Source organism: Trifolium pratense, linkage group LG4 (genome assembly GCF_020283565.1).
Source record: "Trifolium pratense cultivar HEN17-A07 linkage group LG4, ARS_RC_1.1, whole genome shotgun sequence".
In the NCBI taxonomy this organism is placed as follows: Eukaryota; Viridiplantae; Streptophyta; class Magnoliopsida; order Fabales; family Fabaceae; genus Trifolium; species Trifolium pratense.
In genome coordinates, this window is record NC_060062.1 from 52,166,100 (window position 1) to 52,238,188 (window position 72,089).

Below are 72,089 nucleotides of genomic sequence, written 5' to 3' on the forward strand. Positions count from 1 at the left end.
GAAGTAATACTGCTGATAGTGGACTTCATTCCTGGATTGGTATCCCCCAGAGTAGGCTTTAGGCTGAACTGGGTTAACAACTCTTGTGTGTTATTTACTTTACTGTTTGTATTGTTTTATGTTATTTGCTCTGTTTATAGACAAGTGTTGGCGCACCAGTAACAACATCTGTCTACAACAGACAAGTGTTGCTACACCTTGAGCAACACCTGTCCACTGTGTGCCAGGAATTTCACCTTACATCACACTTTCTATGGACGTAGAGTGCGACGGTTGGTGGTGTGTGGCCACTACTTTGTCAGCCTTTGCTAAGTGCATGGTTGTCAAAACCTCTGTCAAATCCTTCTCATTTGTGGCTTGGAAGAAATGAATTGAGTGGTATATAATTTCTTTATTATGCTTGAATAAATTTTGCTTTTGAAATAATGTGTATGTGCGTGCATTCGTGCATGCGTGCGTGCGTACATGTGCGTTAAGATAAATAAATTATATATTTGTTATAAATAAATTTTTAAAACAGATTTAGACTCTTATAGTCTAATCTTCTAATTTACCATATATTTATCATCATTGGACTCGGTCATCGCCTCAATTGTGTTGATGTTGTTCCAACTTACCTTGCTCCTTATTGTTTGCCTTGGCGCTTTATATGTATTGATCTATAGTCAATCCATTGATCCAAAGTATAGTTTTCTTTTTTTTAATATTATTTCTTCTAATTTCATCTATTTTTCTTATTTCGAGTCAATGGAATCTGGATCTTCTTCACGTTCTGTTCCTGTCAAACGTAACATTTCTAAGAGGCCAAGATGTAATTACTTTTTCACTTCAACTTCAACCCTTTTGTTTAATTATTTATTTATTTATTTATATATTCAGAGTTGAAGTTCATGCAACATGAGCTTCCGGCTTGCAGGCCGGTTCTTACACCCAAAATAGTAATGTTGTTTGTATATAGTGTATATATTTAACATTTTGTTTTTGAAGAGGGTAAAATTTATTTTATATAATAATGAAAACTAATTAGTACAAGATGTACCAGATTGGCAGATTCCAATAAAGGTGTACAAATAGAAAAACACAAGGAAAAAGAAAAAACAGAAATGGATCTTTTGGCCAAACAACAAAATAAACAAAAAAGGCTATACATCAAAACATTACACTCTCCCAATCTGACCAAAAAACTAAACACACCCTTGGTACTTTAATTTCTTCAACCACACCATTATGATCTTCCGTTCAGCCGTCGAAAATACCTTGATTCTGTTATCTATTTAACATGTATGTATATATTATTTACACGGTGTGTATTATTTTCCTGCAGATTATTTCAGTATATGGTGGACTATTATCACCATTATATTCATTCCCATTGGAATTGCCTGCCTGACTGCTTCAAGAAATGTGTACCCATCTTAGGTACGACACAAAGTGTGTACCCAAAAACTGGACAAGAACAGAAAAAATACTATAAATTCAAAGTGGGGCAAATAAAACTTGCATGTGCGTGCATGCGTGCGTACATGCGTGCGTATGTGTGTTAATTTTATGATGCTACTAGTAATAAATATAGTGGTATAATATAGTAAGAGATACATATTTTTTGCAATATATTCATTATAATAATTTCTTTCACATCACCAATCATCGCTTGCAAACATTCATACAACCCATGCTTAACTTCATAATCGGCTTTAAAATGAGCTGCATAGTGTATATATTATTTACACGGTGTGTATTATTTCTCCTTCAGATTATTTCAGTATGCTGGTCTATTATCACCATTATATTCATTCTCATTGGAATTGCCTGCCTGACTGCTTCAAGAAATGTACGCGTACAATTCTATTTTATTTTTTTTTATATGTCAAAAGATGTGTATAACTATGCTGATTTTAACTTATTATTATCAGGTTGTTGAAATTGTTCTTAGGTACAACCCAAAGTGTGTACCCAAAAACTGGACAAGAACAGAAAAAATAGCATACATTCAAAGTGGGGCAAATAAAACTTGCATGTACGTGCATGTGTGCGTACATGCGTGCGTATGGGTGTTAATTTTATGATGCTACTAGTAATAAATACAGTGGTATAATATAGTAAGAGATACATAATTTTTGAAATATATTAATTATAATTTCCATCAATGAGTACCTACGTCTACCTTTTATTTTTTATTTTTAATTTAATTGGTGAATGGGGATTTATGATTAATGATTTAATTCAACGAACTCGAACTAGTGGCATGCTAATCATGGATGTGTGTCAAAAAAAAATCATGAGTGGCATACTAAACCAAGACGTATCAAATTCATTTTATCTATTAAAGATAAAAAGTTTCTCGTACGCGTTTTTAATCTATCTATTAAATAACCCCATTGACCCTCCCCCGATTGTTGCTCTACATTTCTTCTAATTTCATCTATTTTATTATTTCCAGTCAATGGAACCTGGATCTTCCTCACGTTCTGTTCCTGTTAGACGTAACATTTTTAAGAGGCCAAGATGTAATTACTTTTTCACTTCAACTTCAACCCTTTTGTTTAATTATTTATTTATCTAGAGTTTTCGTTGAAAATATTATGTTTTTAAATCAGTTTCAGAGTCAAAGTTCATGCAACAGGAACTTCCAGCTTGTTGGCCGATTCTTACCCCCCAAAATGGTAATATTGTTTGTATATATATAGTGTATCTATTTAACTTTGGTGTACTCTTTGGTATCAAAACCTTTCCTATATATATAGCACCTTCAATACACCTTTTCACTTCAACTTCAACCCTTTTGTTTAATTATTTATTTATCTAGAGTTTTCGTTGAAAAAGGACAACCATACAAGCGTGTTTCTTAGTAGATCGCTTCAAAGATATCAGCACAATCTCAAGTACATTCTGTTTAACTTAGTATTTATATGTGCGTACATGCGTGCGTATGTGTGTTAATTTTATGATGCTACTAATAACATTTATAAAATACCAAAGTGTTAATTTTATAATGCCACTAGTAACATTTATAAAATATGAAGTTCTGTTTTTTTTTTTTTAAAAAAAAATATTATTTCTTCTAATTTCATCTAATTGTGACATCTATACAAAAAAAAATCTAATGAATAAAAATTTAATACCAAGTGAGAAGGAATATGGATTGAGAATGAGAATATAAAATAACCTTTTTATATAATGTTGTTCTTCGGTGAATAAATGTTTTTGAATTATTTGGTAGCATTTAAGTTTGAGGAAAAAAAATTGTACCGCATTTTTAGATCTCAAAAATATGTTTATTTTTGGAAAAAAGGAATTAGGTTTGTGAAAAGCAGAAATGATGACCAAATGCGAGATTCAGATAAAGCTAGGTCGACAAGTGGTTGTGACTATCAAAGTCACCTAAAAGATGAGCCAATCATACCATGTGGGCTTGCTGCTTGGAGCATGTTCAATGATACCTACAGTTCGCGCAAGAACATGAGTTTGATCGTAAACAAGAAGGGAAATATTGTGGAAGAGTGGCAGGGATCACAAATTTGGTAGTGTTTTCCCTACCAATTTTCAGAAGGGTCCCATCATTGGCGGTGCTCATCTTGACGAAAAAATACCGGTAAATCTTTTAGTGTATATTATAGAATTAAATTTCCCAATTTTCTTGCATAAGTTGCTCAATGTTTTGAATATTTATGTAACAGTTGAGTCAGCAAGAGGACTTCATAGTGTGGATGCGAACTGCAGCGCTGCCAACATTTAGGAAGCTATATGGAAAGATGGAAGTCGATCTGGAGAAGGATGATGCGATAATTGTCATACTGCAAAACAACTACAATACCTACACCGCGATGTAGGCTTGGAGGGAAGAATGATAAGCTCGGTATTGCTTATCTTAGTGTTTGGAGGAGTGACCTTCCTTCTCGCTATGTTTTTTACTATAGTATATTTATGTAAATAAATTCCATAAAAACAATATTTATGTAAATAAATGGAAATCAAGCCATCTGTTTACATTTTTATATTGACTATACCCACAATTTTCGGACATTTATCAACCGATTTATTTTGTTGTTATATGTCAAATTTCTTGTAGCAAATAAGCAACAAAATCTAAGTAATTAATTTGATATCTTTGTTGTAAACGTAAAATTCAAACAGAAAAAATGAATGTCTGTTAAAAAAGGACAAAACTTATATCTTGTGCCATAAGTCTTGTTTGTCCTATTAATATTTTGTTTTTATAAATTAAACGTAATTTTTTACTTAATGTGTGTATGTGCGTGCACTCACGTGAGCGTGCGTGCGTGCATGCATACATGCGTGTTAAAATAAATAAATAATATATTTATTATAAATAAAATTTTAAATAGATTTAGACTCTTATAGTCTAATCTTCTAATTTACTATTTATCTAAACAACTCTAGAAAGCAATGTATTAATACTGAAGCAATAAATACACTTGCACAATTTTAGTTCAAGTACAAAAATTAGCTAACCTTACAGCAAGCATATAAACAAATAAATACATTACAATGAAATCAATTTTAAGAGTAGATGTCAAACAAACTTTAACTAAACATATTTGTATCAAACATATTTGTATCTTCTAAATTCTCATGGAAGGGTCTTTATTTGGTGCATTGTTTGATCCAGAATTAGAAACCTCAGTATCAGTTTCTGGTTCCTTCACAGTAACAAGATCATCATTCTGTAGGTCAGAGGTTATAACATCTTCTGCCACATCTATCACCTTTTCTCCAGGTGCATCATCTATTACAACATTGGATGATTCCATCGTAGTTTTGGTTATGGAGTTGTACACTCTATAAGCTTTGTTGTTGATAGAGTATCCCACAAAAATTCCTTCATCACTTTTTAGGACCAAACATTCTCCTATGTTCTCTATCTGACATGATATAACACTTGCTTTCAAAAACATGAAAGTATTTAACAGTAGGTTTCCTCACTTTCCACAGGTCATACAGAGTGGATGAGGTACCAGATCTCTAGATAACACGATTATGAAAATACCAGGCAGTATTCATGGCCTTAGCTCAGAAACGGTGAGGTAAATGTTTGACATGAAGCATAACTCTTGCTGATTTTTGCAAAGTCCTATTCTTCCTTTCAACTACACCATTTTGCTGAGGTGTAATAGGAGATGAAAAACTTCGTGACTTATTCCCTTTTTTTCACCTAATTAAGCTTTCAACTTTCATATAGGTCCCATGAAATCCATGTGTAGAAGTTCAAGGATTCTGGTTGTAGTTAGATGCTGCAGCTTCTGGTGTGGCACTTTGGTCTGTTTTCGAATCTGACATTCACCGTATATATTTCCTTCTTTAATCTTGAGCTTTGGTAAACCTCTAATAGCTTCCTCATATATGGCTTTCTTCATACTTCTTAGATTAAGATGACCAAGCTTTTGGTCCCATAATTTTACTTCATCTTCTTTAGTTATTAATCAATTTTGACACATTAGCTTCCTCTTGAGGAACCCATAAATAGTAGTTGTATTTTGATCTTACACCCTTTATCAACAAGTCACCCTTATTATTTGTAACTAGAAATTCAGACTTAGTAGAGTTTACCTTCATGCCTTGATCACATAATTGACTGATGCTGATCAGATTAGCAGTCAATCCTTTCACAAGCAAAATATTGTCAAGTTTAGGTAAGCTATTGTTGATTACCTTTCCTATATGCACAATTTCTCCTTTAGCTCCATAATAGTGACATATCCAAGAGTGAGGTTTTTCTTTGTTCATAGTTCCCTGATACTGCATAGGATGTTGGAGCATCTCTAGATATCCTTGTATTTTGTGTTTCTTTTGGATGAGTATACATCAGGTTTGTGAGGGGTATTAACCAACATAGTCACCAATATTTTTGCGGGTGGTGACACATGCTCAGACATAGCACATTAGGTAGGTGGCACATATGCACTTTCATCGACAACATTGATCACTAGCGGATTAAACAACCAAGAGATCATATACTACACTACTACAACCAAATATAACACCATGGGAGACATATCACATCATATATAAATCAGCAGTGCTGGAAACATATCAACGCTCATAAAACAGATATCTCCTCCTTGTTTGCACAATATAACAAGGGCATAACTTCCTTGAGATCAACAATCATTTACTTTCTAGACAAAACACCAGTTGGCTGCTTGACAGATGATGCAACAATATCTGCAGCACGTGTCCCTTCAGACGGTCTAAAGTCCAAAGACAGATCTGCCTCTCTAGCACAAGGCACATCAGTAGCAGTGCATATATTTGGATGATGGCTCAATATAATACCACATAGCAGAGTGGAAATGCAATAGGCATTTGCACGACAAGTGACTTGGCATGTTTATAGGTTTGATCAAAGATATATAAACCAAAATCAAAGGTAGTCCTAGTGCCAATAACATGAATTTGGCCATACCTATAGATACCTCAGAAGTATGACTGGTAGGCACCCAATTTGTAACACCAATCTTGTTCATCAGAGCATATTTGGCAGTGAGTTTTGCAGAGACAATTTTACCTAGCCATTTCCTCACTTGATTTTTGGTGAGAGTTTGGCTAATTTCATCATTAGATACTTTCATCTCATGTACACAATTTGTACTTCTACCAAGAAAATCATTCACAATAGCAGGGGAGAACTCAGTGCATCTTCCTCTGACACACACCTTCTTATACTCTGGATTTTCTGGATCATTACAGTCTTCACCAATATTGATCAAGAATTCGTTGACAAGCTTCTCATAGCAGTCACCAAGATCTTTCACAGTCTTCATTAACCCAGCAACATTAATCATCTCAAGTTCCTTACATTGTAGAAGCTCTTCACTTAGATTTCTTTCAAGTGATAGTCTTCTATAGTACACATATCTCCACTTGGTTGAGCCATCTTCAAAGTGAAAGGATATGTTGTCAAGGGGTGCAAAGGGAACATTCAAAGGTACTTTCTTTCCTTTGATAGTCTTTCTAGATGAGCCACCAGTTGTGACTTTCACAGTTTCCTCTTCAAATTCAGAATCACTAGAGAGTGGTTCTTTCCTTTTTAGCAGATGTTACATTGACCTTGCTAGATCTTCTAGGAGGTCCATAATTCACATGTTTCTTAGCAGTTTCAGGCTTTTTTCCTTTACTTGGTGTATTGGCTTGCTGACTAGTAGTAGCCACAACTTTACTAGAATTTCTCCAAAGTTGAGATTGTCCACAATAATTATATTCCCATCTGCATTATTGTTTTTCTCAACAGATCCTCCTTCTTCAAAGTGTTCAGACACAATATTAAAACTCTTCATCAGACTGAGAGATCATATCAGTGTTACCATCAGAAACATTACCAGTTGTAGTTGTTTCTAGAGCTTGCTTCTCATCAGTTACAACCACATTATCTGGAGCTTGTAGTATTAGGTGCAGCATCAGATTCAGGACTAGTTTCCTTGAGAGATTTCAACACAGAGCTACTTCTTCTTTCACTTTAACACAAACATACATCTTTGAAAGAAAGTAAACATTCGTCAACGCTACTTCAAAAACATCTTCAACGCACAAGGTAAAGAAATAAACTTCACCAAAAACACCAGAGGCATGTAGCAGTGGAATCGGGTTCACCCAACGTTCACAGAGCACATCAACAAAGAGAAGTAAACTCTCATAATAGAACCACACAGGGAGAGATAAACTATCACATATTGAGAAAGATAAATTCTCACACAAATCAGATCATGATGTCTAGATTCATAGCAGAACACATCCACAAACACCAAGCACATAAACTAGCAGACTACTAATCATAGCATAAGTTGCAATATCATCAACAGGCTAGCTATATTCTGCTACTCCCCCTCAATAGCAGATGAGAGAACAATTCCTCCCCCTGAGTACATCAACTCATGCATATCATAATGAGCACAAGATATCAAAACCAGATTTCTTACTCCCCTTGAAACATGCATATATAAGAACACAAGTATACAAACATCACCTTCTTCTTCCTCATATCCTTCTTCCTTGTCCATATTGCCAGAAAGTATCTTCCCTGTAGCTCACCCAGATACAGAACAAGATGCCTCGCTCTAATACCAATTAAAATTCTGGCAGGTTTGCGGACAGATGTTGTGACAGATGCTACAACATCTTATACCAGTACAGAACACAATAGACAAGTTAAATAAAGTGCATAACGTAAATAACACAGTTTATTTGTTAACCCAGTTCAGTGTAAACACACCTAATCTGGGGGATACCAATCCAGGAAGAAAATCCACTATAATAGTGTTAGTTCAAAGCCCTCAGCAAATGCCCCGTTTACGACTTATCACCTAACGACTATCCGTGCTAACTTCTACCTAGGAGTATTAACGACTTATATAGTATTAATTATTTTCTTTCCATATACTGGAGTATTTTGCTACATTATTATAATAAACGTCCTAAACATTATTGAGTTTTCAAGTAACTTTTAAGAATAAAAACTTAATAGCCTGCCTAGCTATAAAAGAATTTTCAAAATTATAAAAAAGAAAATGGTAAAAAGAACGGTAACATTGTTAAACTGGAAAGAAAAAAATGGTATGAAAGATTTAAATGATACTACCATTAATGTCTCAAAAAAAAATAATAATAAAAATAATATTTAAATTTAAGGAACATGCAAAGTTACGTTGCTTTCTAACATTATCGCGTTGCCACCTGACGAACTTCAATAGTCTGCAAGCATCCAAAATAATTTCAGTTCGTAGCAGTCCAGGCTGGCAGTCGTATGCCAAATTTGTACCTCTCGAATTTCTCTAACAACTTTTATATTAATAAAAATAACAATATTTAAAATTTAGGTTTTACTATGAAAATACTTTTACATCTTTTCTTAGATCATAGATTTTAGAGATTTATCATTCAAACATATTCAAGAGCAAACAAGAGCATTGAGCCAAATAATTGAAGTAAAATAGGGTAAATAAATCTGCTTAGCAAGTTAATAAATTTGTTTAGTAAAATAGGGTATCTCAGGTAGAGAAGGTATATGAGAATTTTATCAACACTTGTTAAAAAAATCTTGTTATTCCTTTTACACTGAATTTTGTTGTTAACAATATATATTTTGAAAACTATTCTTCAAATGTACGTTACTTAATTAGTTTAATATTAATGACTTTAAGCAGAGTTTGTGTTGATATTCATTTTAGTTATATTGTAAAATTGATAATTATTATTATTATTATTCTTTTTTTACATGATTGATTTTTTTTGATAAAAAAAAAAATCAATTTGATCCGCTGTCGCACACGGGTCAAAAACGAGTTTTAAAAGTGTAGTTTTGGAAGCGACACTTGAGTATCGTATCGCAAGGACTCTTTATCAATTAGAAAATATTAGATTCAATAAGAACAAGCTGAATATGGGGGTCTGGGTTTAAGTTTCGGTTTCGAAAATTAAAATTGAAATAAGTGATTAACAAATAAGTTAAAACGACTAATCTACTGTTTCGGTTTCCCAACTTATCATTGATTCATACAATTTCCAATTCCTAAGCGGATTCTAATCCCTTTACGAATATAGTACCAATTAAACAAGCGCAATCGACACTAAAAGATATATGTTCCAGATTTCCGAATTAAGCAAACGGATTAAAACTATCATGAATTAAGCAAACATGATCAAACATACACGAATTAAGCAAACGCGATCAAGGTACAAGAACATATAATCATCGAAATTAATCAACATCTATTCTATAGAACTTGAATTAAGCAGACAAGATATATATATCATAGATATTGAAAGGGAAAAACAATTTGATTGAAAATTATAGAACCTCAAAGTGTCGGCGGAAACCGATACAGTAGATCAATCTTTGGTGATTAGTTCTCCATAGCAAGAAACTGCCTCTAGGGGTTGTTATATCGTGAAATCAGAATAATCCCCTAGCTGTCTTTTTTTCGGTTTAAATAATACATGGAAACGGGCCTTAAAACAATTGGGCCGAAAACATAAAGTTGTGCTGAAAGTTAATAATTTAATTCGTCTGGAACATAAACGTAATTATTCGACTAATTTGCGCTCCGAATTGACTTGAGGCTTGAACACAAACGTTGTAGCTCTATTTCTCAGCTTTCCAACGCATCTTCCCGCGCCTCAATCCGGTATAGGTAGCTCCAGTTATGACCTACAAACTGCGAAGGTGTCAAGTTATTATTAATTCAGAAAATAAGTGACGAAAATAAAATAAAGCTGGAAATAAACTTAAATATAAAAACACATTAAAATGGTGAAAATAATGAAATAAACCATAGGAATACTTGAGTACAATAGTAGAAGAATGTGCATTAAAATGCACCGATCAAATTCCCCCACACTTGAACTTTTGCACTCCGAGCAAAACTCAAATGAAAAACTTAAAAACAAATCACAAGCAGTCAACATATTCCAGGTTTCAAGCTTCAAACCTTGGGTCAAAATTCAAAGATTGACACAATTCTTATCTATCAACTTTCAATAATAATCTTGCGTGTGTGTACTGTCTCCCACTGTCAACCACTGTCAACCAAAGTAATGTCTAGATAAATCTCTGAAATACTTATTCTTTTGATTTTTTTTACATGATTGATAAAAATTCTCTTTTATTGTAAAAATAGAAAACACAAAATCCAATCAAGTAATCTTAAAAGCATACATATGAGGCAATAAACACAAACACACAAATTAATTATAGAATACTAAAAATAAATTAATAATTATTACAACAATTTACAACACAAACGTAGGACAAATCACTCATGAATTTTGAAAACATAAGCAAAACTTAAAACAAATATCATGTCATCATTAAAGGGACACTTGCTGCTGTCAATAACCTCAAGCAAGGTACTCGATCTGATCTTGAACATTACACTGATATGCGAGCTCTATGGTAGGAATTAAACTCGCATCGTCCTATGCCTAATTGTACCTGTGTTCACCAATGCTGCTGTGAGGCTATGCGCGCTGCACGCACATATCGATTGGAAGACCAAATCATGCAATTCCTAACAGGTTTGAATGAGAATTTTTCTGTTGTAAGAACTCAAGTTTTGCTAATGGATCCATTGCCTACAATCAATAAAGTGTATTCATTAGTCTCTCAAGAAGAGAGTAATCATGCTCTCTTTAATCCGGTTAATCAAAATTCTGATGAAAATAATGTCTTGGTTAATGCTTCTTCTGCAAGAAGATCCTATATTCCTATAATCGTGGTAAAGCTCCTGTTAACAATGGTAAAGGCAAAGGTGACACACGACACTGCACATTTTGTGATAAGAATGGCCATACTGTTGACTGGTGTTATAAGAAACATGGCAATCCCAGTAGTTGTGAATTTACCAAATGGTTGTGAATTGTGCTGGTAATGTTCACTTTTCACCTCATTTATACATAACCAATGTCCTTTACTCTGCAGAATTTAGACTTAATCTAATTTCTGTCTCCAAATTGTGTGCTAATCTATCGTGCATTGTTCAATTTTCCTCTAATGGTTGTATGTTGCAGGAAGTGACCTCCAAAAAGACGATTGGTTTGGGTGATCAAGTTGATGGTCTCTATAGATTGGTGGTGAATGGAGCACACCCTACTTTAGTACTATGCCCTCTTTACATTTGTTACCTTCAAATAAGCATGTCATTCTGACTTGTACCAGTAGTTATGCTAATACTAGTTTTGTTATCCCTCTCCAAGAACATGTTCACATCAACAGACCAAATCTCGGTGCATTACAGGCTGAGATCCTTTGATCTTAGATTCAACTCACTAGGGGGTCAGATATCTATTATCACGTATACGAAAATTTCTATAATATTGATTTGTGTCATGAAAAAAATTTGAAGGAGAGATTACAAATGCTATTGGAGAGCTTCATGCACTCATAAGACTCAACCATTCACACAATATACTTGTTTTGTCCTATTCGACAGTCCTTAGGAAATTTTATAAACATAGAATCAATGGATCTCTCATCCAAATATGCTTGCCGGTAGGATTCCTACAGAGTTATAACCAATCTAAACTTTCTTGCAGTCTTGAGTGTCGCCTGAAACAATATTGAAGGCGTTATACCTAGAGGAGAACCGTTTGATACATTTTCAAGTGATTCCTATGAAGTAAAAATTGCAGAAAAAATTCTCCACCTTCAACAACCTCTGATGAGCATGAACAAAAATTTGGATTTGGTTGGCAACCTGTGGCTATAGGATATGGATGCGGAATGGTATTTGCTGTTGGCTTGGGATGTTTTGTGTTGTTTATAGGAAAATCTCAATGGCTTGTGAGCATGGTTGGTAGGACTAGGAGGCAAGTCTAATAGAAGCCGGACGAGAAGGATGAGGGTTCATGAAAGAATAAACAAGAATCAATTGCTGCAAATGTGATATGATTTATGATTGATGTGCATATAGTATTGTAATTTATCATTTTCATTTTATTTTATATCTACTTATCATAAAAAATTAAATTTGTGTGTATTAGTAACCTTGTCACTCTTACACAGGTTCTCCATGGCTTAAAGGTGTTTTAATTCTGTCTCGGGAATGCTGGACGGGTGTTTTAAGTTCAAAAACAGTTGTTTATGTTACTCATAGAGTGGAGTTCTTACCTACTGCTGATATTGGTGAGTATTTATAATAATTCTATGGTCATTAATTTTCTATTAACCTTCTTTATGGCCCTTGTTATAGGTCATGAAAGATGGAAAAATTAGTCAAAGTGGAAAGTATGCTGATCTGCTTAAACATTGGGACCGATTTTATGGAACTCATAGGCGCACACAGAGATGCTTTGTCTACCCTTCAATCCTTGGATGGAGGAAAAACATCTGATGAAATAAGTACATTAGAACAAGATGTAAATATATGCGACGCTCATGAAGAGGTAAACAAAGATGAGCAAAATGGTAAAGCAGAAGATAAAGAAGAACCAAACGGCCAACTTGTTCAAGAAGAAGAAAGGGAGAAAGGTAAAGTTGGATTTTCAGTTTATTGGAATTATCTCACAACTGCATATGGAGGAGCTCTCGTACCGTTCTTATGGAATTATCTTAAAATGATGGGTCAATTTTCTTTGTAACATAAAAAAGTGAATGGCTTGGGCAACTCCCATCTCAGCCAATGTGGAGGCACCCGTTGAAGGAACAACTCTGATTGAAGTCTATGTTGGATTGGCCATTGGAAGTTCTTTATGTATTGTTGAATGTTACAGTCGGTTATATGACAGCCACTATAATCTTCAACAAAATGCATGTCTGCATTTTTCGTCATTTTTTTATGCTACTCCAAGTGGACGAGTCCTTAATAGGGTATGCCAGTTGATTTCAATTACTATAAGTCTATATATAGAGAATACAGTAGATAGATTTGTTAAATATAGAATTTATTAAGATTGATAATCAATTAGTTACAGTATTTTGTATATAGATTCATTGAATATACGCTTCCCACAGTGTTCTAATAATACCAAACATGCACGAAAAGTAGCATAAGGAAACTTCAGTACTTTGTGAACTTGTATGCTGAAACTTCTTTTTAGACAGATTGCATGCTTATAAGGCAATACAGTACATATTAAGGACGGCGAGTAATAGGAATCAAACAGAGATCACTTTTCCTTCTTAGAGTAAATCCAAATGACTCACTCATGTCGAGTTCTTCGTTCTTTAATCCATTGTGAAGCTTCCAATCAAAGTGGTAAATATGGCAAGTGGAAGTTCAATTGGGTAAAGCAAATGATATACCTGGACACATCCTTCTTCCGGCACCAAATGGAATATATTTGAAGTGTGTTCCTTTAAAATCAATTGGGCTATTAACAAACCTTTCAGGTTTAAAACTCTGGCTTCATCCCAATAAATTGGATCTATTCCAATGGCCCAAACATTGACAGCAACCCTTGTCTTAGGTGGGATCTCATACTCATTGATTTGACTTTTCTCTTGCAACCAGCAATGGTACGACAGGGTGTAATCAAATGGTGCAAGTGCAACCCTGAATCATCGACATACCCCTTTTTGTCAAACACTCTACATGCCTCAGCTTGTGCTCAGGTGTCGTGGCTTAAGGCCCATTATTTTAAGGGGCCCAAATTTTTTTCAAGTGATTGATTGAGTGCACTTCTATTGGCATACCCCGCTTGATAGCCAGCGTCTGGAGTTTTTCTCTGGGTAAGCTGATTGTATGAAACTTCAGTTTTCTTATCTCTAGATTGAGGTTCCAGTACCCTCTGATTCACCAATGATAAAGTCCCATTCAGAAAATTACAAACTGTTAATAAAATAAAAATTCAAAATAAAAAACCAGTAGCCAATAATCACATGTCACAGCCAACCTGGGTCAATTACTTTCTTCAACTTTAGAATCTCTTGCCACCTTCATAGTATCTGATCCCTCACCAATCCCTCTTTGGCCATTTCTAGCTGACTGTCTCCAGGTCTTCCTTAACTTGATATTTTGGACGCTTTATACTGTAAAACCATAAGGCATGATGTTGTCAACCACAAGCTGGCGAATGACATTGCAACTTTCAAATGAAAAAATTGCACATTTGATACAATGTATATTTCATTTCTAGTGGTAAAGATTGCACTATTGATTGTGTGTAGGAATAATGGTGAAACACTGCGCACACTCAGATTTGGACAACGACTAAGATCTATGATCGAAATGAGCATGTTATCAATGAAATAAAGGAGGATGATGTTAATTATTTGAGTGATCAAATCCAACAGCTGAAGGTATTGTTCATCTCCAGAACTTCAATCAAAATAATTTATAAAGGGCTCATGCAAATCTGAAAATTGTAATTTGTGTCTTCTTTGGAACAGGAAGAACTTATTAGAGCAAAGGCTGATGTTTGTAGCTCAGATGGGAATAAAAAAGGATATCTCCATGTACAGAATGTACGGGAAAGCCTGAATAATTTGAGGGTCAGCTTAAACTGCTCTCTACTCATACCTAATATCGATAATGATACCGATGATGAATGTGGACGAGGAGGACATAGAGGAATTACGCCAGCAGATTGATGAATTTTATAGTTCATGTGAAGTAAATCCTATAGACATATCTGTCAGTGAAGATTGTGTTCAGTATTATTCTGTTGAGGAAAGTTGCAAGGCAGATATGACCTGTGGTGATGAAATTGAAAAAGGAGAAGTATGTTCGGGAGAAGCATTTTACAAGCTTTGTCATGAGGACAGTGTGGCATCTGATAACACCTTGTATGCCTCAGCCAACGACACCTCAAGCCAAGGGCCATTAGATCTTCATTCAGAGATAGCATCTCAGTCAGCTTAAGGGGAAACATGATTACAAATGACAACCCTCTTTGAGTCTCACAGGGAACAATGTAGGAGGTGAGCTACCACCATCACTGCTTTCTAGACTTGGATTTTTGACGAAATAAGTTCATTGGTCGAATTCCGAATGTGTTTGGTAGGCTAACCAAATTGAAAACTCTGAATCTTAAGAATAACTATTTAGAAGAACAAATTCCATCTTCACTCTTTCACTTATAAGTTAGAGGGATACCAAATAATCTGTTCAATGGCACATAAGTACTGCAATCTCATCACATTCCTTAGAGTATAGCAGTACTATAGCACTGCCTGCCGCATAGTGAAATTGGGTCAAACCAAAATTCTCCGCTATTTGACATCACTGCTACCATCTTTATTGGTTTTAGCTCAATATTCTAGGGTTTCTCTTTTTCAGAAACTCTCTTCTTTCTCAACTTCAGAGTCTAGAAGCCGAGTTACTTCAAGATTCTTCTTCTTATGATGATGATGAGGATCTCTCGGTCGATGATCTTTATGTTTTTACAGAGGAGGTGTTGTTAATGGACATGGCTTTGAAACAAGTCTTTCAGGGCAGTAGTAAAGAGAACAGTCCAGCACTTTCCAACCAACCTAATAATGCAGAGTGTCAGAAGAAGAAGTGCTTCAGGAGAAAGACCAGAGGAACAAATAATCCCATTCTTAATAGAACTAAGGTTGGTGTGAAAAGAAGTTCATCTTCTAATTAAAGGTGAGTTCTTATTAGGTTTGGTTTTGGTAGAAGTGGAGGAACCTAGAATAACCTTATGTTAAGTAATATAAGTGTTGGAATGCAGGTAAAAGATTTAGGGTTTACAACTTTAGTTGATATATAAGGTATAAGTACTCTAATTTGAAGATGTTAGAGACTAAAATTTGTTTATATCAAATCATGGATTAATTTGAGGATGTTAGGGGCTGTTATGGATTTGTTGTGATAGTACAATATTACTATTATATTCTTTTCATTTAATGGTTAGGTGTTATATATGAGTACTTGATAATAGTTATATTAAGGTGGATCAAGTAAGTTAATAACAATGCTCTAACAAATAATTTCACTTGTTTTGATTACACATTAGTTTACCCTATGTACATAAGGAATAATTAGTAGAGAACTAGAGTGGTTAGACAAGACATAACTAGCTGATAATTAGAAATAGTACTCATATACACTTTCCCCCTATTGAGCTTGGAAATTTAATAAGATCAGATAGTGTTGGTTTACAAATTTAGTTATTTTTAAAGAGGTGGTTTTAATGATACAAAATAGTAAGAATTAGTGGTTTTATGCAAGTTTATTGAGATGTTATGAATGAAATTTGACAATATATACATATGTAGTAACTTGATGATTTGGAAATTCTGGACTGGTGTTTATATGGTGTATTAAGGTAGCATTTTTGGGGCTATAGCGTTGCATTTCTGTCATGGTGTGTGGGTAGTGTTTCTTTTAATTCCAAAGAAAGTTTGATGAGTTGTTGTTTTCTGTGTTGCTGATTCTTTATGTGTTATGTGTGTATGATTGTATGCCATAGTGGAATGAATTAAATTATAAGAGATACACGAAAAGTTTTTATTATGTTTAATTGCAGATATGTTTGTAGATATCCATGTGTGAGATTTGATTGTTATTATATATTTTATGATTTGAGTTTGATGCAATTTCTCTTTTGAGTTGTACCATTGATAAAATAGTTTTTATATACTTTGTTGTTAATTAACCAACACTTAGACAACTAAGTGACTCTGATTCCCTAATCATTATCGGTTGAGAGATGGTCTGACTAAGTGTTTATATACTAGAAATGAGTATAGGCTCTGATACCATCTTAGAAATGAGTATTGGGCCTAACTCAACCTTACAAAACCGGCTTGTAAAGTGAGGATTGCCTCTAGTTTATAAACACTTAGTCAGGCCATATCGCAACCGATGTGAGACTCTTAACAGTATATTTGTTATAGAGTATATTTGTTATAGTGTATAGTGTATTAGGCTTGCCAGGCTAAACACATTGTTAGTTAGTGGTAGCCTGTGCGGCAGTCATGACCAGGAATTGGGTCGTGACAGTTACTGTTGAGATCTGCATAATCACCTCAGCCACTGTCTGGCTCCTGCTCTGTTGTGGCCATGTAGTGCTTGGTTTGTCTGTAATCATCCTGTTCTGATGTGTTCCCTATCCACTATGTGTTTGCGTTGCATCTCATTTCAGTCTCAACCATGTGCATCTCGCTGATGGTTTGCCTCCGTCCGTCTGTGGTCATCCCTGTCCGCCTGCTAAATTCAGCAAATTGGTATTTTTTCGGCCTTAAATGAATGTTTGTAAATTACCATTTATGTTGTTTTTTCATTCCTAATGAAGCTGTTTTTGGAAACTATTTGTGTTTGTCTTTGCAGTAGCAGGAATACTTTTTTTTGGCTTTTTTGGTCCTTATTCGCGGTTACTTAGATTCATATAATTTTAGCAGTAAGATATGCAAGTTAAATTACCATTGTGGAATAAACCTCATTAACTTTAAAGCATGTGTGCAGATATAACGATATCGATCCAAGCATGAATGTTGGTCTGTTACTGCTGTTTCAGATTCAAGTAAAAAAGTAAGCTGTGTTTGAAAGCTCGATGGGGAACCACAGTCACGTGCAAATCTAGAGGATCTGAGTTATATCTTCCATAAATTCATTCATGGTGAAATGTCATTGTCTCATTGAGACACAAGAAAAGCACATGGATGGAGATGAAGATTCAAACAACTGCTAAAATGACAACATTCAAAGAATATGCTTTTAGTATATCAATTCTTTCATGTAATATATTAAATTCTACCCTTGCATAGTTTTATATTAACTATAACCTTACTTTATACACACAACACAACATAACCTGTATGTCACATTATTATAAGCCATTTCAATCCCATCTTCTCCATTAATTAATTTTTAGTTTCTGTCTCTTTCTCAGTATCTTAATGTTTTTGTCTCTTTCCACATTTTCTCTTCAACTCTTTTTGACACATTTCTTAGCTTCTTCTTTCAACTAATCCTTCAATTAAATACTCAAATCTTGGTGACCAAGTTAACCTTTGACTCTCTACTTTTTGACTTTTGCAACCTTTATAACCTCAAATATTTCATCTTTCATAATATCCAACTACACCCTTTTCTTCATGGAATCTCAATATAACAAAAAAAAAAATCCAATTTTTATTTTAGTTTCTAATTCATTGTATAATTTATAACTATGTTGTTTGTTTTGTCTTCCACTTCACTCATGAACCTTGCCACTGATTTTCTTCTTAAACCCATTTTCCTTCATGGGTTATCTAGTACCCTTCATATACTTTTTCTTCTTGCGGTTTTAGTGGCATGGCTTTGGAAACATGTCGCTACTTGTGTTGTGAATGAGTATGAGGAGAAATCCAATAATATTTTGTTTAAAGTGACAAAGTTTTGTTCTATTGTTTTTTCTTCTTTCAATTTTGTACTGTTTCTTTTTAATTACTTTTACTGGTATGCAAGTGGTTGGTCAGAAGAAAAACTTGTTACCCTTTTTGATTTAGCTTTAAAAACAGTTTCTTGGTGTCTTATTTGTGTTTGCTTCCATAAAGGATTCTTTTTGTTCTTTAGTTCTGGTCAAATAAAAAGGTTTCCAATCTTCTTCAGAACTTGGTGTGTCTTCTATCTCTTTGTTTCATGTTATTGCTTTGTTGTTGACATTGTTGTTCTGTATGACAATCACATTGAGTTAACTGCTCAATGCTTGGTTTCTGATGTAGTGTCTTTTTGTGTTGGTTTGTTCTTCTGTTATGTAGGGTATTTTGTGAGAAATGAGAGTGAAGAAAGTGACAAAACTATTCAAGAAACTCTTTTGAATGGTGATAATGGTAATGGAAATGTTAATCCCTTAGAGTTAAAAGAGACTAAAGGGAGCGACACTGTTACTCCTTTTTCAAATGCTGGAATTTTGAGCCTTCTCACTTTCACTTGGGTGGGACCCCTTATAGCATTTGGCAATAAGAAAACCTTAGACCTTGAGGATATTCCTCAGCTAGATAGTGGAGATAGTGTGGTTGGAGCTTTTCCAACTTTTAGAGATAAACTTGAAGCTGATTGTGGTGCAGTTAATAGAGTAACTACACTTAAGTTGGTTAAGTCATTGTTAATCTCTGTGTGGAAAGAGATTCTTGTCACTGCTTTTCTTGCATTGTTATACACTTTAGCTTCGTATGTTGGTCCTTATCTTATTGATTCTTTTGTTCAATATCTTGATGGAAGAAGGTTATATGAGAATCAAGGCTATGTGTTGGTTTCTGCATTTTTCATTGCAAAGATTGTAGAATGCGTAACACAAATGCATTGGTACTTTAGGTTGAAGCAAATCGGACTTCGATTCCGAGCACTGCTTGTCACTATGATATATAACAAAGCCTTAACACTTTCATGTCAATCAAGACAATGCCACACTTCTGGAGAAATAATCAATTTCATGACTGTTGATGCTGAAAGAATCGGTGTTTTCAGTTGGTACATACATGATTTGTGGTTAGTAGTTTTGCAAGTTACATTGGCGTTGTTCATTTTGTATAAAAATTTGGGGCTTGCTTCCATTTCTGCTTTTGTTACTACTATCATTGTTATGCTGGCAAATGTTCCCCTGGGATCATTACAAGAGAAGTTTCAAAATAAGTTGATGGAGTCAAAGGATACAAGAATGAAGACAACATCTGAAGTTTTAAGGAACATGAGGATCCTCAAACTACAAGGATGGGAAATGAAGTTTCTATCTAAAATAACTGAGCTTAGGGATGCCGAACAAGGGTGGTTGAAAAAGTTTCTTTATACTTCAGCCTTGACTACATTTGTCTTTTGGGGTGCACCTACATTGGTATCAGTGGTTACTTTTGGTACTTGTATGCTTATAGGGATCCCACTTGAATCAGGGAAGATTCTTTCAGCACTTGCAACAATCAGGATACTTCAAGAGCCTATTTATCATCTTCCAGATTTTATTTCAATGATAGCACAGACTAAAGTTTCTCTCGATAGGATCTCTTCGTTCCTTCGTCTCGATGACTTGCAATCAGATGTTGTTGAAAAGCTTCCTCCCGGAAGTTCTGATACCGCCATTGAAGTGGTTGATGGGAATTTTTCTTGGGATTTATCTTCAGCTAATCCAACTTTGCAGAACATAAATCTCAGAGTTTTTCAAGGCATGAAGGTTGCTGTTTGTGGTACAGTTGGATCAGGCAAGTCTACTTTACTTTCTTGTGTATTGGGAGAAGTACCAAAGATATCTGGCTTCCTTAAGGTTTGTGGAACAAAGGCTTATGTTGCTCAATCACCATGGATTCAAAGTGGCAAGATAGAGGAGAATATATTGTTTGGTGAACTCATGGTTAGGGAAAGGTATGAGAAGGTACTTGAAGCATGTTCCTTAAAGAAGGATCTGGAAATCTTGTCATTTGGTGATCAGACGGTTATAGGCGAACGTGGGATAAATTTGAGTGGTGGACAGAAACAAAGAATACAAATTGCTCGCGCTCTTTACCAAGATGCTGATATCTATCTATTTGATGATCCTTTTAGTGCTGTGGATGCTCATACAGGATCTCACCTTTTCAAGGTAACTCACTTTCTGTGTTTTGTTTATAATGTAGTGTATTATTAACTTGATTATTTTACTTTTTGTGCATACTAAACATTAGTTATCAGTATCTTACGATTTATGCAAGTCATATCTTGATTCAATACTTAATTGAACTCATATGATGTGAATTTCTAGTGTCTATCTATGTGAACATGATATGCGGATTCACTATGATGAATCCCGATCCATTTAATGAATCACTGCCTAAACTTAGTGTAGCTAAGCACATTTTTTTTTTAGTCAACTTTGTATAACGCACCATTTTTCTTTTATAATTTCATATATGACTTGAATTATTTTGATGTTCATATATGATGTATCAGATTATAATTTTGTTATGTCACTGAATGTCATTTTTATTGGTATTGTATCTTACGATTCATAATAAGAGTTGATTCACAATTGGGGAACGAATGTCTTCTGATTCATGACTCGAATCTCGATTTGATAACCTACAAATAATTCTTAGTTTAACTCTTTTGAAATGTAGTTATTCCAACAGCATGACACTTGTTTAATTATTTTAGTAAGTGAAATTGTTTGTTTTAATTTTGTCACAGGAATGCTTGCTGGGTGTTTTAAGTTCAAAAACAGTTGTTTATGTTACTCATCAAGTGGAGTTCTTACCTACTGCTGACCTTATATTGGTGAGTATTTATCGTAATTCTATTGTCATTAATTTAAAATGATGGATCGGTTTTCTTTTAACCTCTTTTATGGCCCCTGTTATAGGTCATGAAAGATGGAAAAATTACTCAAAGTGGAAAGTATGCCAATCTGCTCAACATTGGGACCGATTTTATGGAACTCATCGGCGCACACAGAGACGCTATGTCTACACTTGAATCATTGGATGGAGGAAAAACATCTAATGAAATAAGTATCTTAGAAAAAGCTGTAAATACTGCCGGCATTCACAAAGAGGTAAACAAAGATGAGCAAAATGGTGATAAAGGAGAACCAAAAGGCCAACTTGTTCAAGAAGAAGAAAGGGAGAAAGGTAAAGTTGGATTTTCAGTCTATTGGAAGTATATCACAACTGCATATGGAGGAGCTCTCGTACCGTTCATATTATTGGCTCAGATTCTTTTTCAAGCTCTTCAAATTGGAAGCAACTATTGGATGGCTTGGGCAACTCCCATCTCAGCCGACGTGGAGGCACCCGTTGAAGGAACAACTCTTATTGAAGTCTATGTTGGTTTGGCCATTGGAAGTTCTTTATGCATTCTTGTTAGAGCACTGTTACTTGTTACAGTCGGTTATAAGACAGCCACTATTCTCTTCAATAAAATGCACCTGTGCATTTTTCGCGCCCCTATGTCATTTTTTGATTCTACTCCAAGTGGACGAATCCTTAATAGAGTATGCCAGTTGTATTCAATCACTATAATTCTTTAAGTATATAATACTTTGTCGCTTCTTTTATTTTTTATTTTTTATCACTTTCTTCCTCTTTCTTGTTTTTCTGGCTTCAACCGACCAAAGTGCAGTGGATACAGACATACCGTATCAAATTGGCTCATTTGCTTTCTCCTTGATCCAGCTTATAGGAATTATAATAGTGATGTCTCAAGTTGCATGGCAAGTTTTCATGGTGTTTGTACCCGTGATTGCCATTAGCATTTGGTATCAGGTATTAATGTATTATTTGGACAATCAACCGTGTCTAAGCTTTGATAATAAGTTGGCACATTTTTTTATTTTGCAAATTTAACTTCATTAGACTTATATGGTGATGCTTAACAACTTTGGAACTTGTAATCTACAGCGATATTATTTGCCATCAGCCCGTGAACTATCACGTTTAAGCGGAGTATGCAAAGCACCGATCATTCAACACTTTGCCGAAACAATATCCGGTACTTCAACCATTAGAAGCTTTGATAAACAGTCAAGATTCCATGAAACAAATATGAAACTGACTGATGGGTATTCTCGGCCAAAGTTCAATATCGCGGCTGCTATGGAATGGCTATGCTTTCGTTTAGATATGTTGTCTTCCTTCACATTTGCCTTTTCCTTGATATTCTTGATATCGATTCCACCTGGAATCATAAATCCAGGTACCTATTTCAAATCTGGGACCATATATCAATCAGAATCTACTTTTTATGTAATGAGGAGTTGAGCTTATTTGTTTCGCTTGTATCTTTTTTCTGATTTTTTAAGGCATTGCTGGTCTAGCCGTTACCTATGGTCTAAATTTAAACATAATGCAAACTTGGGTGATATGGAATTTTTGCAATCTGGAGAACAAAATTATATCGGTAGAAAGGTTACTTCAGTATACGGCCATTTCTAGTGAGCCGTCCCTTATTTCAGAAGAAGAAAATAGACCAGATCCTTCTTGGCCAGCATATGGCGAGGTTGATATACAAAACTTGCAGGTGACGGGACTTTTTCTTCGTGTTGTTGCCTTTTTTATTTTTTTTATTTCATTTTGTGGCCAATTGATTTATGAAACTCATGCTAATTTCTCTTTTCCGAAATGGTTAGAAATTGGCTTCTGAATAGAAAAGGTTCTCTGTAGCATTGTGTACAACATACTCTGTAGCATAATTTTTTTATAAGGTGTTTATGCTCCATTTAACCATTTGTAATGATTTGTGGCCATGATAAAGGTTCGATATGCTCCACATCTTCCACTCGTGTTGCGTGGTCTGACTTGCTCATTTCGTGGAGGAATGAAAACAGGCATCGTTGGTAGAACAGGTAGTGGCAAATCAACTCTTATACAAACACTTTTCCGAATCGTTGAACCTACTGCTGGGAAAGTTATCATTGACAGCATCAACATATCTACAATTGGACTGCATGATTTGAGGTCTAGACTAAGCATTATTCCGCAGGATCCAACAATGTTTGAGGGGACTGTGAGAAGTAATATTGACCCTCTGGAAGAGTACAATGATGAACAAATATGGGAGGTGAGTTGGTGTTCTTTAGTTATTGATAAAAAATGCAAAAACACTGACACTTGGTTCTGTCCAATATATTATCCTTGTAATTGTTCTTCAAATTCTTGTTTACATTCCTTAAAATAGGCCTTGGATAAGTGTCAACTGGGAGATGAAGTTAGAAAGAAAGAAGGAAAGCTCGACTCTTCAGGTTTGTCTTCTAATTTTGTTGAACATAAATACTCCTTCAAAGGTAAATAAGCAAAAAGGTAGATGAATTCGGTCCAAATTTAGACTCTCTGGTACTTTTTTGCTTATATTTAAGTCCAGAAGGAGAATATAGTATTTCTACTCATGAACTTACTGCTAATATGGAAGTTGATGCTTTTGTAGTTAGCGAGAATGGTGAGAATTGGAGCATGGGTCAGAGGCAGTTGGTTTGCCTAGGTAGGGTTCTACTTAAGAAGAGCAAGATTTTGGTGCTTGATGAAGCCACTGCATCAGTTGATACAGCTACAGATAATTTGATTCAGCAAACTCTTAGACTGCATTTCACTGACTCTACAGTCATTACCATTGCGCATCGAATAACTTCTGTTCTTGACAGTGATATGGTTCTACTTCTTAGTCAAGGTTTGGAAGAAAACTGTTATTTTTCATTATACTTTCAATATCTTTTGTTCCTTGGTGTTTCGTTTTCTGATGTTGTGTATTGGTGTAGGAATTATTGAGGAGTATGACTCCCCAACAACATTGCTAGAGGATAAGTCATCATCTTTTGCTAAGCTTGTTGCAGAGTATACCATGAGATCCAACTCCAATTTTGAGAAATCTGTTGATCACTGATTGAAAGAAGTCTACGGTCCGAAATAAAAGCATCTTGATGAATACCAAAATTTTGGGGGAGGGGGAAGTATCTTTTCAATAGGGTTTGTTATTCTTCCATTAATCATGTATGAAAGAAAAATGTAATATATATAATAAGAATAAGGCTTTGAATGTCCAACTTCACCTTTTTTCCAAGGTTGAAGGATTTTGTTAGTGGGAAGAATTTCAAAATCTAATTACTTTAAATGCATTAAGGGTATCATGGTATAGTTACTCACATCATGTGAATAATAGATAATTGCATTAATATTGTTTTGCAATGAATTTGGTCAGTTATTCAAGGGAAATATTATAATTGGAATCCCTTCAAAACCTTTAGTATCGTTATAGCTGAAATTTGCAAAAACTTTGTATTAAATAGACTTTCATAGAACATTAGCGATTTTCGAAAATTCTGATTTGCTAGTAAAATTGTCGATCCTATATGTGCATGCATTCCGAGGTGACTGGAAATTGTCAATAAATCCAACTGAGTGTATAAAATATGGTGTCGGATGTCTGATTGTGTATTCATTATTCATTATTTTTTCACTAATATACCATTATTTATTAATTTCAATCCACTTAACTACTCCACAAACTACGATTAATAAAGATGTTTTAGTAAATGATACTCATTTTACTATTAAAATCAACTCGGCTAATCATTTCCTTAAGAACTGCGCACAACCCAAATGTAACATTTAATCTGAGACAAAGGGAGTTATATTGGCATTTACGAGTTACTGAAACATAGTAACCTTATGGACGATTCCTAAAGTGAAAGCAAGGTTACGAGTTTTCCGGTGCTGGAATAAATCCTTGTTGTTAACAAAATATGAAGCAAAAAAAGGAACATACCATCATTCCATAAGAAGAAATTTTTGCAGCTGATTTTGGTGCTCTGACCCTCACAATCACAGCAGGATGACGTTGCAAAGATTTGAATCACAGACCTCAGCACTGCAGACAAATGACTTACTACTATGATAACATATGAACATGTAATAATTGATTTCAGATAACAAAAGAGTAGTGCATAAGTTGTTGACATCAATGGTAATACTGATAGAAAAGCTTATAGATCAACCAAGCTTCTTCATATAACACATAAAGACTGAAGTTCTTGAGAAAAAAACTTAAAAACTGAACAAAACGAAAAGTAAGAAGTAGTGTCATTTTTTTTTTTTAAAAGGAAGCAGAAATGCCATTAATCAAAATAAGTATGCTCAAAAAAGAAACCTGTACAATAAGTCTAACTATAAAAACAAATAGCAACACAAATTCAATTAAGTATATGAACAAAACAATTCTAATAAAAGCTACATAGTACATATTGTTCCTACGTGCGAAGAGCTTTATTGGTTGTGTGTATCCACAAACCCCTCCTGAAATGAACCCTGAGTAACTGAAAATAGCTCAGCTATGTCCAAACTTTTTCCATGCATAATTAGAAACCAATTGACAAAATTATGATTAACTAGAAAATTATACCCAATTCAATCCACAATTGACAAAATTTAAACTAATATTTCTATCACATTTCAGGCTTGTGTAGTTCATCTGTTCCATTCCAAGTTCTATTGCTCTTTGTGAGAGAGTGGAAATTTCATTGAAATTAATATGTCTACAAAGTTTACTGCGAGGTAAATAGCTTCTTTAGATAAAAAAAGACCACAAATTTAGAAATCCTAACAGAAACAAATGTCCATAATCAAGAAAGTGAGAAGTACTTTATCTAGAAAAGGCAGACATGTTACAAATTAGGAAGACTTTACAATGGAAAACATCAAGATGATGACAGCTTCATGTATTCCAAAAAAAATCATCATTTTATTGAGTACATGGAAGATACAAACAACATAATCAGTTATATCAATTTCTTTATACGAGCTCCTCCAAACACAAATTAGGAAAATGGAAATTCTCTTTGCTAAATTTACTGACCAAAAAGAATGAATTAGGCTTTCTTTGAGTCTATAATATATCCTTCTCTAAACATTAAATCTAAAACAATCAAAATATCATCTAACCTATCTTCTTGTGTTAGACTGTCAATCAGATCCTCAAATGTCTGCTCCTTGGGTTTCAGCTTCCAACTCAGCATGTTTAGCAAATAGCAACCATTCCATACCATGTGTAAGATTTCCTTCTTTACAATAACCCAATTATAATATAATCATGTGCACTAGCAATTGGCTCCAAATGCCTATCGTGCATATCTTTCAACAATCTCTTTGCACCCTCAATGTCTCCCACTTCACAAAGTTTTTTTATGAGAGGAGTAAATGAAGAAACTGATGGTTCTAAACCATGTGCGAGAAGCTCGTGCAACAAATCAGTAGCCTTAACTAGCTCACCTTTCTGGCAAAGGCCATTGATTAGAGAGTTGTAACTGATCAAATCACGAGCAATGCCCTTTCGAGACATTTCATGAAACAAGCTCAGAGCTTCATCAGTCTTTCCATGCAAACACAGACCCGAAATCATTGTTGTGTAACTAACCACACTTTCTGCATAACCTCTACCACACATCTCCTCGTAGAGCTTCCTTGTACTCATTCGGAACAAGTCCTTTATGAATCATCTCAAACCACAACTTCCTGGCCTCACCAAACCACCCTATATCACAAAGACCTTTGTTCACTGTTGTATACATAATATTATCTGGAAAATACCCTCTATCCTTGAGATCATTAAAAACCCTAAATCCCTCAGCATTCAACATCAATACTAGCTAGTAGCTACAGCACCAGATTCAAGCATATGTTCATACAATTTCCAAACCAAATCAGTCCTACCAACTTTCAAACAAGCTAACAAAGACACATTAAAAGTAGACACAGATGGTAAAAATCCAACCTTTTTCAAACTAACAAACACATCAAATGCTTCCTCAACCATTCCACCGTTGCTAAGACATCGAATGTAACACTCCAAAGAAGCATTCTTTGGAATGAAATGAGGATAACCAAGCAATAATTTTGCAGCTTTGCAAGCACCAGCATCAACAAGAGCATCAAAAAGAACATCACATGAAGATTGATCAGGTGAGAAACCACAATGTGAAGTGAGAGCCAATGAAGGAAACGAAGGGAAAGGAATGAATTTTTCTGATGATTGTGATAAAGGAGGAAGAAATTAGGGTTTGAGAAATTGAAAAATGGGTATCGTGATAAAAGGGTATGCTCCCAACATGGTTTAGTTCGAGTAATTGTGCAAATTTCATTGAGAATTTGAGTAAAGTTTTGATCTTTATCACAACCACCTTGTTGGGTTGTTGTTTTTGTTGTGAGATTTCGCAAATACGAGGTTGTTCTTCTTCTCAGTAACATTGTCATCATGGAATTTGTGAATGAAGCTCGAAGGTTGTTGTCGGATTGGGACAAGAAAACGTGAGTGGCACCGAAGTTCTTTATGCATTCTTGTTAGAGCACTGTTACTTGTTACAGTCGGTTATAAGACAGCCACTATTCTCTTCAATAAAATGCACCTGTGCAAATCAAAGATTTTTGCAGTAGGACGTAGCAAAATCTGATCCATTCTCCTCAGACAATTCATCCTGCAAATCAAAGATTTCAGATATCAAAAGCATTGCATGGTTGTTTAAAATCCATCTTTACTTTATGACTGACACAACTCATTCACTACTTTAGATTTGAAAAGATGAGCCCTCTATATGATTATACAACCACATACATTTTAATCATTCACTACTCTATATGATGGCAACATAAGATGGACACAGAAGAAACTGATGCTGCTAGACAACAATGCGATAAAATTCCCAGTTTCTTATCAGAGTAAATCAGCTTAGTTACCTTGGTTGGGGATATGCTCATGAAACACAAATGTTCTTGATAGAGCGTATAACAACGGTTGGTTGCTGATATTTCTTTGAATATTTCAGAAGATCAAACTGGTTGTTTGAAATGAAACCTCATTAAATTCATAGGAAATCCATCTTTGTTTCACATATGATTGAAACAATGCATTCACATATGATTATACCACCATAGACATTTTAATTGTTGTTTAGGTCAGATAAAATGGGCAGCTATATATCCAAAAAAGAAATTCAAGGTGTTTTTGGCTTTTACAAAACATTGGAGATATTATTAATGCTTAACCTTGAATTATTACCTACTGAGTTTTTTTATAATTCAAACTTAAATGGAAAATTATTACCTACTCAACCTTGCTCATGATATATAGGTTATTCCCAACTCAATTATCATCTTAGTTTGGTGCTTTTATGAATCTCATACACACCTCAACTTAGCTTTAGCTGACATACTGAGATTCAAGGTGAAGTTTCTTCCTATATCTCACACCTTTCTAAGTTAGTGTTACTTGACCTATCAATGAGTGAAGATTTAAAGTGGATGCAAAAAGTTACTTTGAAAAAGCTGCTACATTTGCAAAATGCAACATCTTTGACAGAGCATGTTTTTCATCTTACAAACATGGCTTTCATCGCGCCAAGCTCATTTTTTTCTTTTGTTAATCTATCTTCTTTGGTTACTATTAGTCTTAAAGGAACTGGTTTAAGGGGAAACATGATTACAAATGACAACCCTCTTTGTTTGCCAAAACTTCAATCGCTATACATGTCACAGATAACTTCATCTTCAAGGTCAACTTCCAAAGTTGAGTTGTAGACCTTCCCTTAATGTATTGGATCTTTCAGTGTCAATTCCAAGGGTCAATCCTACAGTTTTACTCTAACCACACACATCTTAGCTTTTTGAGTCTCACAGGGAACAATGTAGGAGGTGATCTACCACCATCACTCCTTTCAAGACTTAACAACTCACCCACTCTCTTGGATTTTTCACGAAATAAGTTCATCGGTCGAATTCCGAATGTGTTTGGTGGGCTAACCAAATTGAAAACTCTCAATCTTAAGTTAGAGGGGCCTACCTAACTCATACAGTAAATTATCACTCAACTTTATTCTGATTCTGAGCTAGTCAATAGTTCCCCTAGCTTAAGAGTATTGGATTTAGCTACTCTTAGTATGACTGAATTTCCCAAATCATTTGGAGAAATATTTCTAAGTTTGGTCTATGTGGATCCGTCCAATAACAAATTGAGTTAAAGAATGCCAAATTGGTTACCAAAAACTGGTTTATTACAATCCTTGAACCTCTCCCAGAACATGTTCACATCAATAGACCAAATCTCAGTGCATCACAGGCTGAGATCCCTTGATCTTAGTTTCAACTTTCAACTCACTAGGGGGTCAGATATCCTGGTCAATAAGTTGCATGGTCCTATTACCAAGTTAAAAAAGATCAACAATTATATTTGATATCTCGTGAAATGACTTCAGTGGTCCAATACCGAAATCCTACCTAGAAAAATTTCAAGTCATGAAGAATGTTGTTCCTGTGTAATTGCAATACATGAAAAAGATGGAAGTCCACACAACCTGTGGCTATAGGATATGGATGCGGAATGGTATTTGCTGTTGGCTTGGGATGTTTTGTGTTCTTTATAGGAAAACCTCGATGGTTTGTGAGCATGGTTGGTAGGAGGCAAGCCTAATAGAAGCCGGACGAGAAGGATGAGGGTTCATTAAAGAATAAACCAGAATCAATTGCTGCAAATGTGACATGATTTATGATTGATGTGCAAATAATATTGTAATTTATCATTTTTATTTTATATCTACTTATCATAAAAAATTAAATTTGTGTGAATTAGTAACCTTGTCACTCTTACACAGGTTCTCCATGGCTTAAAGATGTTTGTGTTACCATCGGTTGCATATTATATAGCATAGAAAATACTATGATATGCTGATAAATAATGTTTTCAAATGGCAGTTGAAGAAGTGATGTAGTGCTGGAGCATATTAGCATGACAGAATTTTAAAAATTCCCTACTGTTTCGATTCAGATCATAGTATCTCACTCACATTATTAAAAACCAATCAATCCCATTTTCTTCTCCATCAATTATTTCTTAGTGAAAAGAACACCAACCTTGTTTGTGTCTCTTTCTCAGTATCTCATTGTTTCTGTCTCTTTTTACATTTTCTATTAAACTCTTTTTCTCACATTTATGAGCTTCTTCTTTCAACTAATCCTTCAATTAAATACTCAAATCTTGGTGACCAAGTTAACCCTATTCCCAAGGAATCACATTTTACCTTTGACACTCTCTACTTTTTGACTTTTGCAACCCTTTATAACCTCAAATATTTCATATTTCATAATATCCCACTACACCCTTTTCTTCATAGAATCTCAATATCAAACAACAACAAAAAAAAAAATCAATTTAGAGACTAAAGGGAGTGACACTGTTACTCCTTTTTCAAATGCTGGGATTTTGAGCCTTCTCACTTTCACTTAGGTGGGACCTCTTATAGCATTTGGCACTAAGAAAACCTTATACCTTGAGGAAATTCCTCAGCTAGATAGTGGTGCAGTCAATATAGTAACCACACTTAAGTTGGTTAAGTCATTAATAATCTCAGGGTGGAAAGAGATTCTTTTCACCACTTTTCTTGCATTGTTAAACACTTTTGCTTCTTTTGTTAGTCCTTATCTTATTGATTCTTTTGTTCAATACCTTAATGAAAATAGGATATATGAGCATCATCAAGGCTATGTGTTGGTTTCTGCATTTTTCTTTGCAAAGCTTGTAGAGTCCTTAACACATAGGCATTGTGTTAAGACTAGTGAAAACTTAGTTACTTGTAAGACAAGTTAAGTCTGTTAGCTTTATTTTCAGTTAGTTACTTTTCTGTTTTGAGTTAGTTAGAAGGTTGTCAGCACAACACATTCTATATATAGTGTTGATGCATTCATTTGTAAACTTAGATTTGTGAATAATGAAAACAGTTTCTTCCTTCTCTTAGTTTGTTCATTTCATTTCTGCTTCTGCATTGTTCTTGAGCGCGCATCACGCCTATGCCAATTGAGCAGAATTTGAACTTTCACATGGTATCAGAGACCTGTGCATAAGGTTCTCTTCTCTCTCCGCTGCCTTTTCTCACAAATCTCACCTTCTTAGATTCACTCCTCTGTGAATTTCTTTTTCATTTCTGCTTAATTCTTGATTTTTCATCAATTCAGGATTCATCTTCATCATGGATGCTGAAAGTTCAGCAAGTAGTGTTAATGGTGGTTCTTCTCGTGCCATTAACAAAGGTTATCAGAATGACATTCTCAATCCTTATTTCATGCACCCCAATGAAAACCCCTCTTTGATTCTTGTTACACCTTTGCTTTCGGGTAACAATTATCACTCTTGGTCTAGATCAATGACCATTGCTTTGAGATACAAGAACAAGCTACAATTCATTAATGGTTCTTTGATCGTGATTCTTTGGCTTGGGATCGGTGTAACACCATGATGATGTCATGGATTATCAATTCAGTGGATGCAGAAATTGCTCAAAGTATACTATGGATGGAGAATGCTTCTGAGATTTGGAAAGAATTGAAAGATCAGTTTTACCAAGGAGACGTGTTTCGAATCTCTGACATACAAGAAGAAATCTTTTTTTTTTTTGAACAAAACAAGAAGAAATCTGTACCCTAAAACAGGCCGCAGAATGAATAACGAAAGATAAAGTTCGTAAAAACAATACAAACCATGGCACCAACCAGCACCATTTCAACAGAAGGGCAAATCAGGCTCTGCAGAGTGACTTTCACAATCTGAACAAAAGCCAGTCTGTCACTGACATGGAAAGGACGCTTGACACACTCAAACCGCACGTAAAGGATACAAATTTGTCTCCGGAGTCTATTCTAGCAAGAACGAAAACTCAGTTCAAGCCAATCAACCAAACAAGAAGCAACAGGGTACAAAATCAGAACAGCAATAAATGCAAAAGGAAAATCGAAGAAAGGAAACAGTTGATAAATTCAATCCCTCCCGCACGTAATAAACCTGACAATCACGAACAAGCATTATCTTTAGGATATAAATTCAATCCTATTCCTATCTACAGGGAAACGTTTGATATCCCGGCTTGTAAGATGTATTGATTGGAAAAGTACTTATTCTTTAGGATATTAATAACAATAATATTATCTTTGAAGTTTAAGTCAAATTGATACAATATTTTTTTAATTCCAAAGCCAAACTTTGAAGTAAACCATTGATGATTTTGAGAACTATACCAATTCTCATAAGCTGTTATGCAAAATGGAATCTATGATTAGTAGATTCATTGAATAATATTATAGATTAGATATATCTATGCAAAATTGTAATGTCAAAGTAGACAATGACTCACTGCCATACTTTAATCCTATACATGAGTTTTAAGAATACCTAAGTTTAACTTTTCTTAGCATAGACTAATAATATAGAGTCTCTAGCTTAGTAGATATATACGGGATGGCTCCTCGCATTCATGAGATTCAACTGCATACACAAAACCAGAGAAAACAAACATAAAAGGGGTTAGTGGCAGTGCACATATTACATTGTATGTGTGTTATGGAAGATTAGTACAAACAAAACTTTCGTCAATAAAACGATCACCGATGAGTGACAGAGCTTTTTCAAAACATGAGAACAAAAAAACATTTTTTGCAGTTGCAGGTCAAAATGTATGTGTGGTATTGAATATCAATAAAACAAAACTTTGTTCAACAAAGTGTACGGACTAGCCCACCGAAATGAGAGATGATACAGATTTACATGAAATGGATGATACAACAGGGTTTATATAAAAACCTTTAAGCAAAAATAACTAATCAACTACCAGAGAGCCTAATGTTATGAATCATGGAACCGTAGGGATAAAGATCATAGATATCAGCAAGATACGGTGTGTATTCATGAGTGGAGATACTAGTAAGAAATCATATTGAATGAACATAAATTGATAAAAGATGAATAAACCGTACAATGGAGTGGCTTATTTATAGAGCTACTCGGAGTAACTAACTCCCTAACTAACTTTCTAATCTCCTAACCAACTTGGTAACCTATCAATTAACTCTAGTCGATTAACTAAATCAGTCTCGGAGTTTGTAAGACATTTTCAAATAGGTCAATGACTTACGAGTATAATCGGCTTCAAGCTGGCAACATCTCCACTTCATTGACCGGCAGAGGTACCACTGACGCTAAACTTCGCCACTTGATGAAGAAACGGTGGTAGCAAATGAAGAGTGTGTAATAGATTGATGGTCCAAAAATCACAGCAGCGAGAAAGCATAATAGTATAATCTTGGTGATGGTATAGTCGCCAAGTATTGGAGACATTGTTGGATTTGGTTTGAAAAATGTTGTTGAAGATGGTGATGATGAATGTTGAAATGGATTTGAGAAAAGAGGAAGAAGAAGGAAACACGTTTGGTATTTACCATTTTGATGAAAGGATCGATTTGAAGACAGAGGATTGAAGGAGTTTGTTTTTTTGGCAGTAAAAGGAAGGAAGCTAGTAAGCAATAGACACTTATCACTTAATTCATTTTTCTAAAATTAAATATACACTTTTATAATTTTTATTTTTTTTCATTTTTTATTGCTTTTATTTTTATTTATTTATTATTACTATTATTGTTTTGAATGATAAAAAATTTATTTATTTTCTTGATAATTCCATTTTTTTTATAACTCCATTTTGATCTCTATGAATAAATGAAAAAAAAAAATCAAATTTAATCTTTTACTAATGGTGTGTTTGGAACACAAAAGAAAGTGAGAGGAAAGAAAGTAAAAGAAAAGAAAATAAAAGGAGAGAAAGTAAGGGGAAAGTGAAATAATTTTTAAGTTGTTTGGTATAAGAGAAAGTGAAAAGAAAAAAAACTCGAAAGTAATATAGAAAAATGATTATACAATGACAAAAATAACCTCACAATTTTCTTTGGTTTTTTATTTAATTTTTTATCAACTTTAATTAAATTTTCAATGGGTCCCACCATAAACTTTCTTTCCTTCCCTTTTCGTAGTGTTATTGAACAATAGAAAGTGATTCTTTCCACGTACTTTCTTTCTTTCCTCTAATCTTTCCATAGAACCAAACATAGTGTAAATTTAATTTCCATCATATTTGCAAAATTTGGTGTTTCGCTCAACTTAGTTGTGTGCTAGTGATGCTCGGTGTTACTCGCCTTAGAGTTGGTGCTTTATCACACGGTTCTTTGAAGATTTGGATTAATTGCCCTAATAAACATTGTCTTGTCTTACTAATTGATGCTCTAGGTGTTACTTGCCTTAGAGATAGTAACTTGATTCTTGTTGTATTTTCTTATTAGTGTAATCTCCATTATTATTATACTAGCGGGCCAAACAGGCGCGTTCCGCGTCTGCTTGTGTCTAACTTATGTCAAAAAAAAATATATGTCTTTTATTATGGTGAATTTGTTAATAAAAGATTTTTATTGCTAAAAGAAATAAGGGTATTGTTGGTATTATGAAAGTCGACATCAAAAATATTTGTATCCTGTTTATATATTATAGATGTAGTATTAAGTTGGTAACCCTTCATGTATAGGCAACCCATTTGCCACTTATTCACATTTTTATGATTTGAATTTTTTTAAAAAAAATAACCAATTAGTTAATAGAAGTTGTGAAACTAATTCAAGGGTAAAATAGATATAATGAAAAATTTATCCAAAACTCATGTATCTTTTTATAGATTAGTATAGATAAATATATTGTAGAAGTCCAATAAATATATCTTAGTTGGTAGTTATCACTATCAGAAATATTTAAGGGAATCTAAGTTCAAAGCCAAAAATTTCACTAGACTATTAATTAAACAATACAATTGAATATTTAGGGTGTTTTGCATTTCAATCCCTTTTTTAATTATTTAAATCATAAGTACCATGTGTATACCACTAATCAAGCCGGTCATTAAAAATGGACATGTCAGCATGCCACGTAAGCTTTTATGTACAACAGAGACTATTTTTAAAACGAAAAATTTTAGAAGGACTACTCTTCGAAGAAGTTTTTTGGGGACTAAAAACAAAACTTTAAATTTTTTTTTTAAACTCAAAATAAATTAAAGAAAAGAAAAGTGGAGTACAAAGAGGGGGGACCAAACCAAACCCTCAAACAACATTAACATATTCTAAAAAACGGGAAGCCGAACCTATTTCTATCAAGATCCTCTCTAATGATGATAGGAGAAATATTCCACCAAGCATAATCGTTCAAAGCAAGACCAAAAGAGGCAAGTTTATCATGCACAGTGATTCTCTTCCCTATAAATATGAGAGATACAAAAACTCATATTTTTTTATCTTTGTGATGCAATTCAGCCAACGATTCTTCAACTGCCAAAAAATTACATGAGTTACATGAGGGGATTTGAAGGTTAAAACATTTAAATATTATAAGGACCTAAAACATATTTATCTCCAGTTTTTATGGTACTTGGACTTTTGGTAAAAAAAAATGCCTATTTAGACTAAATTTTTCTTTTTTCATACATCTTCATTGTTATTAAAAAAATTCCGAGAACTATTATTAAAAAAAAAAAAAAAAACTCTAGAGAACTTGGAATTTCAATGTATGGGAATGGGATCATTCAGTAGCAAATTTATGTTTTTTGTTTTATAAAACCAAATTAAATAATTTTTTAAGGTTTACATTTCATACATTTTCAACCATTGCAAATGCATTTTAGAGAATGTCCCAGAAGTTTTCAGTGGCTCGTGTCAGTCGTGTGTTCTATACTATTTCTGCAATTTTATTTTATAAATTAATATTAAAATAATATATTTTTAACTCAGGGGATTCAGGGGTAGGGTTGAATTGATTTAATTTTCGAGTATTGATGAAGTATCAAAGTAAGTATATAATTATCGTATCCACAGGGATTGTTCCGAATCAAATAGGGGTAAATTGGTATCATACGAGAGTAATTTGCAATAAAATAAATAGGGGGAAGTGTTCAGATTTCAGACTTGAGAAAGTAAATGACAAGAAAATAAGGTTTTCTTTCAAGATGCGAAGGCGATTGGACCTTTTCGGTTCATCTGGTCACTATTGTCTCGGATATATCATGCGTATTAACAAATTACAAACTTAGTTCCATGATTCGATTAAAATAAATAACTATGTCCAATGTCGTGGTACATAGTCCTCTCAATTGATTATCAATCCCTAATGTCTTAGGATGACCTATAATCAATTGAGGTTTGTTTCCCTTTAATCCTTGAATTCACAATTAACAAACCTATATGTCTAAAGAATAAGTTAATTGTACAATTATCTCTAGGTCAATCAATTCGTTTCTAATGTCTTAGTAAACAAACAATTATAATCATCAAACAATTCGCGACGTTGTATAAAGCATTAAGAACAAGAGATAAAAGAATGAAACTAACTTCGTAATTATATTAAAACATCATATGAAATTCATGGTTCAAGACAATAATAACTAGAATCCCCTAGGATCCAATCATAGAGTTTAGTTACTCATAATCATAGAAACAACAATAATTAGAGTGAAAGAATTCATTACAATGAAGAACAATGAAAAAATTCGTGCTCTGATCTTGATCTCAAAAGTGCCTCTGTCGCCGTCAAAAACTGTCCAACCCTAATTCTGAACAGAAAAAGTATATATATGGTGTAATCTGCGTACCGGCGCCCCGCGCCAGCCCGTCTGCGCGCCGCGCAGACTGACAGAATCTTCAGGCAATTCCAGCATCGTTTCTGCGCGGCGCGCCAGCTTGGCAGAATCTACAGACACTTCTAGCAGCTTCTGGGCGCGGCGCGTGATGCTTCCTTGGTCTAGGCGCAGTACACTTCTATTCCTTCACTTTTTGGCCTCAAATCCTTGTGTTCCGAGCATTCTTGTCATGATTCTTTTCCTCTTTATTCTTGCATAAAAACATACTAAATGCTATCTAGAAATGCCCTAAAATATGGTTAAAACATAGTAATGACGTGAAGTCATCACAACCCCAAACTTGAACTTTTCCTTGTCCTCAAGGAATACCTTCATCCATCGGAAAACCTGGCACTATCTTTACAGCTTAATTCAAATACATCAGAATCAGTCAAGTCAATCATACACATGCAACATTTCAAAGATCATCCCTATTATCAATGTACTCGCACACAAATGAACATTGGAAAAATCAAGAACTTCTCACAAATATTGACCAAACAATAATCACTTCACTCCCTCACATTCTCTCCTGTTTGCATTGTTAAATTCACTCAATCAACACATACATAGCCATTCTACCATATGCTTGCAAACATTCTAACAATCGATAGACATGCATAAAAATTCACACCTTTAGAGGACTTGAGGGTTATAACGGGGCTTAGGTTTTAGGGTGGATATTTTTTTTGGATGGTAAGCAGAAAAACTTGGAGTTTTAAAGATCACCTATTCACATGATTATTTATTCAAACATCTTCCCCCAAAAATCGAGCATTGTTATACTAGAGAACCTTTTTCATTTCTTTTTTTTTTTAAGAGATTCATTTACATTCTCTCTTGGTGTCATTTTTTTTTTTTTATTTTTTTTTTTTTTACTATGTTTTCAAAATATTTTTCTTTTTGGTTCTCTAGTACCCCACCCCAAACTTCATCAGTTGCTAGTACCAAAAGCAACCCCAAACTTAATGATGAGCAATGTGCTCGAATCATAAGTTATGATCTAACTCCAAGAAAATCATCTTTTTTTTTATAGTTTCAAAACTTGGGTTATCAAACAAACAAAATTTTTCATTCGGCTCAAATGGGGTTAACGAAGGATATAACATTTTTAAAGGTGGCTTCAACAAGGCTCAAGGTACCAAACAACGTGCCTCGGTGTGTAATTCAGAGCAATCAATCAATTAAGAGAACAAAAGCAAGTTCTAGAGAATTAGCTAAGTTGTGGAATCTCTCATAACAAGAAAAAGTTATGTGTTTGGGCTCGAAAACTCACGGCTAGGCCGGATTATCGAGTGGTCAATGTTTGAGAAACTTCCTCAATTTTTCTAATTATCATAAAATATAACAAGCAATTAACACAGAGACTCACAAATCATATCGCATGGATGGTAACACAGATGATCCTTAATGACATTTAAACAAAACTATTCTGAAGTGCACAAGCTTTCAAACAGACACAAGCATTCATAAAAGACAAAAACAAATTCAAGTTGAAGGGATTAAGTAGTACCATAGAGTCAATGCGGATGGGACGATCCGCTCCCATCACGTCGATCTCCGAGGCCCAGGTCCGCCTCATCAAACATACTTCTCTCCTGATATGCAGCATAATCCTTTGGCCATCTCTCTACCTCATCCAACTGTCTGACTGCTCTCTGGGCATTCTCAATCGCATGTTGCGCCTGTAGTCGTGCCAAAGTGTTGTATCGAGGGTACAATGGAGGTGGTTTATGGTGGTAATTTCGTGTGGGTGTGGTGATTTAGGAAGACATTTTTTTTTAATTTTTTTTGTTTTGGGGGTTAGGGTTTTGAAGGAATTTGGTGGATTTGTGGTTGGATTGGTGGAATTTGAAAGTGTTTAAGGTTGATTGAGGGTGTATAAGTGTTGGGTTAGAGATTTTGTGAGTTGTTTTTGGGTGTTAATGGAAGTTTGGTGTTGGGTGGAGAAGAAGAAGAAGGAGTTGGCGGTGGTGAAGTTTGAGGAAGAAGAAGAATGATTCAATTTTTGCTTCTTTTTGCCCTTAACTCGTGTCTGCGCCGCGCACCAACCAGTCTGCGCTGCGCGCAGCACGACAGAATTCACAGGACTTTCTGGCCATCTCTGGGCGCGCCGCGCCGGTTCTCTGCGCCGGAGCGTGTCAGGTCAGTGTTTACAGGCCTTTCTAGGCCTCTCCTGGCGCCTGGGCGTGTCAAGTCAGTGTTTACAGGCCTTTCTAGGCCTCTCCTGGCGCCTGGGCGTGCCTGTCTCTTTGACTCCACTTCCGCACTTGCTTAACCTGCAACCACAACTGAGGCATAACACGAATAGACATTAGTAACAATTAAAAACCTTGGGTTGACTCCCAAGCAGCGCTCGTTTAACGTCCATAGCTTCGACGGTCCATGCCTTCAAATTAGGGAGGATATTTCAGACTTGTTTCACCCCAACTCCTCTTTTGCTCTTTCTTCAACCGAGAATTATTCAGATCAACAAGCAATGATTTCACTATTGTCGGACGGCGAATGAACTTTATCTGCTTATTCCTCCCTTTCTTTCTTTTCTTCTTTCGTGCTCCTTTTGGACATTCCTTAGAATCATCCACACTCTTTTTCCTAAAACTCATCATGACGGTTTCAACTAGCTTCGTCACTTCTTTATTTACTAAACATTCCAATGGAGGGATAACAATTTTACAAGCACCCACACCCGGATTGACTTCTTCCTCCTTATACACCTTGTGCAACCAAAAGGCAGGGATTATACCATTTAAATTCCAAGCCGAAGTGTCATAATCCTTCTCCAATTCTTTAACAAGGTCATCTTCTTCCAAAGGAGTAAGCAAGCTACTAAGTATGACCGGTTGCTTTGAATCTTCTCCCAAGAATACATACTTCCAATTAGGAGGAAGTTCTTGCAACCCCGGAGGACTTGGCTCAAACTCTTCCTCCACTAGCAATGTCTCCTCCACTTTTAGCGTTTCCGCTACTTGGCACTCATCCAATTGTTGAAGAAAAAGTTCAATTTCATGATCCCATTCTTCTTCTCTCACATCCTTTGCCACATCCTCTAACACATCCACCTTGAAACATTCGGGTACCACTCCACAAAACTTTGTTGCTTCAAACACCTTGAAGCATACTTGTTCATTGTCTAGACGAAACATGAGCTCATCCATCTCAACGTCAATTAGCGCCCTTCCGGTGGCTAAGAATGGTCTTCCCAACAAGAGAGGAACTTCAGCGTCCTCCTCCATATCTAGAATCACGAAATCAGCCGGGAATACAAATTCAGCACATCTTACCAAAACATCTTGTAAAATTCCATGTGGGTAGGTAATTGACCGGTCGGCAAGAGATAATTGCATCTTTGTCGGTTTAGCCACGGCACCCGGGATGCGCTTCATCATAGACAAGGGCATCAAATTGATGCTTGCACCCAAGTCACATAAAGCTCTCCTAACATGTAAGTTTCCAATAGAGCATGGAATGGTGAAACTTCCCGGATCCTTCTTCTTTTGTGGAAGCTTCTTTTGAATTATTGCACTACACTCTTCGGTCATGTCTACCATCTCATCATCAAGAGGTTTTCGCTTCTTTGTCAAAAGCTCCTTCATAAATTTCGCATATATGGGCATTTGTTCCAAAGCCTCTGCAAAAGGAATATTAATTTGAAGATCATTGAGCATCTTCATAAACTTCTTGAATTGTTGGTGATCATTTGCCTTTGCCTTCTTCTTGCGCGGATATGGTAATTTGGCATGGAATGAATTTTCCTTCTCTTTGTAAACTTCTTTCTCTTCCACCCCCTTACCTCTCTTCTTTTCAACTAGCTTCTCATCACTCTCTTTTTCAATTTTTTTATTTTTTTCATTTTCAACTAACTCCTCAATTTCAACTTCAGAATCAGCTACTATCTCACACTCTTTTTCAACTTCTCCCTCATGCTTATTTTCAACTTCTCCCTCAACATCATTTTTTTCGTTCACTCCCTCAACAGTAGACTCAATTTTTTTCTTCGTCACAACTTCAGGTGAAGGAACCACTCTACTTCTCAAATTAATTGCCTTGCAGCTTTCATGACCAGGATTGTCTTTTGTAGAACCTTCAAATCCATTATTTTGAGTGGCCGCGAACTGCCTTGACAATTGACCCACCTGTGTTTCAAGATTTTTGATTGAAGCTTCATGATTTTTGTTGGCAATGTCTTGGTTAGCTTTCATCTGATCTTGGCTAACCTTCATAGCTTCAAAATTTCCTTGAGTCACCTTGATAAATTGAGTAAGAGTATCTTCTAATTGAGACGGTTTCCTTTGTTGAGAATTTTGTGAAGATGGTTGTTGTTGAGATTGAGAAGAACCTTGATTTCCTCCCCAACCAAAATTTGGATGATCCCTCCATCCCGGATTATAAGTGTTTGAATACGGGTTGTGGTTGGGGTTGTTCCTCTTAAAATTAGCTAAATACTTAGCTTCCTCCGAACCTTCAGGAAAACATTCACCATGAGTGACCTTGCCCACAAAAATCACATTTCACATCTTGAGCTGCCATGACTTGCATTTGTGGATTCGAAGAATTAGTAAAGTGTTTCAACATTGCTGCCATTTGAGTATTCATCAAAGTTGATTGAGCTAAAAGAGCGGTTTGAGTATCAAGCTCCAACATGCCTGGCTTCTTCTTTGCACCGCGATCATTTTGAACTCGGTATTCATTTTGAGCCATGGATTCAATCAACTCTCTAGCTTGAGTTTGATTCTTATTCTTCAAAGACCCACCTGCTGATGCATCCAAGAACATTCTAGTTTGAGCTCTCAACCCTTGAGTGAAGTGCTGCATCTGGGTATGATTATCAAGCCCATGCTTAGGACATTTCTTCAGATAAAGTTTGAATCTTTCCCATGCATCATATAGAGTTTCAGAATCTCCTTGTTCAAAGCTTGTTATGTCTTGCCTTCTTTCAAGGTACTTATGAATGGGAAAATACCTATCCATAAACTTCATCTCCAACTCTTGCCAAGTGTTAATAGTATTCGGTGGTATTGTGTCTAACCAGTCTTTTGCTCTTCCAGTTAAAGAGTACTTAAAGAGCCTCAACCTCTTATCCGATGCGGTTACACCTGGTGGATCTGTGTAATCACATGCTTCATAGAAATGCTCAAGATGGAGATTTGGGCACTGTGTTTCAGCCCCTGAGTATTGATTTTCTTTAAGGGCGCTGAGCACTGAATTCTTGATGTCAAAAGACACGGGATTCCTAGGTTGGAAACCCAGATTGGCAAGCTCTCCGTTGTTTCTTTGGCCATAGTCACCTAACGTCCTTTCAGGCACAACTGGTGGAGGCGGTGGTGGATTTCCAGCCATGATGTTGGCTTCGTTGTCCGATGTGTCTGGACTAGAAACCACTTGTTCATTACTTTCTTGTGCAGCACCTGCTAACCGGGCAACCTCTCGGGCTAACCGAACTACTTTTCTGTTTGCTTTAGCTGTTTTCTCTATTTCAGGATCAAAGACAAGTTCTCTTGCTGCTTTCCTACCTTGCATAAACAACCAGAAAATACCTTTAGAAGCAACTGCACTACACAAGAATGAAAAAGAAAATAAAAAAATTTAGAACTAATTTTTATATGTTTTTCTTCTTAGAGGAATGCTAAATAGAAATAAAACAATAAAACTACCTAGTATGGTCCAATTGCCTTGTTGATTCAATCAACAATCCCCGGCAACGGCGCCATTTGATGAAGTATCAAAGTAAGTATATAATTATCGTATCCACAGGGATTGTTCCGAATCAAATAGGGGTAAATTGGTATCATACGAGAGTAATTTGCAATAAAATAAATAGGGGGAAGTGTTCAGATTTCAGACTTGAGAAAGTAAATGACAAGAAAATAAGGTTTTCTTTCAAGATGCGAAGGCGATTGGACCTTTTCGGTTCATCTGGTCACTATTGTCTCGGATATATATCATGCGTATTAACAAATTACAAACTTAGTTCCATGATTCGATTAAAATAAATAACTATGTCCAATGTCTTGGTACATAGTCCTCTCAATTGATTATCAATCCCTAATGTCTTAGGATGACCTATAATCAATTGAGGTTTGTTTCCCTTTAATCCTTGAATTCACAATTAACAAACCTATATGTCTAAAGAATAAGTTAATTGTACAATTATCTCTAGGTCAATCAATTCGTTTCTAATGTCTTAGTAAACAAACAATTATAATCATCAAACAATTCGCGACGTTGTATAAAGCATTAAGAACAAGAGATAAAAGAATGAAACTAACTTCGTAATTATATTAAAACATCATATGAAATTCATGGTTCAAGACAATAATAACTAGAATCCCCTAGGATCCAATCATAGAGTTTAGTTACTCATAATCATAGAAACAACAATAATTAGAGTGAAAGAATTCATTACAATGAAGAACAATGAAGAAATTCGTGCTCTGATCTTGATCTCAAAAGTGCCTCTGTCGCCGTCAAAAACTGTCCAACCCTAATTCTGAACAGAAAAAGTATATATATGGTGTAATCTGCGTACCGGCGCCCCGCGCCAGCCCGTCTGCGCGCCGCGCAGACTGACAGAATCTTCAGGCAATTCCAGCATCGTTTCTGCGCGGCGCGCCAGCTTGGCAGAATCTACAGACACTTCTAGCAGCTTCTGGGCGCGGCGCGTGATGCTTCCTTGGTCTAGGCGCAGTACACTTCTATTCCTTCACTTTTTGGCCTCAAATCCTTGTGTTCCGAGCATTCTTGTCATGATTCTTTTCCTCTTTATTCTTGCATAAAAACATACTAAATGCTATCTAGAAATGCCCTAAAATGTGGTTAAAACATAGTAATGACGTGAAGTCATCAAGTATACTTATTATTTGGTTCAATTAAATTTAATTATAAATTCGACTTGAATGGAAAAAAAATAGCTTAAATGTGGTTTTAGTTTCCCTATTTTCAATTTTGTGAAAGAGCATGAACAAGAAGAGATTTTATATGAGTTTTGTAGATTTAAGTATTGAAAGGAAGGGGGAAAGGGGGATTAAGTTTGCTGGATTTAGTTTAGCGTTAATTCTCACATTGTTTTAATTTATTTTTTTACTAAAAGTAATATTTAATATAATTTATTAAAATAAAAAATAATAATGTCACGTGTAAATTGTTGTGCCCAAATGGCATATGCAATGTCATAAATGACTTGTCTACATCATCAAAATTGACCGTAAAGTAGGGTGGAGAACCAAAAGTGAAAAAAATTGAAATAGGAGGTCCAAAAAACTAATTTTTAAAATAGCGAGACTAAAACTTCACAAAATTGAAAATAGGGGAATCAAAATTGCATTTAAACCAATTTTTTTTTACCTCAAACACAAACAAAATGCAACTTGGTCAATAGTGATGAGTGAGTTGATCTGAGTTTGGTCATCGGTTTTATGAGAAATAACTTTTCAAATATTTTTTTTAAAAATATATAATTAAATGACATTATTTTTCATAAAAATTACAACACCTAGACTAAATTTAACATTTTAAAATTTTAACTTGAATTAAATTGAAACACTATTTTAACACTTGAGTTAAATTTTAACACTAATTATAAATTTGGCTTGGATGAAAAAAAAAATTTACCTCAAACACGAACAAATTCAACGTTGATTTGAGTTCGGTCTATGAGTAAAAACTTTAAAAAAAAAATAAGAAAAATATAATTGACTGATTATTTTTCATAAAAATTAAAATACTTAGACTAAATTTTACATTTTAAAATTTGAATACTTGAATTAAATTGAAACACTTTAAATAAACATATATATAAAAGTCTAAAACTATAATACTATTAACAAAATTAATGGGTATCTTAGAGTGACAATGAGGTCATATACAGTTTGGGAGCTAGCATGGGATGGAAATCATACCGTTGGATCGGAGAGGAACATAGACTTTTACATAATGTTACAAAATAATCACATATTTTTAAGTGAGTTGAGTTCGTGTATTTAGAATTATAAATTTGTTATCCAAACTAAATTAACTACTTCAGATTTCAACAGGTAAATTTTGATTGGACCTGAATTTAGATTAAAAATGAATTAGATTGGTTTATGTTACTATTGGATGGAACGGCCATCTAATCTAAACTAGTGAACACCCTATGTGTACAAATTTTCTTGCTTAATCTCTTAAAATATGATATATTTGACTTCCAAGGTTCTTCAACACAAATACCACATGTGAGTGTTAGTACATACTCACCGATGATGGATGCTTAAAATTATTAGAAATTTTATTGGTTGGCGATAATACTTTTTAAAAGTTACAATTTATGAATATCATCATTTTTACTTAAAACAATGATATGATTGAGATTAGTTTAATACAAGTTATATATTTATTTCAATCTTAAAAATGAGTATGATTATATTGTATGAAGTCAATATCTTATGAATATCATTGTTTTTATGATTAAAACAGTGATATGATCAATTGACATCAATTATTAATATTATATATTTATGCTGAATCTCACGAAAACTATTTTCCCGAAAATTTCATGAATGACATTTTATAATCATTAGACACAATAAGTTGCTCAAAACCACTCTCTATTACAATGGTAGGATCTTATTTGTTTGCTCAGAGAGTATGTTTTGGGTGGGCAACTACATATAATGCATGCACTAAAGACAAAATACAAGTGGATAGAGTGGTAGGAGTTTACATGAAACTCAGGCGGTGATTGATTTTAATTTCATTAGTATTTTAATCATTAAAAATTGTACACTATTGTGAGTACTTTGTTCGTGATATATAGCATCACACTTTCATCAGTGTATGGTGCATTTTAGCATATATAAACTAATAATAATATTTATTAATATAGATTGAGTCTCTAGCAATTAGTAATAGTAAGTATACCTATGTTATAGATATGGTGATGAATTGTGTTGAATTGAAGTGGTGACTTTTAATATATATTGTGAGTTTTATAAATAAAAGAGGAAGAGGAAGAAGAAGTTTATAAGTTTGGTCTTTCCATTTTGGAAGATAAGTTTATAGTACACATCAAAGAGCTAGTAGTGAGAGATGTATGTTGTTATATATTTCTATACTTAGAGAATTGAGGGAGAAATTAAATAGGAGGTTACTGTTTAAATATTTTTAAACTAAAAAATAATAAAGCATACCTTAAGAATTTTTCTTTTTAAAAAAGAAATTAAGTTCTAATTAAAAAAAAACCGGTTCAAATAAAATCTGTTTTAATCCTGACCAAAAAAATAAACTGTTTTAATTAATGAAGTAGGTCATGTGAAAATTGTGATTGTGTTAAGGAAAAAAAGTCGAAAAGGTGTAAATAAGGATTATTTACACACCACTTTGGTATTTTTTTTTTATTTTATTTTTTTAGGTTTAGGTATAGAATTTCTTTATTATGCTTGATAAATTTTGTTTTTGGTTTTAAAAGAAAATACTCTTTTAAAGAACAAATTAAAAAAAAAAAAAAACACTCTTTTAGAAATTCTACCCTGTTTGTAATTGTGTATATCAATATAATTGAAGATTAATTAATGATATAAGTCACAACTTGTTTGTTTAATTTTCCATCACAAGTATCACTTTACCTAAACACCTAAAAGGTAATTTGCTGCGGTTATACATTTCACTTTAACTAAACACCTAAAAGGTAATATTTTCATTAGTGTATGGTGGATTTTTGGAAAAAGACAAGGTCAAAATAAATAAACCAATCCTTGTAAGTTTTTATGCAAATGGGAATCTATGATTAGTAGATTCATTGGATAATGTTATAGATACATCTACACACCTCCATCACTAGGAGTGGTATATATATGAATCTTGAAAAAACAAGAGAAAATTCACAATATAAAAGGGTACTAGATCTAGAAGTACACCCGGCAAACAATTAACAACTTCTAAAAAACAAGGGAAATTGAAATTAACATGTAATAAAAGAGTAGAAATAATTTTTTGTATTTATAATTTATAATTTTATTCATGTAATTATGTTTAATCAATTTGGTTTTTCATCCCTGTCGCGCACGTATCATCCATTGGATATGATACTATTACTGAGTACCATTTGAAGAATAGCTAACACAAAAACTTGCTTAATTAGGCGATTCAAATCATAATTATATTATTTAGATTAAAAAAATCACAATTATATTATTTGGGATTATATATTTACTTCTTTTCAAAGACATTATATATGTTGCATTTGCCTTGCTTATAGATAATCTGATCTAATTTATGAGTATTTCCTAATTTTACTTCTTTAATAAAAAAAATACATATTTTAAGGTATCCATTTCATACATTTTCAACTATGTCAAGGCTTTTTAGAGAATGACCCAGAATGAAATCTATGATTAGTGGATTTATTAAATAATATTATAGATTAGATTAGATACCTTATAAAATGTAATATCAATTACAATATAGTGCCATACATTAATCCTATAAATTCATCACACACAAAAAAAAAAAAAAAAACATTAATCCTATAAATGAGATTTAACTTTTCTTAGCATATATAAACTAATAATAATATATTAAATCTCTAGCTTAATATATATATCTATGACTGTATGAGATGGCTCCTCTTGCACTCATGAGATTCAACTGCATAGACAAAAAACATAGAAAACAAACATAATATATGGGGTTAGTGCATGCACATATTACATGTAACACTAGAATCGATTAAAGTATATAGCATAATTAAGAGTGTAACTAACCGTATCGATCGTAATTAAGCGTCAAACTGGCGGCGTCTGGACCTCTTTTTTTTTTTATATAATATTTGCTTTCAAAATTTTAGTTATTTACATATAATATAGGGTTGTTCTGTTTTGATATCTTTTTTCATTTTTTGTGTCAACTATTTAAAATTAATTAAATTGTATTAGAATTCATTGCTCTTAGCCGGAAAAAAGAATAAAAAAGATATATAAAGAATTTGATTGTTGCGGATGATGGATAGTGTCATGAACGATTCAAGGGATGGTTAAGGATAAACTATAAAGAAGATAATTAGTGTATTGAATTCTTTCAACTATTTTCAATAAATCTATACAGAACCCTAATTGGTATGGACATCGTACTATATGTGCAGGAACTCGAGCTCGAATCCGGACTCTCCACTTATTCACCTTTAAGTGGATTTTCTAGCCACTAGGCTACTTAATAATAAATAAATAAATGTACCTTTGCTTAAAAAAATTGACTTTTTTTCTCTCTCTAACCCTAGCCGTCACCATTTTTTCTCTTCTTCTTGATCTACTTGAGAGGGGTGATTTATGGTCAATTTAGGCCTAAAATCACCCCTCCAAATCATTTTTCTTTCTATTTTAATTAAATAAGTGCGATTTCCACATATATTTAGTAGTTCTTTTGTTTGTTTTTATGATTTCATCATCCTTTGTTTTGATTTTCCTGTCTTGCGGAGTATTGTACACATCTTAGTGCGGAGTATTGTTTTTGTCTTATCTTGGTACGATGTTCATTTGTTTCAGGTTGAAGGACTAAAGTTAATTCAGTGCAGATCCAATCAATGATTTTTGTGTCATCAACGCTATATATCCGGAGACATGGATATTTCAAAAACTTCAATATAGTCAAATATGTAGGCTTATGCAATATGCCGTTTTATGCTATTAACACGGATGTTGTGAGTTTGCTCGCATATTCAACCTTTTTGTTTTTAGCGATTTTGAATTTGTATTGTACCGATGTACTCCTATCAATTTTGAATGAATGAATACTTTTATTTAGTAAAAAAAGGTCAAGAAATGTATTAATTTGTATTATTTTATTTATTTTTGAATGGCAAAGTATATAATACGTATATATATTAATGACCATTGAATCGTATTAATGACCGTTGACATTTGACCTCAATTATAATGAAACCTCGACTTATATAAATAGGCAATAGGCAATACACTAAAATATGATTCATGATCAAGTTACAAATTTTAACAAGACAATGATAAAAATAATCAATCCATTGTACTTCTTTCTGTGTTTGATAACTAGCATTATTGGCAACAAGGTTGATGGTATGCATAGTGCGTTAGATGAAGATTATGAGAGACATCTTAATCTCATTAACAAGGCTCGTGTCACCAGTATTCGGAAACATAGTTGATTGTGTTGATATTAACAAACAATCAGCTTTTTATCATCCTTTACTAAAAAATCAGACGTTACAGGTAAAAATATTTAAAGTGGATGGTTAGTTTTCTATTTTTTTTTTCTTTTTATTAATTACTTGCAATATTTTTGTCAATGTCCACAATTTTTTTTTCTTCTTTCGTCGTAGATAAAATCAAGTATAAAGATTTCACCAACTAAATCCATATATGGACTTGAGAAAGTAAGGTGTCCAAAAGGAACCGTCCCTATTCAGAGAATAACTAAAGATGATCTAATTCGAGGAAAATCTTTATTCAATGAAATTAGTCAGCTAACTGATAATGATGTCGTTACCCACGTAAGTTCTCTCACATATTTATATAATTGAATTTCCAATTTGTTAAATTAATTTTTATAAAACAAAACATATTAATGTGTATTTCAATATAAGTATAGTCCTTACTATGGAGTTACTGGAATTGGTAGTGTTTATAATCCGAAAGGTTGTTAATCAAGCGCAGGTCACGTGTTTGTTTCAGGAGATGGTATGAATAAAATCTACGCTGGATGGCATGTGAGTTACTATATGGCTTTATGAAATTTTTTGTAAATTCAACGATGACGAAAATTATAATTAATTCATCCTATATATGATGTTAGGTATCTCCAAAGTTATACAATGACGATAAAACTCATTTCTACATACTATGGACTGTAAGTAAATATTTGTTTTTTTAATCTTCACTTACTTATAATATAGTATAATTCATATATGTTCATAAAAAGTTCTTCTTACATCGATGTTTCCAATATATATTACAACCTTAATTTACATTTAAGTTAAATTGAAAATCATAGTTTTTTTTATATATATTTTAAATTACAGCCAGATAATTTCAAGTCTGGATGCTACAATTTGTTGTGCTCGGGTTTCATCCAGACAGACGAGACGTGTCACATTGGAGCACCTATAGCTAAAACATCTACATACGGAGGAGAAATGGTTGAGATGCCAATTTCTATTTATAAGGTTATGTTTTTAACCATAATCTTCATCTAACAAATTTTTAACCATAAATTAGTATATATAATGACATATCTTGTTTATAACATTATTTATTAAGGATGGAAATTTTATACTCACAAAATGTTATGGTACCCTCCAGGATGAACATGACAATTGGGTGTTGCGTTTGGTAGATAGGGATATTGGACACTTTCCAAAAGCTATATTCTCAAACTTTAACACAGCCGATCAAGTGGCATGGGGTGGATCAACATCAACTCCTGCAGGCGTTGCTAGTCCTCCCATGGGATCAGGAGATCGTCCTAATGACGATTTCATTTATGGAGCCTATTTTAGGGAAGTTGGGTTTCGAGCTATCAATGGAGTATATAATGGACCGCCAAATGATTTTGCAGATACATATGACGACGGCCCTGGATGTTACGGTGTTGCATACTATGGAGATCAAAAAGGAGAAGTTGGGTCAATCCAATTGTATGGTGAATGAGTTATTCAATGTGGTTTAGTTGGAAACATGGATCATTAATGATTACATGGCAGTGTACGTCTTGAAGGCTTTCGTAGAGGACTTCACGAAATGTGAGATTACATGCCCCACCTTGTGGAAAATTAGCCTATGAAAGAGAGCTGTGATGATGTCTCTCTATCAAGGATGATCAGTAAGTTCAATAAGAAGACGCCTAAGGGTTTGGCAGAGAGTTGCTGTATTCAGAAATTTGAGTTCTTAATTTCAACAGCCCTATATCGTAGTATTAAAGAAAGTCTAGAAACAAACAACTGCCTTGCCAAGATATTTTATTATAAGATAGACTAGGAATCTTCGTTAACTTGAAGGAATCAGAATATGGTTCACATGATTGATACTTCCTAAACTAAGTAATATGCAAAAAATCATCTTCTGTGCAAGGAATTGTGAGGCCACCCATCGGATGATCACATATCAGAACTCTTCCTCTGCTTGGACACAGCAAGTCTTGAAATGAATTTTGGTTCAAGTTGTTGGAGTAAGCCCTAAAAGCCAATCTATTTTGATAGAATCGTCTTTTGTATGATGACTTTGATTTATATATTTAATATATATAATAAGGCATTACTTTATTATGTTTATTTGAAACTAATAAAGTCCCTAGAATAGCTAGTCTAATTAATGGAACATTAAGTGTGACTTAATAGTGAGACTCCATTAAACATAAGGACACTATTCTTAAAGTATCCATAGTCAAGTTTTACTGTGATGTGGGATAACGATAAAACATAGAGACTATTATGTGAGTAGACTGATGACCTCATCTCACGAGTCATGGATATGAGATATCAAGTCTTCACATAGATATAAATGTTAGGAGTAATATTTATATTGGATTGACCCGCCATGAGAATACTACATAGTATGTTATGAAAAGTGTCATAAGTTATTCTCATAGTGATAATGGTGTATTCCACCCTTCGACCTGAAATCACTATGTACCATAGATGTAGGAGTGTATTACCTTGTTGTCATTCAAACGTTATCCGTAACAGGATGACTATAAAGTTGGTTGATGGGTATTCCACGAATCATGCTGAGGGACATGAGTGACCTAGATGGAATTTGCCCCTCCTACATAACAGGAGATATGTCTATGGGCCCAATATTGAACTTAGCAAGGGTGACATACTATGTCTTGTGTTCAATATAGACATAAGGGCAAATGGGTAATTATACACACAATCGTTATCACATAAAGGTTTCGTCAGATCACATGACATTCTCGTCACTTGGGTAGCAGTGATGTGTTGCTAGATACCGCTCACTGTTTATAATATTAAATATGTGATTTAATATTATCGCCAACGTTACGAGAACTTATAGGGTCACACACAAAGAACAGATAGATGAGAGAAATAGACAGGTAAGACTTATTTATCAAATAATAAGTAGGACTTATTAGTAATTAAATAATTAAGTATGACTTATTATTTAATTTATGAAAATAGAGAAATGCGGTCCACCGTAAGGTACGGTGCAATGCTTGGTTTGATGACCACACAAGTGGTTTTATAAATAGAACCCTTGTGATGAAGTTTTGTAAGCTTATAACCTAATTTACAAAGTGAAACCTAGCCGCCGCTCTCTAAACCCTATTCTCTCTGAATCTCTGGTGAAATTGGCTAGCACCGGTCATTGGAGAAGTTCTGTTCGTGTGGACTGAGTAGATGCATCGCTACTTTGCTTTGCTCGTGATCAGAAATAGTTTCTACCTCAAAGATTCTGCACTTCAAGAGGTAAACACATAAACTTGTGGTTTTGTGTTCTTTGATTTGTGATTAATGGTTTAATCAAGATCCGTTCATCGGGATTGTTCCGCTAAGAGGATTAATTATTTTGAAAAACCCCTCTTAAATCCCTTTAGTGGTATCAGAGCTTCGGTTCTAATTAAATCATTATATTCAAATCGGATTGATATATATTGATGTTTATATAGTGTTATATTCATAATTATATAAATCTATTTAATTGTATATATGTTGTTCTTCGTGAAAAGCATTCTGGTTTTGTTCTGTATATATGTGATATATACTTGAATGATAATTACTAGTTTTATGCTTCAATGGTTGGAGCAGATGGAATTTGATTCGAAAACTAGTATATAATTTTATTATTATTAGATTCAAAACTATTATAATAATTATATTGACGCAATATTTTAAAGGTGTTTTGATTCATGTGCTTGATTTTGCTTTCACGTTTAATTTGAAGAAGCAACATGTTAACAATATTTTAATCCCTATGTGTGATCTGCTATACCAGTATCAAAAGTTTATATGCATAATTTAGATTATATGTTGATATTTTCTTTATTATGTGGCTATATGTGCTTCAATAACAAATTCTCTAGTTTTGAATATGATTCAATATTCTCTTTATCACTTATTTTATATATGAGATATATACAATTTGATAAAACGTGAATTGGTTGTTATTGGATATAACAAACTTGACTGAAGTTGCTTTTAATATGTATAGTCTCTGGAAATATTTTCCATACTGCTTGTAACAAATTGGAAGCTATATTTATGATATAAATATATTTGTGAGACAAATAAAAACTCTGATTTGTTACGATTGGCTCTTAATTGTTAAGATGTGATTTGATACTACAAAATTGATTATTAATTAAAAGAGTTTTAATTAAATTACTATATTTGATGATTGGAGAATCGTCAATAATTTTATTCAAAATAATTTGCTCAATTTGCATAAATTTGTTTTGGTTTTGAATAAAAAGATTTAATTGTGAATTAAAAGATTTGATTCAAATTTAATTTATTTGGCACTTTAAAAGTGTGTGAATCAAAATGTTTGATTCTGTTTTAAATTAATTATTTGAATTAATTTTATGTATTCAAATTTTGAGATTAATAATAATAGTGCAATACTATAATTGATTATTTTAATTGATTAAATTTTAATCAATTAATTCTTAGAGGTATATAGTTATGGCCTTAGCGTGTTTGCCGTTTATTTTATTTGGTTTAAATACGACCTGCGTGTCGTGGTTTATTATTTTATAAATACGGCCTGCGTGTCGTAATAATTTACTTACTTTATTTATTTTAAATAATTGTAATTGCTCGTGATGACGGGAGACAAAGCCAAACGAATGATGTCGACGGAGTAACTTGAAAAGTTTGCTCGAGGGTCAAAGAATTGTAATAAATTAGTTTATTTAATTCTTTTATTTTAGGAGGCCATAACTATACTACCTTAGTTTATTTTATGTATGTGATGCATGAGATGAATGTTTTAATTATATATGTTTTGAATATTTTATATAATTGTTAAACATATATTTACATGAGTGTCATGTAAATTGAAACACGTTTTGTATGAGATACAAAATACGGTGAGATTAAATTTAATTAAAATCACTTAAAAGAAATATTAAGTTGAAAGCTTTCCAACATTTAGCACCCTTCAAGATCAATATCGATCAATGTAGGTTTTGCCAACGTAAAGTGCATTGTCTATATTGATAAAACTACAAGAAATTTGATTTTGGGCAACGCCTGTTTTTGTTACAAGTCGTTGGCAAAACTACATTTCTTCTAGAAAGACAGTCTTTGCCAACGAAAAGGATATGAGAGTTGTATGAGATACAATTGGAAAGGAGTTTCCTACCTAAAATAACTATGTTTTGTGTAATCAGTCCAACGCTGACTTAGAACATAGTAAAATATGGATCTCATTCCCACTAGAAAATCTTCCAACGAGATTTTCCGAATCAAATGTCGAGGGTCATTTGGTTTGAGTAAAATAGTGGGAGCATATTTAATTAAAGACCTAGTTAAATATGTTTTAATCATGATACAAATATTCTTATTTTCGTAGTTAGATATATTTGGCATATATTTTATATTTTACTGTAAAATGTCCTTACGAAGGATAAATAGTTCAGAAAGGAGTTTCTGAATTGGTACATGTATTGAGAATGGTTCTCTCAAATACGAGAAAAACTACTAATGATTTTGAAAGAGTTAAAGTGGAAGAAAGAAGTAAGACTTCTTCATAGACCTTGTTATAGAAAGTTAAATTATCCACTTTTTATCTTAGGTATATGATACCAGTTGTTAATTTCATATTTGTTGAAATATGAAGTTGTTTTAAAGAAGTGAAAATTTGACCATAGACAAAGTCAACCTACGTTTAGAATGAAATAGTTTCATTGATCGTAGAAGTTGAGTTTGACATGAAACCAAATAATTGTTATTATGTTTCATTTAATAATAGAAACATTGGACCTAAACCTTGTATTGACAAGAAAAAGGACTGATTGTTTGAATAATAGACAAGTGTTGTTTCATTATCCAAATAATGTTTTCTATTCTATTGTTCTAATTGAGTAATGGAATTGAGTTCCATCAACTTAATAACCTTATCTGTAACAATGATGAATAAGGATCAAATAAGATTTGAACCTTGTAAATTAGTGGCAATTAATATTGTTTAGTACTAATAGGTGAGACACACATTTCCATACTCCATGGATAAGAATTTTTGGACTCATTTGATTTATATCATTTGAAGGATGTGAGTTCCACTTTTGAAAATAGTTCAGTATGTCAATTACCAACTAAGGCAAAGTGACATTTGATCTATTTGAAATATATACATATGAGATGTATATGAACCACTAAACTAATTATTTGCTAGATATAATTTTATTCCTTTTACTTCATTTACATTACTAATTAGCTTAGTAGTTGTGAATATGTGTGGTTGACACAAAGTATGATTCTTTGAATTTGTTCAAAGAATTTATGAATGAAGTAAAGGAATAATTTTGAAAATTATTAAGACCATACGAACAAGTCGTAATGGTAAATACTTAGATAAGGAGTATAGTAACAACTATTTATATTACATCATGTTTAACTTGATTACAAATAAGATAGTTCGTTTATATCTCAAACGACTCTTTCGGAAATTTATTTTAATTAGAGTTATTCTTTACCCACAAAAGTTCCAATAAAAGAAATCATAAAGACACCATATTTGATATGGAGGTAAGAGTACCTAGTTCGACTTTATGATAGTTTGGATTGTAAGGTTTATTAGATAAACTTAATTCCGACTTGGATGAATGTGTATTTGTGGAGGTATCCTAAAGAAACTCAGGAATACTAATTCTACAACGCTCACTATGACAAAAGTTGTTTTGTTACTAGAATTAAAATATTCCTTTAGAAGGAATGTGTCTCTAGAATAGATAGTGGGAGTAATGTAGAACTTGAGTAAATTCAAGTACCACAAAATACATATCTTTTGAGAATGAACATGGAATCAGTTCCACAAGGGTTGTTATTGGATCACCAATTCGAGTAGCACAAGACCTATATAAGTCGGATATGTCATATCACACGGTTGAGAGACATGGTTTTACCATGACTCAACAAGGTGATCTGATGCTCATAGAAGATGAAAATGTGACTTATTAGGAGGTCGTGAGTGACCTAAATTCTGAGAAGTGGCGGAATCTTAAATAGAGTCCATGTACACAAACCATATATTGATATTGGTTTTGACATCTAAATGGGTAAGACCCATATGATGAAATTGGGTCTTGTTGTAAAGACTCACATGGATGGTATTGTGAATACCTTTATGGTGTGATTGGATGTGAAAAGTTTCACACAAATGATGAAACCTTTATTTCAATCATAGTACTTAAACTCATTTGATTTCACTTGCAATTGTTGTATCTTTTATTACGAGTTCTGGCAGATGGACAACGAGGTTACATTCCTTAATTGGAATGACCTTACATATGTATTTGACATATGGATGGGGCTTCGTTAATCTAAATGATGCTAGAAAGTGTAAAAATTACAAAATTCATTTATGAATTTGTTCAAATTTCTCAAAGTTGAATTATCGGTTTCGTTGATCTAGTTTTATGAAAACTAAGATTAATAAAGGAAATCTTGTGCACACAAGAAATTCAGTGGGAGTATTTAAATTAATCTGGTATTGTATGTGGATGACATACTGATCATCAAGACAATTTTCATACACTACACATGTAAGACATGATTAGGTAATTGTTTCTTGATTAAATGCTTAGGTGAGACTTCCTAAAAGATAGGAATCAAAATCTATAGAGATAGATAGTTGACATATCTCAACCTTAGCCTACATACATATTTGATGAAGTGTACAGACACCTCGTGTACTTAATTTTATTGAAATCATTGCATACGTCACATGATGTATTTTGTCTGAAAGACAATATCCAACCTCATTAGACGAGAAAGGGATGCATGAGGAGTAACCAAATGCTTTGGCAATTGGATTAATCATGTACATCATGATATGTACTAGACCAGATGTACTATATGCTATTAGCATAAACAATATGTACCAAATTATTTCTAGTGATTGTCATTAGATCACCATCAAGAATATCCTTGGATATCTTAAAAGGACTAAGGATGGCTTCTTGATTGGATCTGGAAAGGATCATTGTAAATGAGTTACAATGATATTGATTTTCCAAACCAATGAACAGTATAACCAGTTTGTAGTCTGGAATAAACTTTATGCTCGGATGTCAAATCTGTAAGCTTACAAGCTTCAGAAGATTGATATATCTATTACAAAGGTCAAATATATGATTTGAATCGTTTGTCTCATAAGATGAGGAAGAAAATTGTTTTCCTTACGTTGCAGATTCCCTTGACCTCATTAAAGATGGTAATGGTTTAATCTTGCAAGCAACGGAAAACCAGATCTCACCAACGATTCAAATACAAGTTTTGACATTTTATTTCCTTTTGATAGAAGATCAAAAGTGTGAATTGGAAGATGTATCGGGTACCAACATAGGAAAGAGTTCCTTATCCACTAATAGAAAATCTTGCATAGGATATGCTTGATGATGACGCTAGTCCAATAGATTTTGAGTTAATATTTGATTGGCTTTAGTGCTAGTGGGAGATTGTTGGAGTAAGCCCTAAAAGCCAATCTATTTTGATAGAATCGTCTTTTGTATGATGACTTTGATTTATATATTTAATATATATAATAAGGCATTACTTTATTATGTTTATTTGAAACTAATAAAGTCCCTAGAATAGCTAGTCTAATTAATGGAACATTAAGTGTGACTTAATAGTGAGACTCCATTAAACATAAGGACACTATTCTTAAAGTATCCATAGTCAAGTTTTACTGTGATGTGGGATAACGATAAAACATAGAGACTATTATGTGAGTAGACTGATGACCTCATCTCACGAGTCATGGATATGAGATATCAAGTCTTCACATAGATATAAATGTTAGGAGTAATATTTATATTGGATTGACCCGCCATGAGAATACTACATAGTATGTTATGAAAAGTGTCATAAGTTATTCTCATAGTGATAATGGTGTATTCCACCCTTCGACCTGAAATCACTATGTACCCTAGATGTAGGAGTGTATTACCTTGTTGCCATTCAAACGTTATCCGTAACAGGATGACTATAAAGTTGGTTGATGGGTATTCCACGAATCATGCTGAGGGACATGAGTGACCTAGATGGAATTTGGCCCTCCTACATAACATGAGATATGTCTATGGGCCCAATATTGAACTTAGCAAGGGTGACATACTATGTCTTGTGTTCAATATAGACATAAGGGCAAAGGGGTAATTATACACACGATCGTTATCACATAAAGGTTTCGTCAGATCACATGACATTCTCGTCACTTGGGTAGCAGTGATGTGTTGCTAGATACCGCTCACTGTGTATAATATTAAATATGTGATTTAATATTATCGCCAACGTTACGAGAACCTATAGGGTCACACACAAAGAACAGATGGATGAGAGAAATAGATAGGTAAGACTTATTTATCAAATAATAAGTAGGACTTATTAGTAATTAAATAATTAAGTATGACTTATTATTTAATTTATGAAAATAGAGAAATGCGGTCCACCGTAAGGTACGGTGCAATGCTTGGTTTGATGACCACACAAGTGGTTTTATAAATAGAACCCTTGTGATGAAGTTTTGTAAGCTTTTAACCTAATTTACAAAGTGAAACCTAGCCGCCGCTCTCTAAACCATATTCTCTCTGAATCTCTGGTGAAACTGGCTAGCACCGGTCATTGGAGAAGTTCTGTTCGTGTGGACTGAGTAGATGCATCGCTACTTTGCTTTGCTCGTGATCAGAAACAGTTTCTACCTCAAAGATTCTGCACTTCAAGAGGTAAACACATAAACTTGTGGTTTTGTGTTCTTTGATTTGTGATTAATGGTTTAATCAAGATCCGTTCATCGGGATTGTTCCACTAAGAGGATTAATTATTTTGAAAAACCCCTCTTAAATCCCTTTACAAGTATGACATGGGGATCACAAAACGCTTCATTTCCTCTCTAACGTACACGGCAAGATAGCCCTTTGGCACATTTGTGACTTTTGATGATGTTTGGTTACTGCTAAATGTAGCCCTTCTTACTTATTATAGCTGCAGGTAAATGAAAGCCCATTTTAAATGTTTCAAAGAACAAGGTAAAGCTCTCAAATTTAAGAAAAAAGTATCTATCTTTTGATCCTTGAGTATATGTTAATGATATATGATTTCTGAAGGAAAGTAGATTTTTAATGAGTTGTTAAATAGCTGTTGAAAAAACATTTTTTTAATTGGTTCAGATTAATAGTCCCTCCATTGCAAATTATAAGCTAAAAAAATCCACAATTATTAAAAAAATAAATTAATAATTTGAAATATATATTTTTTTAAAAAAATAAATTTCATAGGAATAGGTAAAACAATTTTTTATTGGTTATTAAATATGAAGAATAGAAGAAAGAGAGTAAAGTAGATGTAATTTACATTTAATATTATGAGAATAAATAAAAAATAAATCTTAAAAATGATAAAATTTTATCTAATTTTATACTTATAATAATAATATGAGACAAATTTTTATGTCAAAAAAAATATGAGACAATATTATTTTTTTTGGTTCTTATAAATTAAAACGGAGGGAGGGACTATGAATCTTTTGCTTTAAAAATAGAAGTGAGAGACAGTAGATATTAAGAGAATGTTAAAACTATAAAATGAAAAATTGTTCTCAACACCAATGTCAAGGAAAAAGTGAAAAGAATAATAAAATATAAAAGGCCGACAACCTTTTTTTTTTTTGGTAGAATGCAAACTTTTCTGTTAAAAACAACAAAGACAGTCATGTTTGCATTTTTTTTCTTCATCTTTCATTCTGACAATCATATAGTACTAAATCTATTTGTTACTGACATAGACAAAGGTTAATGGCTCTCACGTTTTATGACAAGTGTGATTAAATGATTAAAACTTAAAAGTATTCAAAATGAAAAAAAAAAAAAAGAAAAAAAAAAGAAGTATTTAAGCTAATAAATGAATAAACCACATATTTTTCTTTGAAATTGTGAGATGTATATTTATGCTTTGAAATTTACATATAGATAAAAAAAATCTTAATTTAAATTTTTTATTTTACCAAGTAATCTAGTATTAGAAATTCTACCTTAAAAATGAATAAGTAGAATGTTTGGAATTCAAACTCTGAGTTCTACACATATAATGTGATGTATTTATCAACTGAATTAAGGTCACGACGAAGACATCTTAATTTTAAATTACCTTGAACAATTTGGTTGTTTTGTTTTTTTGAGTTGTAACTTACTGTCTAATTTTTTTGGGACATCTTACCGTCTAATTTGGTATTGAATTATATAATTTATTAATGAATTAATCTCTAAATTATACTTTTTCAATCTTTTTGTCAAGTAGTTTATAATTTTTACCCTTAAGATAAATAAATGGGATGAACGTTGAAAAAATTATTTACTATTGATCAAGAAGCCGAAGGAAGTACCACTACAATTTCTCAACTTTCTATTTTTTTTTTTTTTGAAAACTTGGTACCCGGCTCTATGATCGACTAATCCAAGGGGACCAATTCCACCGCCCATTTGTGGGGGCGCCATTTAAAGCCAGAGTTTTTTTGCTCTGTATGGACTTGGTCCACCGAAATTGGCACAGGATGAATCGAACTTGAGACATTGAGAGGAGCATACTCCAAGACCCCAGCCAACACCACTAGACCAACCCCAAGTGGACTCGGTTATTGTGGACGACACGGAACATCTCATTTGGCATCCTCAGGTTCCCTTGAAGGTCTCCCATCTTTGCGTGGCGTTTACTGCGTGACAGGTAACCCACAAAGTCAAACCTAGTCACTCGAGGCATTTTATCTTATGCAGCTCATCACTGTGTTTTTGGATGTGGGGTGGCCAAGTCGGCCTACCACTTATTCATCTCTTGCAGTACTTTTGGTTCTATTTGGGCTTTTAGTTCACACTTGGATTGACATTTCATCGACGGGTTCCACTTCTATCCGGATCATTTTGTTCAGTTTACTTTATCAGCTGGTGGATCTAGAGCACGTCGGTTTTTTTTGCAACTCATTTGGCTTGCTTGCGTATGAGTTGTATCATTGTATGAACGGAAATAAATCACAGATTGTTAAGAGGCTCAACCAGTACTCATCATCAGTTGTTGGACAAGATCAAGCTCTTTTCATATAGCTGGTTGAAGAGGACGAATGTTACTTTAATCTCAAACTACCATAGTTGGTGGTCTAGTCCTTTGCTATGTTTGAGCCTTGTATGATTATTTTTTTTTTTTTTGTGACTATTTGTAAACTTTGGTAATCTATGTTAGCACATCTTGTACCGAGAAGACTGATTTTGTTAATATATATTTCATTTTAGCTTGTTAAAAAAAACTTTCTAATTATTTATATGGCCAAAAACTTATTTAACGCTAGAATAAATTTGTTTGATGTCATTCAAAATCTAAGAGATTTCTTGCTTATTTGCAAATTTCATTTCATGGGTAACTATTTGATCCTACAATTTCAAGTGACAAGACTGAAAATATGAAAATAAAATCTAAATGTCCATAAAACTAATATGCATTAATCTTCATGAAAATTCGGAATACACACTTCTCCTCATTTAAAAAATAAGACTCTATATTTAAGAAAAAAAGCGTTTAAGCCACTAGGTTTGGTCTAGTTATGAAAAATTTGAATAATATGTACGATGTCTTAAGTTTTATCCTCATTGACAATGTTGTAAACCAAAAACAATAAATCTAAATGCTACCGGAGAAGATAGATGAAATGTAATCCAATAGCGCGCTTAGATATGATAGCCCGATTCGATCTCTCGCTTGTACATGCAACAATCTTAAAACTCTTAGGGGGAATTTATCGATTTCATAATAAGATTCAAATTAAAAGAAGGAAAAAAAAAAAAAAAAGAACTGTAGAAGTTGAAGGCGGTACGAGAAAACAGGGGACAGCTAGCTAGTTACTCACATACACATGGTTACATTCTACAGTATGGTTTAGTTCACTTAGTTAAAGGTATTTGACCTATTATTGCATGCCATGCCATACCTTTGAATTTCACTGTTTCTCTTCTCTCTCATTCTCTTTACACTCTTTTTTCTCTTCCAGTTCCCACTTTTCCATTCTTTCTCTGATCAATCACACAACAACAGGTAACAACACAACAACAAACAGACAAAGGGTAACAAACTAACTAACTAACTAACTAAGTTCCTTTATCGGATTCTTTTCTGTCTCAGATCTGATTCACCATTTTCTCTTCTTTTTTCCCTTTTTTTTTTAATCATAACTGATAACTGCATCAAATATTATTGTTGTATCGCTGTTACGTGTTAATGTGTTATGTTTTTTTCTTCTTACTTTTTGTTGTTTTTTTTTCTCCATATTCACAACATAACATGGCTTATAATTTAATAATCATTTATGTTTTCTTTTTGTTCCATTTCTATAATTTCGATCTGTCATAGGATTTTTTTGTTTTCCACACTAGCTTGGTTTTGTAGTAATAGTGTACAGGGCTGTTTGGACAAACAGCTTATTTGCAGCTTATAACATAAGTGCTTATCATGATAAGTGCTTATGTATAAGCTTACGTTAATTATTTTTATAGCAAAACATAAAATAAATAAAATTATTTTTATATATACTTTATATTGGAGAATTTATGAAAATATGCTAAAAAATTTTGTTATAAGTTGTTTTTATAAGTTCTTTCAAACGGTCTCAGAAAACTTGTGTCTGTTGATAAACTCAAATAAGCTAATCCAAACGGGCCTACATCGTACATAGAGCGCCCAAGCGCCAGCTCGGTTCTCTTATCGATCGGTTTAAGTCTAGTTTTGTGTGTTCTAATTGCTGTCAACATTTTTTGTTGTACCTAATGGATTATTGATTACTTGTTTTATGACAGTTGTTGTTGCCTTGTCCTTTTTTTTTCCCTTCTGTTAAGTAGCTGTTTTGTTCAATTAGGATGGTTCAACAACATAGATAAATAGTGTGTATGTGTTGGTAACTGACTTAATTAAATGTTTATTATATAAGCGATTATATTTCTAAAATCAAAGAGGGAATGTGGTTAAGATGTTTTGTTATAAGTACCAAGTTGTTTTCTTAAGTTATCCTGCAAAGTTTATTGAAATAAGCTGAAATACACGTTATAAGCCGTTTTCACAAGCACTTTCAAACAATTACGCAAGTGCTTATGTCATACGATAAACCCAAATAAAATAAGCTCTTTTAACTGCACCCTAAGTGCTTATGTCACTAGTGCTTATCTATTTGTTCATACAATAGATAGCACACAAATGCTACCTTCATTTATTTCAATGTTTCTGGTGTCTTCCAGGTAATTATTGTTGTTGTCTGGTTAGAGTTGGTTAGAGTTAGAGTTAGAGTTAGAGTTAGAGTTAGAGTGACTCTTGTGAGTTACTTGTTATGTCATTTTTTTTTCTATCATTCATAAATAATGATAACTCAAAAATTTGAATGAGATATGAAGTTTACATTTTAATTGTTTGGTATATCATTTTATTAAAAATGTGTATGGATATGGTTTTATTGTAATCATGTTGAGTACATTGTGTTTCTCCAGATAGTTGATTATTTCACGGATGACGAAGAATAATGAAGGAAAATTGGTAGACAAGAGCAGGATTGTCCCTGTGGCAATTATATTTGTGGTGCTATGTGGGCTTTCTTTCTATATGGGTGTAATCTTTGGTTCCGAGAATGACAGATTTGTATCAATTATCAGCCAAAGATCCCTTGACCCCCCCAAGGAATCATCATCCCCCAAGGAATTATCATCCCCCAAGGATTTATCATCAATAAGTTCATTGCAGATTAAATACATCAGTTTTCCTGAATGCGCTATTGATTATCAAGATTACACTCCATGCACCGATCCAAGGGTAATATATTAATATAGCATTCCATCTTTTGATGTTATGAGATTTGTAGAAGTTTTCTTAATGATTCTAGTGTTTGTTTGAATTGGCTTATTTGAGCTTATCTACTGACATAAACTCTTCTGTGACTATTTGGTAGAACTTAAACAACTTATGAAGTTATCATATGTCTATAAGCTGTTTTTAGTTTTTTTCATAAGCTCTCCAGGCTAGCTTGTAAGAACAACTTATAACTTATACAAAAACAGTTTGCCTTTATTTCATTTTTTGTTATACAAATAACTTATTCCTAAGTGCTTATGCTATAAGCACCTTAGTTAAGTTGTTTATCCAATCAGGGCCTAAGTATGGTTAATTTTATAGAGATGGAAGAAGTATGGATCCTATCGTCTCAATTTGTTGGAACGCCATTGCCCTCCAGTTTTTGAGAGGAAAGAATGCTTAGTTCCTCCCCCGGATGGATACAAGCCTCCAATTAGATGGCCAAAGAGCAGAGATGAATGTTGGTACAGGTATAATATATGCCGTACGACAAGTCAAAATATAAGACTTACATAGTTCAAGTTTCCGGCAATTGTTATTTGACCACTCTGTCTTGTTTGCTGTTATATATAATTTCAGGAATGTTCCATATGACTGGATTAACAAGCAGAAGTCCAATCAACATTGGTTAAAAAAGGAAGGGGAGAAATTCTTCTTTCCCGGCGGGGGTACTATGTTCCCAAATGGTGTTGGTAAATACGTCGATTTAATGGAAGATCTTATCCCAGAAATGAAAGATGGCACTATTCGAACTGCCATTGATACTGGTTGTGGGGTGAGTCTTCTCTTTGTGTTTTTATCGGTGTTATCAATTGCAGATCGCGGAATATAGCAGTTTGTTCAAATTCGACTATCCTATAGCACCCCTATAACTGCTATTTGGTCATATTTTGTACTAAAATTGTATGTTGCGGAACAATAGCAGTTTGTTCAAATTTTTCTACGTATAGCGCTATATAGTGCCGCTGTAGCCGCTATTTTACAAGACTGGTTTTTATGCGGGGAATAGCCTTTGCAAATTGCAATTCTCTTTTAACAATCATATTCTAGTTCAATTACATACGATGTTTCTTGTAGTTGTGGTTTCCAACTGTAATGTAACTGTATTTCAAAACCGACTAATTTGTACCTAAAAAAATGATTAATTTAAGTTTCCATTTTCAATCATGTGATAGACGAAAGAGTTGCATCAATTAATCCACATTACTCGTACTCATTTTAGGTTGCTAGTTGGGGTGGTGACTTGTTGGATCGCGGGATACTTACTGTGTCTCTTGCTCCAAGAGATAACCATCAAGCTCAGGTTCAATTTGCTTTGGAGCGTGGTATTCCTGCAATTCTTGGTGTCCTTGCTACACACAGGCTTCCATTTCCATCAAATTCCTTTGATATGGCTCATTGCTCCAGATGCCTCATTCCATGGACAGACTTCGGTACTTCTACGGACTTATCATTTTTTGTGCAACGTTTACCTGTGATCTTGAACTTTACCAGTCTTGTAGCTGCTTAAACTTTGAAATTCACACTTCAATCTTATGCTAGGTGGAGTTTCTCTTCTTGAAATACACCGGATTCTTCGTCCTGGAGGATTTTGGGTTTTGTCTGGTCCACCAATCAACTACGAGCGCAGGTGGCGTGGATGGAACACAACTATCAAAGAGCAAAAATCAAATTACGAGAAATTGCAGGGCTTGCTGACTTCACTGTGCTTTAAATTGCATAATAAAAAGGGCGACATTGCCGTATGGCAGAAGTCTCCTGATAATGATTGCTATAATAAGCTGACTAAAGATACCTATCCGCCTAAATGTGACGACAGCCTCGACTCAGATTCAGCATGGTATACTCCGATTCGTACTTGTTTGGTGGTTCCGAATCCAAAATTTAAGAATTTAGGTTTGACATCAATTTCTAAGTGGCCTGAGCGGTTGCGTGTTGCACCTGAACGTATTTCAAAGGTTTATCATGGGAGTGATAGTACGTTCAAACGTGACGATGATAAGTGGAAGAAGCATGTTGTGCACTACAAGAAGTTGATCCCTGAGCTTGGGACTGACAAGATAAGAAATGTGATGGATATGAATACGGTATATGGAGGTTTTGCTGCGGCTTTGATTGATGATCCTGTATGGGTTATGAATGTGGTTTCATCTTATGGTGCCAATACGCTCCCTGTGATTTATGATCGAGGCCTCATTGGAACCTTCCATGATTGGTAATTTTGAAATGTTGTAATTGAAGTATTAACGGTTTTGTTTATGAATATAAACTTTTCTTATATGATATGTTGCTGAATTGATTTTTGTTATGATAGGTGTGAAGCATTTTCGACATATCCTCGGACATATGATCTCCTTCATCTTGCAGGACTCTTCACGGCAGAAAGCCACAGGTGACATTAGAATGATCTTTTTCTTTTCTTGGTATTTTAACACATTAATATTTGGTTTAAATAAATTTTTGGTCCCTGCAAATATATTATGTTTTGCTTTTAAATCCCCGTAAAAAAATCATTTTGCCTTTTGTTTTAGTCCTTGTTTAGTTTTAGTCCCTAAATTTTTTGTTCATATTAAAATTGGTCATTCTAATATGTAGAATATTTGATTTTAGTCCCTCGAAGTAAAGAAAGACTAAAATGAATATTACACGGCCAATTTCAATATGAATTTTTTGTTTGCAACTTGTTTCATAGTTACTTCTATTTTTGGCTGGTTTATTTTGACAATGGTTGTTACTTATCAGATGTGAAATGAAGTATGTGTTGTTGGAAATGGACCGAATTTTACGACCTGGTGGGTATGCTATCATACGCGAGTCTAGTTACTTTTTTGATGGCATTACAACCATTGCCAAGGGCATGCGATGGGAATGTCGTAAAGAAGATACCGACCAGGGCAGTGACATGGAAAAGATATTAATATGCAAGAAAAAGCTATGGTATTCATCCAATAAGGATTCAAGATGACCAACTCGGTACCTAAACAGCGAGGAGAAGGTGGTTTTTAGAACATTAATGCCAGCAGTAGGTTGATTCATATAGTATGTAATATATATTCAACCATGAATCCTCAAAAGAATGGTTGGTAACTGAATAATATGATTTTTAGCTTAGACTTTTCACAAATATATATATAGAGAGAGAGAGAGAGTTAGAGACTTTATGTCATTGGTTTAATATCAATTGAATGCAGGTGTAGGAATGAAAGTCTTAAATCCCACAGAAAGTGTGATTTTCCTTTGAGTGTTGCCATTTCAGGAGCAGTGATGTTTAGAATTACTGAGATAACACTAGTATTAATGTTGACCATGATAAGTAATGAGCTTATCATTTGTGCTTAGTGTTGTGTGTTCAAGATTGTTTTATTGTAAGTTGGTAAATGTTGTGTAACTCTAATCTTAGTGGATGAAATCAATGGTTAAAACTGTTACTTGAGGTTTACACTACTGTGCGTGCACCAGCAACTTGTACTAGACCCCAATGGTATTGCTGGTGTTAAATATGCTTGGATCTCAACCTCAAAAATTAGCTCAAAGGGTGAGGTTGCCCTCACATATTTGTACACTTCGCATCCCGGGAACCTAAGCAATGTGGGACTTCAAACAAACTTCGACAACACAAATAACATATTCAACACACACCCTCACGCATAGCGTGGTCCTGGGTCAGATGTCCATATTGCAATCCTTAACCCGGCTCTGATACCATGTTAAATATGCTTAAATCTCAACCCCAAAAGTTAGCTCAAAGGGTGAGGTTACTCTCACATTTATATACTTCACATTCCGGGAACCTAAACAATGTGAGACTTCAAACAAACTCCAACAACATAAATAACATATTCAACAGCTAGAAGGATGTAAGTGCTCTAGAGATGCAAATTCTTTTTAGAAGATAGAATAAATAATCTCTATTGTTGATTAAAAACAAACAAACAAACAAACAAATCAATGTAATATGTATAGCTTGGGTAGACTCAATGACACACAGATACCTTTGGAGATAATTATATTGATCAGAACATATATATTTCTCGATCTTTTGACTAAGATCAAATATAATATCTATTCTTATTGAGGTGAAAACAATAGCATATGCAACCTCTAGAGCTAATGCAGTAGCAAACTAAGGTATAGGTTTTTTTTTTCCCGAAGGTTGTAATCCAACTCACGTCTTACAACAGATTTGGAGTTTTGGATTAAATGGAGTAACTGTGTCACACAGTTATTGCTCTAACCGTCCGATCTCCTATTGACGTATTAGATCGTTTGTCGTTTATAAACAACGTGGAACTGGATGCTGCTTTTACTAGAGTTAATCCTGATCCCCTTAAAACCTCATAATGAAAATGTTTCAACTCACTTTCTTCCAAAACCAATAGTAAGTTTTCAGCAAAGACTGTTGAGTACTTGGTTAATTAGAATGTTAACAATAGTCTTCATTTCAATGCATAGTTCATGAGAAAATAAACCAATTTTAACATGCACGAGTGCATCATGTCTTTGATCGTGCACAAGTTAATGATATCATTATAACGAATACGAATTTTATAAAATCTACCGTTTGATTGATAGTTTTTTTTTTATAAGCAATGTTAGTTGTTAGTATTATAATGTTAGTTTTTTCTCCTTTGTCAGGAATTGGACCTGTTGCTCCTTAATCCTTAACTCAACTATTCTAACCGGTTGAGCTACCCATCCCACCCCATTTTATTAAACACCCTTAGTTTTTTTTATAAGCAATGTTAGTTGTTAGTATTACAATGTTAGTTTTTTCTCCTTTGTCAGGAATTGGATCTCTTACTCCTTAACTCTTAACTCAATTAACTTAACCAGTTAAACTACCCATCCCACCCCATTTTATTAAACACCCTTAGTTTTGATGGATCTACGCGGTCGCCGAATGGTGGTGAAAAAAAGTAGGACAAAAAATTGTGATAGAAAAAATTTATAGACTTAAAAAACAAAATTCGAGATATTTATAAATTAAAAAAATAATAATTATTTAACCCTAAAATCTATTTAAGTCCATCGCAAAAAGAAATTCTCCCATTTTTTTTCTTTTTCTAAAGGTTTTGTCCAATATCTATGATCAGCTGCTCCTCCATGTTAATAAAGAAGGGTTTTGTACATCAGAAAACAATTTGAATCAGCGCCGGACAATTGTTCCTTCGTGCATGATGTCACAAACCTTGTTCCTTTCCCATGGCTTCCTATGCTCCGAAACCCAGATGATCCAAAGCAGGTGCCTGGTTATAATTACATCTCTTATGTCTGGGATTCAAATACTGGCGCCTATTGTGACCATGATGATTCCTCCTCTAATGTGTCTACTGCTCATGACTTATCTCCTCCCCTGCCGCCGCAGAAAACTCATCGTGTCTTCCCTTGTATATGTTGTCATTAGGGGTAGTTTTATGTATAACATGCATCTTTGAACTACTCTTGACCAGCAAGGTAAAACTTATAATTCAGGACAATAAGAAGAATACTGAGATGCTTAGGGATGCTATGGAGAATATGTGCAGTAGTGAGTTGAGGTATATTTTATCAGTTTTAAGCAATTTACCTTGATCATATTTGTTATGAATGATGCAATCATATGGTTGGTTCCTATTCCTACAGTCATCATTCATTGCATTTGCAGGAGAACTAGGGAAGAACTGTCAAATCAGAGTGCTGAAACTAATATCGTGACTGATAAACTCGACTCGACTCGGTAAGTATGAGTTGGTCTTTGAACTATCTACTTTCTTTTCTATTTGGTCCCTCAACTATAGAAATGTAATATAATAGTGTGTATGCCTGTGCCCGCGCGGGAAAATTTTCACTGATTATGATCAGTTGCACAGATGGCATAACATCATGTCAAGTGATAGCATTAAAATCTAAATCCTTTGTTTTTGGCATGAATCCTAGCTAGGTTTTCATACTCTCTACCAATCTTAACTATTTTACTACCATACAATCCCCGTGAATTTATTTACTGCTCCAGTCAGATTTTCACCCTTTACTTTTCAAGTTAGTATCAGTAAGAAACCTAGATTCCTTGATTCATCTCAAGAATCAAGATCTTTATTATACTATTGGTGCATTTGAATCAGGTTGATACCTTCAGTTGTTGGCTACAAGTTTCATGCCTTTTTGTGGTTTCATTTTTTAAAAATGTCTATCCTTGATTGTTTTCAGTCAATAATCATTTGATTTTCATTGACTTTTAGAATTTTTTTTTGGTTTACAATGTTGGCAATGAGGATCGAACCTATGACCTCGTGCATATTACTCAAATCCCTCACCACTAGACCAAACCTAGTGGCTTTTGACTTTTAGATTTTTGTTGTTTATGAACTTTTATTTATTTTGGAAATCCTTAATTGCTAACTTTTAGATCTTTGTGGCTAGTTTTTATTTATTTCCTTTAGAAGGCCTTAGCTTTTTCGGGTACAAAATATAACACATTTAATATTCAATAAATATAATAATTAGTATATCATCAAAAAATATTAGTCGTATTTGTAAAATAAAAACATAGCAGGGACCGGACTTTGAACCATGTTATATTCACTTATTCACTTTTAAAAAGTAAAATTCTAACTACTAGACTATTTGAAAAATAGATATTGCAAATAAATTGCAACTTTTAGTTTAAGGGTGTTTAAATGATGCAAAGGTGTTAAACTCTATCCGGTGTCTGGTCTCTCAACTTGAAGAAGCTGCGGCAGTCACCCTCTTTTTGGCTCGCATGTATGTATCTCTCTCTTTGCTGCGTCTCAAACTCTAATTCATTGGAATATGGAGTCAAATGCAAACATCATCATTCATGACTCATGAGGAGACAATCAGAACATGTATCTGTTGTGAGTTATTCAGTGTTAGAGAATGATTACTTGCTAATCAAGTAACTCAATTAGGCCATAACTATTATACTCTTGTCTTGGAAGGCCTTATAAGAACAATGGCTTTTGTGTAAGCTGTTGAGGCATGGGTACTACACAGAGCAGCTAAGCTCCTGTTTTATCCATGCTTAACTACATTTGCTGCATGTCTTCAAGCAAGCTTTTTAGTTTTCATTAGAGGCGTGGCTTTGGTTTGAAATTTCTTTGAATGTATTATTAAGAATATAAATGTCTCTACCACACATATATATAACCAACATTATGCCATGATAAATTTTTAGACTTTTGTGTTCTAATTTAGGTTTGTTACTATATTGTAGGTACAAAGTTTCGAACGCCACATTGCAGTAGTGATTAATATCTAATCAGAATGATTAACATTGATACCTCATTAGAACAAAAGTAAGTGTCTCACTAACTTCAAAATCGGTAAGAAAAATTGATACCACGGTATTAATGCCAAACAGAGCTTATATGTTCTGCTTGTATAAAAATTTATACAGTATTTAGGTAGGATTTAAATTTAAACAAATTTCAAATTGAAGAGTGTGATAAAAACAAGGTTACAATGTGTTGCTACTTGCTACCATTAATTTTGTTTTACTAATGAATTGTTGATATTCAGATTCATCACCAAGATGCAAGCATATAAACTGAAATAAAAATAGATATAAACTGAAAATAGTAAAAGTACTAATTAAGCATATATAATTCTAAATGTCAAATAAAAAATAACGAAAGCATAGAAAAAAGAAGTCAACATGACTTGTAAGATGTTAAATTATAATCAT

General features: G+C 33.7%; 2 protein-coding genes, 1 long non-coding RNA gene, 1 other non-coding gene and 4 pseudogenes across 9 annotated transcripts; 6 read left to right on the forward strand and 2 right to left on the reverse strand.

Moving 5' to 3' along the window:
• The first annotated feature begins 747 nt into the window (after positions 1 to 747).
• Positions 748 to 3,934, forward strand: LOC123922878 (annotated as a pseudogene).
• Positions 3,935 to 10,656: 6,722 nt separating this feature from the next.
• Positions 10,657 to 15,524, forward strand: LOC123881490. Its single transcript, XR_006799480.1, has 4 exons — positions 10,657 to 12,634; positions 12,702 to 13,318; positions 14,618 to 14,749; positions 14,840 to 15,524. It is a non-coding gene; the product is annotated as an uncharacterized LOC123881490 (long non-coding RNA).
• Positions 15,525 to 17,856: 2,332 nt separating this feature from the next.
• On the forward strand, positions 17,857 to 25,085 carry LOC123881489 (ABC transporter C family member 3-like). 3 transcript variants are annotated; one of them, XM_045930187.1, is made up of 11 exons: positions 17,857 to 18,134; positions 19,139 to 20,949; positions 21,534 to 21,620; positions 21,706 to 22,335; positions 22,442 to 22,606; positions 22,742 to 23,036; positions 23,143 to 23,360; positions 23,595 to 23,900; positions 24,018 to 24,081; positions 24,264 to 24,503; positions 24,592 to 25,085. In XM_045930187.1, the coding sequence occupies exons 1-11, from the start codon at positions 18,059 to 18,061 to the stop codon at positions 24,714 to 24,716; spliced, it is 4,017 nt and encodes a 1,338-aa protein (XP_045786143.1). In that variant the 5' UTR covers positions 17,857 to 18,058; the 3' UTR covers positions 24,717 to 25,085. The 3 variants fall into 3 exon arrangements, 2 of the variants coding, with proteins under 2 accessions (XP_045786143.1, XP_045786142.1); XR_006799479.1 differs by lacking the exons at positions 17,857 to 18,134; positions 24,592 to 25,085 and having other exon boundaries at positions 18,457 to 20,949; positions 23,595 to 23,685; positions 23,823 to 23,900; positions 24,264 to 24,341; XM_045930186.1 differs by lacking the exon at positions 17,857 to 18,134 and having other exon boundaries at positions 18,462 to 20,949.
• A 1,536-nt stretch (positions 25,086 to 26,621) lies between these two features.
• LOC123922879 lies at positions 26,622 to 28,278 on the reverse strand (annotated as a pseudogene).
• A 13,899-nt stretch (positions 28,279 to 42,177) lies between these two features.
• On the forward strand, positions 42,178 to 42,283 carry LOC123882525. Its single transcript, XR_006799853.1, has one exon. It is a non-coding gene; the product is annotated as a small nucleolar RNA R71 (small nucleolar RNA).
• A 7,053-nt stretch (positions 42,284 to 49,336) lies between these two features.
• LOC123922880 lies at positions 49,337 to 50,999 on the forward strand (annotated as a pseudogene).
• Positions 51,000 to 62,404: 11,405 nt separating this feature from the next.
• LOC123881491 (probable methyltransferase PMT21) lies at positions 62,405 to 67,844 on the forward strand. 4 transcript variants are annotated; one of them, XM_045930189.1, is made up of 8 exons: positions 62,405 to 62,471; positions 64,048 to 64,366; positions 64,727 to 64,875; positions 64,985 to 65,180; positions 65,628 to 65,838; positions 65,948 to 66,620; positions 66,720 to 66,797; positions 67,148 to 67,844. In XM_045930189.1, exons 2-8 carry the CDS (start codon positions 64,067 to 64,069, stop codon positions 67,368 to 67,370), a joined length of 1,830 nt encoding a protein of 609 aa, XP_045786145.1. In that variant the 5' UTR covers positions 62,405 to 62,471; positions 64,048 to 64,066; the 3' UTR covers positions 67,371 to 67,844. The 4 variants fall into 4 exon arrangements, with proteins under 4 accessions (XP_045786145.1, XP_045786146.1, XP_045786147.1 ...); XM_045930190.1 differs by having other exon boundaries at positions 62,418 to 62,637; XM_045930191.1 differs by having other exon boundaries at positions 62,422 to 62,608.
• Positions 67,845 to 72,018: 4,174 nt separating this feature from the next.
• The window catches only part of LOC123881493, a 598-nt pseudogene continuing 527 nt past the window's right edge, over positions 72,019 to 72,089 (reverse strand).

Coding starts and splice junctions, on each gene's coding strand:
- LOC123881489 (XM_045930186.1), top strand. CDS start 18,568: ATGTTGTTTGTTTTGTCTTCCACTTCACTCATGAACCTTGCCACTGAT. Junction 20,950..21,533: donor CAGGATCTCACCTTTTCAAG/GTAACTCACTTT, acceptor ATTTTGTCACAG/GAATGCTTGCTGGGTGTTTT. Junction 22,607..22,741: donor CCATTAGCATTTGGTATCAG/GTATTAATGTAT, acceptor TGTAATCTACAG/CGATATTATTTGCCATCAGC.
- LOC123881491 (XM_045930189.1), top strand. CDS start 64,067: ATGACGAAGAATAATGAAGGAAAATTGGTAGACAAGAGCAGGATTGTC. Junction 64,367..64,726: donor CTCCATGCACCGATCCAAGG/GTAATATATTAA, acceptor TTAATTTTATAG/AGATGGAAGAAGTATGGATC. Junction 65,181..65,627: donor CCATTGATACTGGTTGTGGG/GTGAGTCTTCTC, acceptor TACTCATTTTAG/GTTGCTAGTTGGGGTGGTGA.